General features: G+C 41.3%; 2 protein-coding genes across 3 annotated transcripts; both read left to right on the forward strand.

Annotated features, from left to right (window-relative positions):
* The first annotated feature begins 12,605 nt into the window (after positions 1-12,605).
* On the forward strand, positions 12,606-25,722 carry LOC127679160 (C-type lectin domain family 4 member A-like). The gene is made up of 6 exons (XM_052174790.1): positions 12,606-12,927; positions 15,404-15,517; positions 19,388-19,489; positions 22,181-22,332; positions 23,266-23,381; positions 24,895-25,722. The coding sequence occupies exons 1-6, from the start codon at positions 12,822-12,824 to the stop codon at positions 25,040-25,042; spliced, it is 738 nt and encodes a 245-aa protein (XP_052030750.1). The 5' UTR covers positions 12,606-12,821; the 3' UTR covers positions 25,043-25,722.
* Positions 25,723-38,282: 12,560 nt separating this feature from the next.
* Positions 38,283-50,069, forward strand: LOC127679163 (C-type lectin domain family 4 member A-like). 2 transcript variants are annotated; one of them, XM_052174792.1, is made up of 6 exons: positions 38,285-38,607; positions 39,919-40,032; positions 42,916-43,017; positions 47,287-47,441; positions 48,358-48,470; positions 49,575-50,069. In XM_052174792.1, exons 1-6 carry the CDS (start codon positions 38,526-38,528, stop codon positions 49,717-49,719), a joined length of 711 nt encoding a protein of 236 aa, XP_052030752.1. In that variant the 5' UTR covers positions 38,285-38,525; the 3' UTR covers positions 49,720-50,069. The 2 variants fall into 2 exon arrangements, with proteins under 2 accessions (XP_052030753.1, XP_052030752.1); XM_052174793.1 differs by lacking the exon at positions 42,916-43,017 and having other exon boundaries at positions 38,283-38,607.
* The last annotated feature ends 22,020 nt before the right edge of the window (positions 50,070-72,089 follow it).

The following is a 72,089-nucleotide window of genomic DNA, read 5'->3' on the forward strand; positions in this document are numbered from 1 at the left end:
CCTCCATGCTGCGGCTGTAGGTAGGTACCTTGCTTTTCTCTGTGGATGTTGGTGACCCACGTTCAGGCTGGACAGCCAGTGCTCTTACCTGCAGAGCCAAGTCCCCAGCCCAGAATGATAAGATTGGAGAGAAAGAGGGTGAAGTTTATCTACTTTGACGCTTTTGTTTGTTAGTTTTTGCGATAGGGTCTCTATAAATGGTTTTGGCTGCTGCGAAATCACGGTGTAGGCCAAGCTGACCTCAAAGTCCTAAGAGTTTGAGGGTTAGAGCCTGGGATTAAAGGTTTGTTCCACTGTGTCCTGCTACTTGTTGCTTCTTGAAGTCTGGGATCTATATAGGCTTGTGGTACCTCCCTCCCCCCCCCTCCCACCCGCCCGCCCTCCCTCCCTCCTTTCCTCCCTCCCTCCGTCCCTCCGTCCTTCCCTCCATCTCTTCCTCCTCCTTTTCCAAGTTTCTTTTTTAAAAGATGCAAGATGAGGACAGCACATAGTTATAAAACTGGAGTGAGCTTGTTTCGTTTGCCCTTGAGCCAGAAGTAGAATGACTGTCCATTGCGAGCTCGTGTTCTGTGTCATTAATCTAATAACAATATCGCATTCTCAGAAGCTTTGTGAAAACGACCTCCTACGGAGTGTTTTTTGTTTGCTTTTCAGTTTTTTTTTCCTTGTATGTTCTGATGCTATGCTATAGCCAGAAAGATGTCATGGCAAACACTTCATATGGATGTTACATTGGGCTATGTGTCTGTCCCTGTGTGACCACTAGAGGGCACCTTCTCTCTAGCAATTGGGACAACTGTAGGACTTTCATTTTTTAGACTTGCTGATGAAAGGGACTTCAGAAAGAAAGACATGAAGATCATCCGAGGTCTTTTTTGTTTGTTTATTAGTTTGTGCGTGTGTGCATGGGAGTGTGTGTGTGTGTGTGTGTATGTTTTAAGACAGAATCTTTCTACCTAGCCCTAGTACTCACTATGTAGACTAAGCTGGCCTTGAACTCACACTGATTAGCCTGCTTCTGTCCCTAAGTGTGCCACCACCACCACCAGGCTTGTTTGATTTTGTTTTTAGAAACAGGGTTTCCTTTTGCAGCCCTAGATGTCCTGGAACTCAAGCTGTAGACCAGGCTAGCCTTGATTTACCTGCCTCTGCCTCCTGAGTGCTGGGCTTGCAGGTGTGCACCACCACACTTGGCTGCCTGGGGTAGAGTTGGAGCTTTTACCCAAGTGAGAGTTTGCTGAGATGTAGAAGTAAGGACCAGAGTGGTAGTTTTGAGGCTTTATTCCCTAAGTAACCATTTGATGCTTAGTAATGATTTCTGTTATAGATCATGTATAATAGATCATTAGTGGCCAGTAAAGACTTGTGGCCAGGATCATGGATTCGGGATGAGCTATTATAGTCTTTATATAAAATATTCTCTGTCACTGACTTCCAGACAAATTATTCAAGTTTGCTTCAGCTTCCTTGTAGGCAAAATGAAGGCAATAGTACATGATAGAGTTACTGTGACTGTAAAGTGACTTGAATAATCAAAGAGACTGTGGTTAGTTTCTGTAGGTCTCTCCACCAACTGAAATACTTGAAGTGCATGGAAGAGGGCCTGAAACACGGAGAGCTACACAGAAGTGCCCCCACAACTGCTAACTGTGCGGCCCATTCCTGCCCCCATGCGAGCGCCTAGCTGGCTGGTCTCATCCAGGCTACCACAGTAGGAAATGGATGGAAAGTGTTAGGGCCTGGCACTGTCCCATACCTGAGATAGGTACCCTTTGGGATGTGGAGTGGAGCAGCCTCTGGGTAAGGCAGAAATGGAAGATAGAAGACACTGTGGGGATGGGCATAGGACAGACACAGGGAGACTGAATGAACTGTGAGGCCCGCACTCTGTGACGTGTCTGTTCTGTGATCCCACGCAGCCTCTCCTGCAGCCTTTGTATTATAACTCCTTTCAGAGAGTCACAAACCCCAATCCAAGTGCAGCCCCGCTGTCTACTCTCTTGGATCATTTGACCCCTGGTTTGGCATTAGCTGAGTGCTTTATATCTCAGAGAGAGATGTATCCCAGAATCTCTAAGGCGTCGCGTGGCTATCTACATTTCACAGATGAGGATATCTAAGCACAGAGAAGTACAGTGCACCTTTACATGTATGTGTACCTAACGTGACGGGCTGCTGTGTGGCGATGGACTCTGCCTGTCATATGCACGTGAATCTAAAAAGGAAACACCCAGACTCATGTGCACACTGCAGACACACAGACATCTGCACACTGCAGACACACAGACTAGCTCTGTGCGGCCCTGCTTTGTCCCTCAGGGGCCTTGCATTGTCTGGCCTTTCTTCCCTATGCAACTGTAATGGTGTTAGGGCTTGGATATGTAGTATGCTTAGGAGTACTTTTATGCCTAACATTATTATAGCTATATAAAAATTTCTGGGATAATCTTCAATTTTAATATGTTTTTCTACATTTTTCTACAATTTTATAAGAAATTTTCCACGCAAATCTTCGATTCTATCATAAAATGTTTCTACTTTCTTTATCAATTAATTTAGCAATGTTTTTATGTCTACCATTTTACTCTTTAATTTTCCATGAAAATTGTCAATTTTAACGTGTTTTTCTATATATCTCTTCTATTTTATCAGAAATAGTTTCCATGTAAATCTTCAATTTTATCATAAAATGTTTTTACTTCCTTTTTCAATAAAAGAACATGTTTTTCAAAAAACAAAAAACAAACAAACAAAAAAAAACCCCCCAAAAAACCAAAACAGGCTGGCCACGAAAACCACAGAGCAGAGACAGGTACAGACTCAGTACAAGTGGGTGAATACCTGGAGCACGGCCAGGAAACCTGAGCTTTTCAGCTGGAGAAAATGTCTCCAAGGGCGAGCAGTGCTCACACTGCTGGCATACGAAGGTATTCAGGAGGTGGGTCTTCTATGTAGCCAGAGCCTGCAAGGCATAACACTGCTCATGGAAGGCTTGGTCTTTTAATACATGGGCAACACTGTAACTTATTGGGGAGGTGGGATGGAGAGATCTCTGGCTGAGAAATGCTGAGAGAGAGAGTTATCTCTGCTCTCAGTCCTAATCTGGAAGTCCACACTTACTCTCTGAACTGCTGAGACTAATGCCGACCCCTCTCATTCCTGTGGATGCACTTGATCCCAGTGGAGGGAGAATTCACGTCATCTCACTGGGAGAAATTTGGAGTAAGAGCCTATTACTAGTCGGGCCTGGTAGCACACGCCTTAGGTCCCAGCACCCGAGAAGCAAAGCAGGAGCATCTTTGTGGAGCTCTGTGAATTCAAGGACATCTGGATCTACCTACTGGGTTCTAGGACCATCAGGGTTACATCAATCCTGTTCAAACCAAACCAAACCAAACCAAACCAAACCAAACCAAACCAAACCAAACCAAACCAAACCAAACCCACCCCAACCACCCAACCCAACTCAACCCAACCCAACCCAACCAAACCCCTCACACTCAAAACGGACAAAAAGAGCATAATCTCGTGTGCTTTCTGTTACTACCCCCTTTCAAACCTCCATTGCTGAAATAATTATGCTTGATCCTGTCTATTGATGATTTTCTGACATATTTTTCTTTTTTAATTTATTCTTCTCTCATATATCACATCCCAATTGAACTTTTCTCTCCTTCCACTCCTCCCAGTTGTCCACCCACCCATATTTCCTCTCCCCAGATCCACACCTCCTCCGTTTCCCTTCAGGAAAGAGCAGGTGTCTTAGGGATACCCACAGAATAAGCTACAATAAGACCAGCCACAAAACCTTCCATCAAGGCCAGATAGGTGATCCAGTAGGGGAAAAGGGTCCTAAGAGCAGGCAAAAGTCTTAGAGGCACCCGCACTCCCACTGTTAGGAGTCCCACACGAGCACTAAGCTACACAACCACAATGTCCATGCAGAAGACCTAGCTTAGATCCATACAGAGTTCATGATTGTTGCTTCAGTCTCTGTGAGCCCCTGTGAGCCCTGATTAGTTGATTGTGTGAGTGGTGTTCTTAAGGTGTCCTTAAACCCTCTGGCTCCTGTAATCCTTCCCCTCTTCTTCTATGGAGTTCCATGAGCTCTGCCTATTGTTTGGCTACATAGCTCTCTGCATCTGCTCCTATTAGGTGCTGGATGAAGGCACTGATGGCACTTGGGCTAGACACTTAATCTGAGTATAGCAGAATATCATTAGGATTTTGCCAGTCCTGCTCCATCTATCTTAGGTCTCTGGGCTATCCAGCTTCTGGCTCCTGGCCATCCAGGCAGAGTCAGGCATGGGCTGCCTCTTGTGGCATTGGCCTCAACTTGGGCCAGTCATTGGTTGGTCACTTCCACAAGTTCTGTGCCAGCATTATCCCAGCATATCTTCTTTTTAAATTTTTTTTTTTAATTTTCTGTATTCTTTGTTTACATGCCAAATGATTTTCCCTTTCCCAGGTCCCCCCTCCCCATAAGTCCCATAAGCCCTCTTCCCTCCGCTTGTTCCCCAATCAACCCCCTCCCACTTCTCTGTCCTGGTAATGCCCTACAATGCTGCATCAAGCATTTCCAGGACCAGGGCCCTCTCCTTCCTTCTTCTTGGGAATGATTTGATATGTGAGTTGTGTCTTGGGTATTCCGAGCTTCTGGGCTAATTAATATCCACTTATCAGTGAGTGCATTCTATATGTGTTCATTTGAGACTGGGTTACCTCACTCAGGATGATATTCTCCAGTTCCACTCATTTGCCTAAGAATTTCATGAATTCATTGTTTTTAATAGCTGAGTAGTATTCCATTGTGTAAATATACCACATTTTCTGTATCCATTTCTCCACTGAGGGAATCTGGGTTCTTTCCAGCTTCTGGGTATTATAAATAGGACTGTATAGGCCAGGCAGTGGTGGCGCATGCCTTTAATCCCAGCACTTGAGAGGCAGAGGCAGGTGGATTTCTGAGTTCAAGGCCAGTCTGGTCCACAGAGTGAGTTCCCGGACAGCCAGGCTACACAGAGAAACCCTGTCTCAAAAAACCAAAATAAATAAATAAATAAATAAATAAATAAATAAATAAATAAATAGGACTGTATGAACATAGTAGAGCATGTGTCCTTATTACATGCTGGGGAATCCCCTGGGTATATGCCCAGGAGTGGTATAACAGGGTCCTCTGGTAGTGTCATGCCCAGTTTTCTGAGGAACTGCCAAACTTATTTCCAGAGTGTTGTACCAGCTTGCAATCCCACCAGCAGTGGAGTAGTGTTCCTCTTTCTCCACATCCTCTCCAGTACCTGCTGTCTCCTGAGTTTTTGATCTTAGCCATTCTGGTGTGAGGTGAAATCTCAGGGTTGTTTTGATTTGCATTTCCCTGATGACTCAACATTTCTTTAGGTACTTCCCAGCCATTTGATATTCCTCAGTAGAAAATTCTTTGTTTAGCTCTGTACTTCTCTGGACTTTAATTTCTTGAGTTCTTTGTATGTATTGGATATTAGCCCTCTGTCAGATGTAGGGTTGGTAAAGATCTTTTCCCAATTTGTTGGTTGCTGTTTTGTCCTATTGACGGTGTCCTTTGCCTTACAGAAACTTTGTAATTTTATGAGGTCCTATTTGTCAATTCTTGATCTTAGAGCATCAGCTATTGGTGTTCCGTTCAGGAAAATTTCCCCTGTGCCCATGTGCTCAAGGTTCTTCCCCATTTTCTTTTCTATTAGTTTCAGTGTGTCTGGTTTTATGTGGAGGTCCTTGATCCACTTGGAGTTGAGCTTAGTACAAGGAGACAAGGATGGATCAATTTGCATTCTTCTGCATGTTAGCTGCCAGTTGAACCAGCGCCATTTGTTGAAAAGGCTATCTTTTTTCCACTGGATGGTTTTAGCTCCTTTGTCAAAGACCAAGTGACCATAGGTGTATAGGTTCAATTCTGCATCTTCAATCCTGTTCCATTGATCTACCTGCCTGTCACCGTACCAATACCATGCAGTTTTTAACACTTTCGCTCTGTAGTACTGCTTGGGGTCTGGGATTCCTGATTTCAGTAGGATTGTTTCAAGTTTCTCTCCATTTAGTTTGGTGTTGGGTACTGGTTTGCTGTATATTGCTTTTACTATATTTAGGTATGGGCCTTGAATTCCTGATCTTTCCAAGACTTTTATCATGAGGAGGATTTTGTCAAATGCTTTTTCAGCATCTAACGAAATGACCATGTGTTTTTTTTTCTTTGAGTTTGTTTATGTAGTGGATTACATTGATGGATTTCTGTATGTTGAACCATCCCTGCATCCCTGGGATGAAGCCTACTTGATCATGATGGATGATAGTTTTGATGTGTTCTTGGACTTAGTTGGCAAGAATTTTATTGAGTATTTTTACATCGATATTCATAAGATAAGTTTGTTTAAAGTTATCTCTCTTTGTTCAGTCTTTGTGTGGTTTAGGTATCAGAGTAATTGTGGCTTCATAAAACAAATTGGGTAGTGTTCCATCTGTTTCTATTTTGTGGAATAATTTGGAAGAGTATTGGTGTTAAATCTTCTTTGAAGGTCTGGTAGAACTCTGCATTGAACCCATTTGGTCCTGGGATTTTTTTGGTTGGGAGACCAAAATTGTTAAATTCTCTGAGACTTTCCTTTTATTTGTTATGGGAATGCTACTGATTACTTATCAAAATCTGACCTTTTAAGCCATGGGTGGTTTGAAATCTTTCGGATAACTCCATCCTCCTCATCATAACATCATCCTATAAGTGCCATATTTTTTTCTATTTTCTTTAGTTTGGGGCTTTTCTGGTTGCTGGCATAAAGACTGATTCTTCTCAGGACCCTGGACATTTCTCTCTACATTTTGAGACTCTGGATAACCCTTGCATATTAGCTGCTAGCACAAGGGACTTTGGAGATGGTTCAGTCAGTAAAGTGTTTACTGTGCAATCATGAAGATCTGAGTTTTGATCCTACAAAGAAAGCTTGGTGTTGTAGTATGCATCTGTGACCCTTCCACTTAGATGAGGAATATGTGAGGCTCCTGGGTCTTATTGACCAGAGAGTTTTGATTTAATGAGAGATGCTGTCTCAAAACATGAGGCAGAGAATAATAGTGGAAGCTGGATGCCCCTCACTGCCATGCACATTTTCATATGTTCATTGACTTCCCGACCATGTACATGTCTACACATGCATCACATACATACAGAGAAGTGGAAAGATAGAAATACATAGATATATGTTCCTGGAAATCAATGAAAAAGAGAGAATAATCTGTAAGTTCCCTGAAAACAGCCAAGGCAGGCATAAGAGTAACATTTATAGCTGTACAAGTTTGCATTAAAAATGCAAGAGACTGCAAATAGTAATCTAATGATGTACTTCAAGGCTGTAGAAAAACAAGAGGCCAAACCCAAATTAGTAATCACAAGAAATTGTAAAATTTAGGACTGCAATTAATGTACTAGAGAGTAAGACAATGATACATAGAATTAAACAAAGAGTTTGTTATTCAAAAAGTTAGCAAGATTGAGAAACCCCTAGTTGAGCTAACCAGAAGAACTTAGAGATGAAAGGGAGTTTTTATGATAGACGCCAATGAAATCCAGAAGCCTATCTGGGAATACTTTGCAAATGTGTATTTCAAAAAGCTAGAAAACCAATAAGAAATGTGTAAATTTCTGTTTTTTTTTTTTTTTTGTTTTTTGTTTTTTGGATTTGGTTTTTTTTTGAGACAGGGTTTCTCTGTTTAGCCCGGGCTGTCCTGAAACTCACTCTGTAGACCAGGCTGGCCTCGAACTCAGAAATCTGTCTGCCTCTGACTCCCAGAGTGCTGGGATTATAGGCGTGTGCCACCACCACCTGGCTTAAATTTCTGAACGTACATAACCCACCAAAATGGAATCAATAAGAGAGAAAACAATTTAAACAGACCTATAACAAGCAAGGAGACTGAAACAGAATTTAGCATTTTTTCCCCAAAGAAATTTGCAAGAGCAGGTGGGGTCATTGATGAATACTACCAGACTTTTAAGGATGATTTAATGTGAGCACTTCCCAAAGTGTTTCATAAAATGTATAAGAACTAACATTACTAAACTCATTCTACAAAGCCAGTGTATATTACAAAGCCTGTGTATATTAGTGACTTTTCTATTGTTGTGGTAAAACACCATAACCAAAGAAACATATAAAAGAAAGCATTAGCTGGGCTTATGGTTCGAGAGGGTTAGAGTCCACTTTGCCAAGTAAAGGCATGGCAGTAGAAACAGCAAGCAGGAGGCAGAGGGCCACAGGATGGGGTGTGCCTCCTGAAAGTAGCCTTCTTTATACAAGTGATAAATGGGCTGAGAAAGAAATTAGGCAAACAAAATCTTCACAAATAATTTAAGAGATCTGGGTGTAACTCTGACCAAGCAAGTGGAAGATATGTATGACAAAAACTTTATGTCTCTGAAGAAGGAAATTGAAGGAAATATCAGAAGATGGAAAGATCTCCTATGCTTATGGATTGGTAGGATCAACATAGTAAAAATAGACCAAAATCAAGTGATAGATTCAACACAATCCCCATCAAAATTCCCACACAATTCTTTAGAGACCTTGAAAGAGCAATTCTTAACTTCATAAGGGAAACACAACCAAGCCCAGGGTAGATAGAAATCTTGTAAAATAAAGGAACTTTTGGAGGTATCACCATTCTTCATTTCAAGCTGTACCATAGAGCGACAATAATAAAATATCATTGTATTGGCATAAAGCCAGATAGGTTGGTCAATGGAATTGAATCTAGGATCCAGAAATAAGTCCACACATGTATAGACACTTGAGTTTTGACAATGGAAGCCAAAATCATACAATGAAAAAAAGAAAGCATCTTCAAAAAATGGTGCAGGTCTAACTGGATGTCTGTATGCAGAAGAATGCAAATAGATCCATATCTATTACCCTGCACAAAACACAATTCCAAGTGGATCAAAGGCCTCAACATAAAACCAGATATACTCTATCTAATACAAGAAAGTGTGGGATAGCTTCGAATGCATTGATACAGGAGACAACTTCCTAAACAGGACACCAATAGCACAGGCACTAAGATCAACACTTAATAAATGGGACCTCATGAAACTGAAACGCTTCTGTAAGGCAAAGGACACCATCGGTAGGGCAAAATGGTAGCCTACAGATTGGGAAAACTCTATATCCAACAGGATTAATATCCAAAATATATTAAGAAAACTCAAGAAATTAAACACCAACAACTCAAATAACCCAATTAAAAATGCAGTACAGAACAAAACAGAATTTTCAGAAGGAATCTAATGGCCGAGAAGCACTTAAAAGAAACGTCCAAGTCTTTGGTCATCAATGTGACTCGGAGATTTCATCTTATACCCTGCAGAATGGCTAATATCATGAACTCAATTGATAGATAGCACTTGCTGGCAAGGATGTGGAGCAAGGGGAACACTCCTCTATTGCCTGTGGGACGGCAAACTTATACAACCACTTTGGAAATCAATCTGGAGATTTCTCAGACTATTGGGAATAGTTCTACCTCAAGACCCTGCTACTTCTGGGCGTATACCTGAAAGACACTCCACCATACCACAAGGACATTTGCTCAACTTTGTTTGTAGCCACTTTATTTATAATAGTCAGAAACCAGAGACAACCTAGATGTCCCTTAACCCAGGAATGGATAAAGAAAATGTACATTTACACAGTGGAATACAGTTTTTAAAAACCAAGACATCATGAAATTGGCAGGAAAATGGATGGAGTTAGAAAATATCATCTTGAGTGAGGTAACCTGGACCCAGAAAGACATGCATGGTATTTACTCATTTGTAAGTGTATATTTGCTATAAAGTACAGGGTATGCATGCTACAACCACAGACCCAAAGAACTTAAGTAACAAGGAGAGCCCAAGAGAGAATGCTTGAGTCTCACCGAGAAGGAGAAATAAAATAGACATCTGGGGTGGTAGAGGGAGGGAACTGGATGGGAGAGGGAATAGAGAGAAAATGGGGGTGAAGATCAGGTGTGTGTGTGTGTGTGTAGGGGCTTGGGAGAGAGAACAAGTATGTGGAGAACATCTCTGGGACCAGCTGAAGACTTTGTATGGGGGAGGCACCTGGAGTTTGTGGGGGTCTAGGAGTCTAGGAGCTTAGACTCCTAGCAGCAGGGTATGTGGTGCCTGAAGTGCTCACCTCCTGTAGCCAGGAGGGACTACCAGTGGAGGGAGGAGGAGAACCACAAAACCTTCAGCCCCAAATTTGTCCTGCCTACAAGACACGCAGGGATAAAGATGGAACAGAGACTGAGGAATTAGCTAAACAATGACTGGCCACCTTGAGACCCAACCCATGGGGAGAGCCAACCCCTGACACTGTTAGCAATACTCTGCTGTGCTTGCAGTCAGGAGCCTAGCATAACTGTCTCCTGATAGGCTCCATCCAGCAGCAGATTCAGGCAGATGCAGAGACCCATAGCCAAACAATAGGGAGTCTTGTGGAAGAGTGGGGGGTGGGATGGGGAGTACTGAAGGAGCGCAAAGGTCAAGGACACCACAAGAAGACCTACAGAATAAACTTCCCTGGGCCCATGGGGGCTCGCAGAGACTGAACCACCAACCAAAGAGCACGCATGGGCTGGACCAAGGTTCCCTATACATATGTAGTAGATGTGCAGCTTGGTCTTCATGTGGATCTCCTAACAACTGCAGTAGGGGCTGTCTCTGACTCTGTTGCCTGGCTTTGGATTCCTTTCTCCTAGTGGGCTGCCTTCTCTGGCTTCAGTGGGAGAGGATGTGATTTGTCCTGCTGCAACTTGATGTTCTGGGGGTTGGGAGTGGGGGTTGGTACCTGTGGGGGGCATCCTCTTCTCTTAGGAGAAGGGGAGGGTGTATTGGGGGTGTGAAGATAAGACTTGGGGGAGAGGAGGGAAGGGAGGACCGCGATCAGGATGTAAAGTGAGTTAAATAAATAAATTACTTAAGGAAAAAAATTATTGACTGAATGTAGCAATTCCTTTGCCTTGTTTTCAAGCCCTGATATTCTAGCCTTATGGTGTTCCATATTTACTACAGAGTCTTTCTGTTGAGCTTTTGACTTGACTTGCTGACATTTTCATTTCCAGCATCATCTCAGTGTGTTTTCCCTTCAGTATTTCTTTCTCCTGTAATTGAATTACATATTCATGTCCTGTACTGACTTCCTTGTTTCCTTCAGATGTCTGCCTGTATCTTGGAATTCATCTTGGAGTTTGTGCTCTCTTTGACTTATTGGAACATAGTATCTTTCTTTTGAATTGTTTGAATTCGCTTTTTAATTCTTCTGAAACGTTCTTACATTTCTTCCAAGCCACTCTCATTGGGGACCATTGCTGCCTTTGCTTTGTTCCACAGCTATAAAGACTTTATGAGTGCCAGCAGCACGCTAGGACATGGCATTGGGAAGAGTACGACTCTGTGTCCTGTCATCAGTGTCACTCATATTTGACTTCAGAATAAACTGTCACTTAGTTCCCTCGTGGTGAGAGCTATGAGTCTGAGTTGACAGTTTTGGGCACCTGAATGTGGGATCCCAGGATGGTTCTTTTTCGATGGAGAAATTCCACATATTAGCACCAAGTGCTGGCACAGGCACCATGCATCTCTGTCTTCTCTGGTGGATGCTGGTGAGTTCCTCCTGGGCCTGGGCCTCCCTTGGATTGGTGGATGCATAGGTTTATTCTGAGCTAGTTATTTGGATAGCTTTTAAAGTATTTCACAGCACTCAGTTTAGATTACCTAATGTTTGTTTCTAATCCTTCAGATATTGTAAGAATGCTGCTGTCTTCCTAACATTTGGCCTTTTTCTCCTGCCACTCCTCAGGTATCTATTTCTGAGATTTTTTTCTGTGGCTTCTCTTGTGTATTGCAACTTTGCCACATTACTAAAGGAGAGCCTGTTCCCTCCAGCCCTACAGTGTTTCCACGCTGTGATATGTGCGACGCGTGTGCGTGCGTGTGCGTGTGCGTGTGTGTGTGTGTGTGTGTGTGTGTGTCTGGTACTCTAAAAACCAGCACGTAGCGTGAGTGAAGGTGGTAGATGACAGCCAGGCACAGCCTGCCAGTCTCCCGAGTCTCCTGGGGACTAATCTGGAGAAAGCGGAAGAACCATTAGAAGAGGTGGGTCCTTGACACAGCAAAGAGCCATCCCAGAGCCATCCCAGGGCTTTGGTTTTTAAGGAGCTCCTCACTCCCAAGAGAACACAGATTGCAGACTTTGGGAGCCGGAGAGACTTAGGAAATCTGCCCTGTCTTACAGTGGTGCACATTCTATAGAGCCAGAAAGGCGATGAGGTCAAGGAGCCTCTTAGAACGTAATGCTAAAGTGTGAATGCTGCGTCTCTGGCTCGGTAAGCAGCTTTAGCCCTGCTGGCTGCAGAAATCACGTTTGGAAGTGCCTGAACTCTGCTGGGAGTGCTGAGAGCACCGGTTCCAGGGCAGACTTCTCTAATGCCTGGTTCCTCTTTTCCCTTCCTTCCTATTTCTTCTTCCCTATTCAGGCCACTTTTCACAGTGTTTGCATATCCATGCCGAACGTGTTTGAAGCTTGCGATTCTTTTTTTTTCTGGTTGTGGGGATTGGACCTCTGTGGCCCAGAGAGTTCCACCCTGCGGTTTTAGATTTTCATACTGTGCTCGCAGAGGTTCTTGCCCATTTAATGCCTCTGCACCATCTCCTGGATGCTGGATTAATGCTTACCATGTTTATTTCTTGTTTATATGAAACATATTAAGACTGACGCAGGTTCTCTGAAGAAAGCAGGTCTCTTCTCAATATGGCATTACCAAACATTTACACTGAAGTGAACTTCAAAAATCAACCTTTTTCCTCAGGCATCACCTCTGACTCATCGTCATGTACCGCCTCAGACTCGTCTTCAGGTAAACCTTCCCGCACCCCCAGAATAATACATCCTCATTTTCTGATGGTCTATGCTAATGGTGAGGTGAAAGAAGGTGTTTAGGAACAAGGCCTGGGGATGTTGGTGCCGTCTGTCTGAGAGGCTGTGGTGTGAGACAGATGATCAACAGGTTGAATTGTCTGTAAAGTAGCTTTGAAAGGCTTGTTGCCTGGTACTGGGCGAAGAAATGAGTTCAGGATGCTGTCTTGAGACAAAGTCTGAGTTCTACTGCATATTTTTTGACATATATAAAGTGATACTTTACCTGTGAAAATACTGTTATCTATTACTTAGTTTTCTATTTACTTAACAGCATGTCATAACTTTAAGAAATTAGTTTGTATTGGGGGGGGAAGTTTTATCTTGAAGGAGAGTTCAAGTGTCCCTTTCTTCACCCAAACTGGGGACAGGAAGCAGGACCTCACACTTGCTGAATACAAGCTCTGTTACTAGAGCTACAAGGCTCTATACTATTTCTGAATTTTACTTTTAAACGAATTTTTAGCTAACGTGTAAACCAACCATTTGATTCATTGTGGCATTTTAAACAGACATTATTATCCCTTGTGTACATCCCTAACTTTACCCCATCCTCCCTCCCTGCTCTCTTGATCATCCCTTTCCCTTCTGAAACATTCCTCCCTCCTGCTTTCATGACACATATCTATTTCTATACCCACACACCCACACACATGCATATACCCCACATATAAATGCATACACACGCATGCATACACACATACAATGCATACATACATATGCATATACACATACATATATGCATACACACATACATGCATACACACATGCACAATACACACACATACACATACATATGCATATACACATGCACAATGTACACACATGCATAAACACATGCACAATACACACACATGCACACACATATGCATATACACATGCACAATGTACACACATGCATACACACATGCATACATACATACACACATGCATACACACATGCATACACACATATATGCACACACATACACACATGCATACACAAATGCACACACATATGCATACACACATGCACACACATACACATATGCACACACACCAACATACACACACATGAATACACACACATACACATGCACACACACATCTAGTTCACCAAGTGTGAAAGAAGCTCTGACATTTGCCTCTCCCTCCCCACTATCTTCTTGATCTTTCTCATTCTCTTTAATGCCTCCTCCCGCTCAGTCCCTGTCAGCCCAGAAAATGGTTTCTAATCAAGAGATAGCTAAAAAGATGACCTTAGACCATATCCTAAACATGTGAAGTATGCTTATACAGACTTAGCTGTTTTTGCATGCATCACAGTAATACTGGAGACAGTTTGGGAGACTATTACAATATACAGCACAGTACTATGTAACCATAATAAAGAATATTAAAGAAGAAAATATGGTCACACACATGTATTTACACCTTAAAACTCCATAAAAGGACACACACACACACACACACACACACACACTCATGTCTTTCAAATACCAGTATTAATGAGTTATTGTTAGTGATAGAAAGTTGTGCTTTCATGTTTATCTAGTGGATATCACTGTTTCCTTCTTATCCTGTTTTTTTTTAATTTTATTTTTTTTTACTTATTCACTTCACATCCCACTCACTGCCCACCTCCTGGTCACTCCCTCCCACAGTCTGTCCCCTATCCTTCTCCCATCCTCTGAGTGGGTGGGAGATCTCCTTCTACACCTTGGCACTTTGAGTCTCTTCGAGGCTAGCTGCTTTATCTCCCACTGAGGCCAGACAAGGCAGCCCAGCTAGAAGAACATATCCCACAGACAGGCAACAACTTTTGGAACAGCCCCTCCTCCAGTTGTTCGGGACCCACATGAAGGTCAAGCTGCACATCTGCTACATATGAGTGGGGAGGTGCAGCCTGTGTATGTTCTTTGGTTGGTGGCTCAGACTCTGAGAGCCCCAAGGGTCTAGGCCAGTTGACTCTGTTGGTCTTCCTGTGGAATTCCTGTTCCCTTTGCAGCCCACAATCCTTTCTCTTATTCTTCCATAATAGTCCCTAAGCTCCATCCACTGTTTGGCTGAAATATCCCCATAGTTTAAAAAATAAAATAAAATTCTCTCAGAAATAGTATAGACCCTAGTAACTCTAGTAACAGAGCTTGCATTTAGCAAGCATGAGGTCCTGCTTTCTCTCTCCAGTATGGGTGGAGAAAGGGACACTCGAACTCCCCTTCAGGATAAAGTTGCCCTCAAAATACAAACTAATTTCTAAAAGTTGTGATATATTGTCAAGTAAATAAAAAACTAAGTATAGTATAAGAGCAGTATATTATTAACATATTAATATATTAATATTATTATTAATATGGTAGAAAAGGGATAGGATGAGGGTGAGGAAAAAGAAATGGTAGAATTTATTACTGATTTAATTAGTTTATTTTTCCCTTTAGTGCTCCCAAAGAAGACCAGCATTCACAAAAGTACTCCTGGCTTTCCCATGCTGCTTCTTGCCTTGTTGATATTTTTCCTGTTGCTGGCAATCTTTTTCTCCATTGCTCTGATCAGTAAGTATGCCAACAGAATAAGAAACAATATCTGTCTCTCACAAAGAGAGACATCCATTAGAAACATATAATTATCAGTGGTTTTCCCAAGAAACCTGAAAAAGAAACTTTCTTCGGGGAGATATTGGGACTTTTTAATTATGGGATGACTTTTCTATAAAAATCATTTGTTGTTACTAGAGAGGCATGTACGTTTGTTGGTGTCACAGAGTGACACACTGGGGCATCTGCATTGCACTTCAGTACCAAGGAAGAGGCTGTGTCTCCTCAGCAGCTTTTAGAAGCCAGCCCCACTGGACACACAGACACTCATCTTTTGGAACGAGTAGAGGATGAGAAGACATGAGCCAGACTATTCCTGGGACAGTGTTCCACGGAACTCCTTCTAATTATTTTGTTCCTGCTCCAGATTATGTGAAATCTAAGCCAATTTAGCAAACAGAGGATTTCTATATAAGGTTAGCTTTCAGAATTTATTAGAAAATTTAAAGGCAAGGCTGGGCATGGTGGAACATGTCTTTAATTTAATCTCAACACTCAGACAGAGACAGGTAGATCTCTGTAGTTTCAGGCTAGCCAGGGCTACATGGTGGAAACTTGTCAAAAATAATGTAAAATTAGTCTATTTTTGTGTATTTTATCTTTCCCTTCAATAATTAGTAATATCGGGGCTGGAGAGATGGCTCAGCAGGTAAAAGCACTGACTGTTCTTCCAAAGGTCATGAGTTCAAATCCCAGCATCCACATGGTGGCTCACAACCATCCGTAAAGAGATCTGATGTCTAAAGACAGCTACAGTGTACTTGCATATAATAAATAAATCTTTAAAAAAACATTAAAAAATAATTAGTAATATCCATCTACTGTGTGCTGGACAGTGTGTTAGAGGGTCTAGAGAGAACAGTAGCCCTGCTCTTAAAGAGAGTAGCCAAGTGAAGTGACACCTACAAAATTGTATCAGAAGCATTACACAGGAAGGGTGTGAGCACAAGGTTGGAGTTAGGGTTGGAGGAGGTGATATCTAGGCCTGTGTGGGCCAGCAGTGGCCCGGAAGTCTGAGATGGCAAAGAGTAGGCTAGCTTGTCTGGAACACGCAGCGCCAAGTGAAGAAGCAACGAGGTGGTAGGCAGTAGACACAAACAGGACTCAGAATGGGGAAAGTGCTGTGTTAGCATTAAAAAAATGTCTGAGCTGGGCATGGCATTGCATGCCTATAATATTAGCATTTGGGAACTGAGGCTGGAGGCTTGCAAATTCTAGGCCATCCTGGGCTACATAAGTATGTTTAAGGCCTGCCTGGCTATGCTGTAAGACCTTGTCTTCAAAACAAAACAAAGGGTTTTAACTTTTCCACTAGAAATTTTTTTCAAGTATCTTTTGCTTCTTTTTTTGTGTGTGTGTTTCTTTTTTTTTTTATTTTCTACATTTTTTGTTTACATTCCAAAAGCTTTCCCCTTTCCTAGTCCCCCGCCCCCATATGTCCCATAGGTCCTCTTCTCTCCATCCATTCTCCTATCTTTCCCCCTCCCTTTTCTCTGTCCTGGTACTCCCCTACAATGCTGGATCAAGCCTTTCCAGGATTAGGGCCCTCGTCTTCCTTCTTCATGGGAATCATTTGATATGCTAATTGTATCTTCAGTGTTAAGAGCTTCAGGGCTAATTAATATCCACTTATCAATGATTGCATTCCATGTATATTCTTTTGTGATTGTGTTACCTTGCTTAGGATGATATCTTCCAGTTCCAACCATTTGCCTAAAAAATTCATGAATTCATTGTTTTTAATTGCTGAAAAGTACTCCATTGTGTATATATACCACATTTTCTGTATCTATCCCTTTGCTTCTTAACAAGCAGTTCTAAAGTTTTATAGAGTGAGACCTCTGTCTGTTCCATGCTTCCGTGGCTTGGCAGATTGTATTGACGTCAGCTGGAGGCTCCTGAAGCCCTTGGAACTCAACCATTCCCATGCGTGTGGCCAGGCACATGCAGCAGAGCTTCCAAGGAAGAGACTGTCGCCTGGGATTACAGGAGCAATATGGCCAGAGTTCTCCCATTCATCAGGAGAGCCCATCTTTTTTTTTTTTTTTAAAGATTTATTTATTTATTATATGTAAGTATACTGTAGCTGTTTTCAGACACCCCAGAAGAGGGCGTCAGATCTTGTTATGGATGGTTGTGAGCCACCATGTGGTTGCTGGGACCTGAACTCAGGACGTTCAGAAGAGCAGACAGTGCTCCCAACCACTGAGCCGTTTCTCCAGCCCAGGAGAGCCCATCTTTGTTCACCGAACATCTTGGAGCACCAGACAGAGACTGAGAGTCAGTGATGTCTCTCTTGGAAGTAGCTAGAGTTGCTTTTGAATGAATGAATGGCCAGATGAAGCATGGATATAGGAATATTAAAAATCATTAGCATTTTTACAGTGTGTCACAGTCGGGAGGAGGCGCTGTTGAATTTTAGGCAGGGAATTGAAACAGTCATTTCAGACCGGGGGAAGTGCGTTGTCAGACTGGCGTGTAAATGGAATAGAGAAACTAGAGGTCAAGAATAAAGCTAGAAAGTGAACCCATCACACAGCAGAGACTGACCCAAGGACCGTGTCTGTGAAGGATGGTAAAGGAGGTAGAGCCTGGGGGGCGGGGCGGGGAGAGGCTTGAACGTCAAGATCTGGGGTTGGCGGGACCTGAGACGTGAAACCACTCCAACACTTGGACTTGGCAGACTTGGCCGTGATGAAGGCATCTGAGCAGGGGGACAAAACAGGGCGAGGATAGCAGATACTCATTGGGGTTTTGAGTGTTGAGCTTGTCCTCAACTGTCATGTTCAGTGAGCACATGCTTGCCGCTTGTCAGGAGGGCAGATCTGAGGTTTCCAGTCCCCCACACTCAGGAAGCAGGTGAGCATGGGGATGGTGCCCATCACTTGGGCAGAGGGTTTAGTATGAGAAGGAAGGATGGTGACTGGGTGGTGAGGAGTGTCGCATTTCCAGAGGGGTGGATGGCAGGAGAGGAGATTATGAAAGACAGTAAGTGACAGCAAGAAGGTCAAACAGCAGTGTCCTGTGAGCTGAGAAGGAAGAGACTGTGGTCAAGTCCAAGAGCAAGGCAGACACTAAGTGCCCTGGATGTGATTGATAATCTATTTTAATATGTTTTTCAAAATCACTTTGTAGCTCAGACTGGATTTGAACTTGATACATAGTCCACGCTGGCCTGGAGTTGGCAATCCTCCTGTCTCCACCTTCCCAGCTTTTGAATTATAAGTAGGCACTATTGGGTCAGGATGGTTTCAGTGAACTAGAAGCAGAAGTCAGGTTGTGGTGGGTCAAGGAACGCAAGGACACAATGGGGAAAGAGAAAACCCCCAGTTCTAAAGGGATAGACCAGTTAGTCAAAAAAACAACAAAACAAACCTAAACAAAACATATTCATTACAAATCACAGACGTGTGCATTTACTTCATTTTTATTTTAAAATATATTTCTATTAATTGAGGATTTCATATAATCTATTCTAATCATATTCACCCACATTTCCCCCAAATCCTCCCAGACCCACCCCCAGTTCCCTATCTGCCCAATTTGTGTCTGTGAGTTAGTTTTAAGTTGTAATTAACATGAGTCTGGTTCACTGACTAAGAGTGGGGTGTGAGGGCTCACGCCTCCTAGTTCTCTGGATGGGGAGGCAAGAAATTGTGTGAGACTAGTCTGGGCTACACAGCGAGACACTGCCTCAAAGAAACAAGAAACAAAAAAAAAAGGCGGGTGGGGGTAGGGGTGGGGTGGGGGAAGAAGAAACGAATAAAGAGTAAAATTATAATGCTAGCAGGAAAATGAGTTTCTTTTCTTCTTTTTTTTCCCCTCCAGTTTTGTTTCAAATGTATTCTGGTCTCCTTGAAGGAAAAAATACTCTAAATCAACTGAATCATGCAAAATTGCATTGTGTAAAAAATCACTCATCCGTGGAAGGTAAAACTTAATATGTCTGGAATCCATTTGTCAAACATCGAGTGTAAGCGCCCTATACAAGTATTTCCAGGACAGCATACTAAGAAGTGGATTGCTAGCCATTAGACCTAGCAACAAATATTTTGCAGTCTTATGCATACGAGATTTGTCTCTTCTACCCATTACTGTACTCAATCAGTGGTATCTGCATGTACCCGAGGACATTTATTTTGTATTATAATTCAATACACATCTTGTTGGTCCTTCTGCCCCTTCGGGATTTCTCTTTCATCAATCCGTTTCCTTCCTTCTGGGATTTAGAAAGGCTCTAGCCTAGACTCACTTTGCCCTCAGCCATTACCCTGTGTAGCCCTGGATCCTCTTATTGAAGAGTAGTGTGCTACATGTTTTGATATATTTATTGCATTTTCATTTTTGTTCAGTTTAATTTTATTTTGAAGTAGAGTCCCATGCAACCTAGGTTTGTCTCAAACTTATTATGTAGCTGAAGATGGCGCTAAACTTTGGATCCTCCTGCCTCCACCTCCCTAGTCCTGTGATTGCCAAGTGTTCACCATCACATTTGGTTTTATGATGTGCTGTGCATGGAACCCAGGGCTTCATGCTCATTAGGTAAATGTCCTAACTCAGCCACATCCCCAGCCAAATTTTGTAAAAAATAGACCTTGATGTTTGATACATAGTTAGAAGTGTATTCAGGAGTTCTAAAATGTTTTACTTGTTTTGTCTTATTGCCTGACTTGTGAACTATTTTTAGCATGTTAGGAAATGCCCTTTTACACTCTTTCTGTTTTTCTGAGTGGATATCTCTGCCTCATTTCTCTTTCCCCATGTGTCAGTTTACTCCTCTCATATCTTGGTTCTGTGTTATCTGCTATATACACATTTGGGATCATAATATGAGGCTGTGGTTCTTTTATCTGTGTATTTCATTTTTGTTGTTAAGTTGGTATTTTTTTTATTATTCGCTTTGAACAATTAATTGATTTGTCTGTTCCCCCATTCTGCTATCAGTGCCATCTATTGTAAATGGAAAAGTTTATTGCATTTTTAATACAGATGTTTAAAACATTTATTTATGTATTTACATCCCATATGCTTCCCCATCCAAGTCCCTCCTCCCAGTGTCCCTCTTCCCATCCCCCTTCAACTCTGTGTGGCTTCCTGCCCCAGAATCCCCTCACCCTTGTAGATTAAGTCTTTGTAGGATTAGGTGCATCCTCTGCATTTTTCAAGTAAAAAAATTCCATTTTGATTTTTATTGACATCTGCATCTTTACTGCATCTTTATTCTTTCCAAGATGTCTGTCTCTTCTCACGGGAGCACTTAAAGTTATTTCTTTTATTTTTTGAGATTATAATATAATTACATAATTTCCTTCTTTCCTCCCTCCAAACCCTCTCATATACTCCTCTGTGCTCTTTCAAATTCATGGCCCTCTTTATTAATTTGTTGTTACATGTGTAATGGTTACATGTGTATTGTATGTATGTATGTATGTATGTATATTCCCAAAGGCTCTCCTTGAAGTACAACCTGCTCATTATGTATAATGTTAATCGTGTGCTCGTTTTCAGGGCTGACCATTTGGTATTAGAGAACCAGTGGGTATGCTCTTCCCTGAGGAGACTGTTTCTCCCAGTCTTCATATTCCTTAGCTGCCTATAGTTCTTTGTGTGGGGTTGAGGCCTTGTAGACTCCCTACCTCTCACCCCATCCATGTTAGCTTGTCTGTAGTTGTCCTCTTTGTTCAGCTCATGTTTAGGCGATCTAAATGCTGGTTTAATAAAGTGGTAGTTGTAGGTTCTGCTCCAAGATCTGTGACTTCACTAGCCCTGGAGAGTTAGATTTCTAGTACCAGGAAATCTAGATTTCCCTCTTGTTGAGTAGATCTTAAGTCCAATTAGAGAGGTGTTGGTTACTGTTCATGCCACGATTGCACCCTGCGAGTTATCATGCTCACAGAAGCACTTTTATCATGGGCGCTTTAAAGCTTGTTCAGAAAATTCTAACATTATTGTAATCTTTCTGCTCTAAAAAATATTCTTTCACATCTTCATACACATATAATGTTCTTTGATCAAACTCCCCCATTATCCTCTTTTAATCCCCAGTGCTTTCCCACCAAGATCCTTCTTTGTTCCAAATCCCCTCCCTCTTCTTCTTCCTCTTACTTTCCTGTCTTTCTTTCTGTGAGCCACACCAGCATGGTGGGGTGGGGTGGTTAATTACTTAATAATGTAACAGTGGGTGCTCCATTGAACAAAGAACGTGACTTCCTCATTCTGCAACCTTTAGCTGCTGAGCTCTAGAAAGGGTAGGTGATGGGCTCAGTCTTGTGGGGATCACCACCACTATGAGTTTCTAATGTGCAAGAGCTGTGTCATGTCCAGAAGTCAACACTTCTTCCCATCCTCTGGCCCTTACATTCTCTCTGCTTCCTCTTCCATGATGTTCCTAGAGTCTTAGAGGGGTGTTTACCTTGGAGGGGTGATTATCTTGGAGGGGTGTTTACCTTGGAGGAGTGTTTATCTTGCTTCTTGCTATCTAGTATTCTTTTGTTTTTAAGTTTGAAAACCTCCTGGCTCTTGACATGATGAGTTACTTTCTTCTGACCCCTTGCTATATTTTTGTGTTATGCTTCATTTAAATACTGTGATTTGTACTTACATCTCCTTCTTCCAATAAAGACAAAGTCTGGAGCTGTTGTCCAATGAATTGGAAGCCATTTGGTTCCCACTGCTACTTCACTTCCCGAGACTCTGCATCCTGGAGTGAGAGTGAGGAGAAGTGCTCCCTCAGGGGTGCTCATCTGCTGGTGATCCACAGCCAGGAAGAGCAGGTGCATCTTGGGAGAGAGTGGGATCTGGGCCCGTCATACTCTCTGGCTGTTTCTATTAAAAGGGACTTTTGTTGACATGTCTGTGTGTGCTGTGGCAGAAGGCTTTCCATTGGATAGGCAGGAATGGTTGCTCTAGCATTTGCCTTCTACACCTTGGTCCCACCTCTGTGGAACTAAACAACCCTACGCCACCTCTGTGGAACTAAACAACCCTACGCGCTTGTGCCATCATAAAGGTTCAACCCATGAGGGTTAAAGGATAACATGTTCTGCTTGTGATTTTTGATATTGCTAGGTCTGTGAAGCTGAATAGGAAATAAAGTTAAATTCTGAAAAGCCAGTCAGGAATGAGATTAAAGAATCTTTAAAGTTATGAAAAGAAAATGATGACATCTGCAGATTTTCTCCCAGGTGAAGCTTTGAGGAGTGCCAACTCTTAGTGAAGAAAGGAAGTGAGGCTCAGGTAGCAATTCTCTAGAACTGAGGATCGAGATTGCTTTCATATGTAATGTGAGTGTCGCTTCTCAATGACAAATTTTACATACTGTCCTGTTCTTCTTATATTTGTGTAATCATAAAGAACTCAGATGAAATATTACCCTGTACTTGTAAAAACATACATGTGTCATATATTATAGATTTAAAGAATATTTTAGAAACACTGACATGTTCTTAAAAATTATTTTAAATCTAATGAGTCCCCTTCATGTTGCCAGCATGTACACGAATGTAGGGCCATTTTTGGGAACGTGGATGGCCTGTCAGGGGGCTGCATCCTTGAAGCTGACTTTCTTTCTCCCAGTAGACTTCAATTTCCAATAGCTCAACAAGAAGCAAGCAAGCAAGCAAGCAAGCAAGCAAGCAAGCAAGCAAGCAAACTCACTAACCGACCTACTCAATCCAAGCTGAGCTCTCTTTCTTTTTTCCATTTAGGATTTCATCACCAACACTCTGAACCCTCGTGCTGCTTATTATGTGGGTCTGTCAGATCCAGAGGGCCACGGGCAATGGCAGTGGGTTGATCAGACACCATATGATCAAAATGCCACGTAAGTCTAGAGCTGAGGAATCCTGTGTCATGCAGGGAATTTAGTGTGTTGGATTATAGGATTGAAATAGCTTACTCTTGTTTTAGTTGCTTTGTACTAGGCTCAATAATTTTATTATTGTTTTTATATAAGTATGTATGTATGTATGTATGTATGTGTTATTTTTTTAAGACAAGGTGTCACTGTGTAGCCCTGGCTGCCCTGGATCTCATTTTGTAGACCAGGCTGGCCTCGAACTCAGAGATCCTCCTGCCTCTGCCTCCCAAGAGCTGGAATCAAAGGTGTACATCACCGTGGTCTGGCTTGGTAATATATTCAATCACATATCTGGAGGGAGATGTTACCATTTCCTCTTTTAGAGATGAGGGCATTGAATTTGAAGAATCTCAGTAATTGATTCAGGGTTACCCCACCATGGCTCTCAGATCTAGATAAATTTTTCTGTGTTCTTTCACTGCTTATATCTTGATCAAAAATTCATGCTACAATCATAGTTGATTATTAAAAGGTGATATTTCTCAAAAGCAAAGCATCCCTAGTTCTGATAGGCTTATTTATGTTTAATATATATTTTAAAACTTACTTCTTAGTGTAATAGTATTTTGGTCTTTCTATCTACAGAGTGAAATATATGATGATGGTAACTGTAGTCCCAAATCTTAAGATAGGGTACTGAGAATATCAGAAATTCAATTACTTGCTCAAGGTATAATAAGTAGGAGATCTGTATATTTTAACTAGTCCCTCAGGTTCTAAATCATTCTACTTAAAAGGGCAGAAGCACAGAGACTGAGGCAGATGCACAGGAACTGCACAAGCTCAAGCTAGACAAAAGTCCCAGCACAGATGAGGGGAAGTGGGCACAAATCACACTCTACCCAAGAAGCTATTCCCGACTGATAGCTTCTGGAAGAAGGAAAATCCGTTTTCTCCACTGGTGTGTTACTGGGCATACCAACCACACTGCAGGGCCGGCCCCATACCCAGGAGTAGCTGCCAAAATAGACCTTGTTTTCTTTTTCTTTTTTTAAAGAGAGAGAAAGAATGTGAAGTTGGGTGGGTAGGGAGTTTGAGGAGGATTTGGAAGAAGTTGGGGACGGAAAATAATATGATCAAAATATATTGTATCGTGTTTTCAAATTATAAATAAAAATGTTATTTTTTAAAAAAGATCAAACAATTGGCTCATGGTACCAATGTGAAATATTTTCATGGGCTACGAAAGCCTTAGACAGGATGTAGGGTTGGCCAAATAGAGGTGAGCCTTTGAGATGCTTGCTGGTGAATATGTAAGACAGTGGGGTATGATAATTTCCCTGCTGTCACCTCAGTTTTCAAGGAAGATGCCAGAGATTCAGGTGCAGGAGAGACTGCGTGTGCAGTGGAGAAGGAGTGACTTGGGCACGTGTGACCTTGATTTCCACAAGTCCATTCCCAGCTTTCAGCCCGCTGGTGCCTCTATCCATTTTTGAAGCATCACTGTGAGAGTCACCCTCATCTTTTTCTCTTTCAGCTCCTGGCACTCAGATGAACCCAGTGGCAGCACGGGATTGTGTGTTGTGCTAAATTACCATCCACACCTTAAAGGATGGGGCTGGAGTGTCGTCCCTTGTGACGGTGATCATAGGTTGGTTTGTGAGATGAGGCAGCTCTACCTATGAAAGAAACATTCTCTGCAGACCCATGATGTGATTGGAGTGGAAGCTGTAATTATAGAGATAGCTAAGAAGTTCTCCATTTGGTCCTCTTAGGGATCAAATAGGGACTTGGAATTGTATCAGAAAGCCAGATTCTTAGACAGTTTCCTCTCCTCTCCTCCTCTCCTTCCCTCCCTCTGTCCCCACCCCCCACCCCACTGTGTGTGTCTTTGGAGACAGGGTCTCACTATGTACCTCTGGCTGTGCTAGAACTCACTATGTAGATGAGCCTGACCTCAAATTCACAGAGATTCTCTTGCCTTTGTTTTCTGAGTGTTAGAATTAAAGGCATGCACCACTACCACCACCACTCAGCCTCTTAGAACATTCTTTATGTGTAAGAGATGTCTGCAGAATTTTAGGTCGGTAGGTAACTGATCCTTCCATTTATAAGAGCACCAGCTCACTTTTGTACGTATTCATTCATTTTCTCATTCATAAAGCAAGCCTTTTCTCCACGCCAGATGCTATGCTAGGGACCCCTTAGAGCACACACAGGAAGCACATGTGTCTTTCTCTTAACATTTGTCTGTCTGCAGAGGCTTTAGTCACTGGATGATGTGATTTTGCCCTCAGTCTGCCATTTGTCTTCCCTCTTTGGCTCTGTTGATGTAGAATCGACAAATAAATGTTTGTATACTTAAGGTGCCTGATGTGGTGATTTGATATGTGTATATACTAGGAAATGATTATAGGTTACTTAACCCAGTTACTGAAGACAGTGGTCATTTGTGTTTGTGTATTAAGAGCACTTAAGATCTTCCTAAACAAATTCATATACACACTATAATACCACTGACCGTTGTCACCACAATTGATGCACATTGGTCTCTGGAACTTATCTTTAATCTGAAACTTTCAGTTTACCATCATAACCCTATTATTTCTCTTGACACCAAGCTCCTTGAAATTGCTATTGTATTTCTTCCCATGAAATTTACTTGTAAAGATTCCAGACATACTTTATCCACACATGCCCTCACTATGTGACCTCCAGAGTTGCTGCAACTGTGTCTCTCACTAGCCACTTATTTCCTGACCATACCGAAATTCAAGTTATTTTTATGCAGGTTTCGGTTTCATGCATCATCAAAGTTTACTTCCCAGAGAAGAATTCACACAATAATTCTGGAGTGTGTGTGTGTGGGGAACTTAATTTTTTTTTTCCGAGACAGGGTTTCTCTGTGTAGTCCTAGCTGTCTCGGAATTGGCTCCGTAGACCAAGCTGGCTTCAAACTCGGAGATCTCCAGGATTAAAGGTGTGTGGAACACCGCCCCGCACTGCCCTGGTATTCAGTGCTGGACTGCTTCTTGGTTCTTTGTATTTTATGGACACATTCAGTGCCTCTTTAATTTTCCCCAGAGCACCTTTAAATAAACAGGTATGTCACAAAACTAAATAAAGTCTGTGTTTACAGAGAGAGCAATGTTAAAGTAAAAACTACCCCGGTGAACCCAAATCCACGAATGGTCCTATAAGAAACACTAACTTAACTGTTACTTTAAGCCTTAGGGGTTGGGTATCAGCCACCCACAACTGAACAAGTTTTTAATCGCATTACACTTTTTGAATTTTTTTTTTTTTTTGCTGCAAAACAGCAAAACACACTCATGTCACCTTCTAGTTTTACAAATGTGAACAGTTTCTAATGTGTTTGAACACCCCTTGGTATTATGACACGCCCTCCTCTGGGTCTTGTTTGCCCAGATGGGACTGCAGGCTGCCCAAGTTAGGGGCACTCTCGGTTCAGGAAGTGGAGCCTCTAGAGGTGGCAGGTGAAGAGCCACATGTGGTTTGTAATTTAAGCCACACCGAGGTAACAGTGAACTGTTTTAACCCAGCCATTCCCAGACAGTTCCCACAATGCCAGGGCAGGGAAGGCTCCCTATGGACCAGTTGTATCTGTTTGTGTTTTCTGAGCCAGGAGCTTTTGATCACCTGAACCCTTCTCAGTAACCCGGTCACCTGTGCCCCAGGGCAGTAGCTGTTTTGGTGAAGGGTTGGAGGTGGGGAGCTGCTGCACCCTGCTGAGATTTTCAGAGCTTGTGTTGAACTGAAGATGTTCAACTGTTTCAACCCTGACACTTGCTGGAGCAAACCCAAGGGAGAGAACAGCCTCCAAGGGAAGGAAGGGTAGGACAGTGTCTACTGAGCAGTTTAACTTCTACAACTACTTCTGAAGAAAAATCTGCAGGGGGCGCTGGGCCAGACTTCTCTTTTCTGTTGCTTGAGTTCAGACTTGTTTTTATGTGTGCATTGGTATACTAATACTCTAATTGCTGTGCTCTGGGGGAGGCCTATGCAATCTAGCAACCTTCCTCAGTGTCTGGTTTGCACATTTTTCAGGATAGCTACTATTTCCAAGTGTCGCGGTGAGTTTCAGGGGTCAGATGTTGAAAACTGGCTTTCTGTCTCTTGCATAGCTTCAGCTTGACTTGAAGCCTGAAAAGGCATCCAGCAAGCAAGAGTTGCTCAGCCCATCATCCAGATGAGCATCGTGCCCAGGAGATGGGAGAGTGCTGGGCATTGGACAACTTTGTAACTAAGGTCTGCACAGTGAGGAAGAGGGGCAGACCGTAGAAGCGCCACCAGCCACAGGGGCCTCCATTTCTTCCAGCGTCTCCAGATACCCCAGGAAGGCCACTGGGTAAAGATGTAGCGTGAGGCCACTACTGTCCTGGAGGGCAGGCATCCAACAATGCTTTGTTGGAATTGGGGACTGGGAGACTGGTGAATCTGGAGAAGGGTGTGGTCACTCTCAGCAGGTCCCAGAATTTCTGGTCTGTGTAGGGTCTTCAGGGAAATGCTGAGAAGAGGAAGGCAAAGAAGGCGGCTGGCACCTACATGCCTGAAGCACTTGCACTGGCCAGGCTTGTGCCACCAGTGTGCTGGCCCCCTTTATAGCCTCCTGGACTGGGCACACTGCCCTGCACCACACACTGGCCCTCTGTGCCTAGTTCAGAACTTGCTGTGGCTACTGTTGCTCCGTGTAGGATCAGGGGGGCCACAGCAGCTTGAGTGCTCTGAACTGGCATCTTAAGAGCTTTTCCTGAGTAAGAAGGCACAGCCTCTTCTCCCAAGGACCTCAGACGGGCTTCTAATGCCTTCCAGTTGTTGCTGCTGCTGTGCTCACAGGAAAGCACCACTTTAAACACAAACACAAAGTCAGTAGGGCCTGCGGGCTCTGGCTTCTCCATGCTTAAAGATGTGTTCCTGCAGGTGGCATTTCCTAGCTCTTGAGGGCCTCATGGCAGACACTGCATTCTTCAGCTTTTAACTTTCACTGTTTGCTTTAAAAAATATGATTTCCAGTTCTTCATGGAAATTCTCAGTATTGATTTTTGTCTTCTGGCATATTAAATACACTTATTTCAAATTGTAAATCTGAAGACAGAGACAAAACAAAACCAAGGCTGGAGAGATGGCTCAGTGGTTAAGAGCACTGACTGCTCTTCCAGAGGTCCTGAGTTCTATTCCCAGTAACTACATGGTGGCTCAGGACCATCTGTAATGGGATTTGATGCCATGATCTGGTGTTTCTGAAGATACCCCCCCAAACAACAACAACAACAACACCCCAAAACCAACTCCATGTACTTTAAGTTCCATGCACTTACTATTTCTTTGGATCTCTCTCTCTCTCTCTCTCTCTCTCTCTCTCTCTCTCTCTCTGTGTGTGTGTGTGTGTCTGTCTCACCTATGTGTGTGTGTTGTACATAAATGCATATATATAAGTTATAACTCTTCATATTGTGGTTGCATTATGTTAACTATGAACTATTGCATGAAGAGATTGATACCCTGTTAATATTTTATCAGAACAGAGTTATTTCATTTCAGCCACCTAAATCCATTTTTATAGACTTAGATGATTCAGGTTGAGCTGCTGGATCTGGAACTGCCTATTTCTGGTTTGCCTCTATGTATAGACTCTAAGGATCCAGTTCAATCCTAGTCCAAATAATATCAATTAATGAGATTATTTGAGGTCAAAATGATTGTTCTTTTCTTTAATAAAGGGATTTTAATATTTATAGAATTAGAAAAGAGACACTTTTTTGGCAAATTAACTCAATTTATATTAAGGAACTAAAAGTTTAAAAAGTATTATTTGCAATTTTTGTTTTAAAATATTTATGAAAGAAAATCTATCAATGAGTTCAGAGCTTACATTAGAATCTAGAATGAATGGGACTGTGGTCCTGAGGGTTTACCTACACCACCTTGATTGGCGTCAGCTTTCCACACCTGCATAGCTGCAACTTTGGAGCCCTCTGCTAAAGGCAAGGCACAGTCAAAAATCACATGTCCAGCTGATTTCCCTCCAGCTGTGTGGTATCTGTCTTTCCTACACCAATCCTTATATGAGCTAGTGGGACAAATCTGGTTTCAAAGTTCTGCAGTGGGATCATGCATTGAAGACTTGGTTTTACATTGAGCTCCCTGGAAAGATAAGAATGTTTTACAGTCATCTGCACACCTGACTTGAACTTACCCACAATTCTGTCCATTCTCTGGGCTTTCCCTTTTCTTACCACTTTGTCCTGTTTGATTTATAGTCTATCCTGGGATATTCTGTTGGACTTCGTTGTACTATGTCATCACTCTTTATCAAGAATGTGCTGGCATGATCTAGAAACTCAGGAGGGAAGGGTGGATGGAAGCAGAGAGTAGAGTACAGGTTGCCAGTGCGCCAGAGCAGACAGCACAGACACCAGAGCAGACAGCACAGACAGAGCTCACACAGATGTGGAGAAGCAAAGGAAGCTAAAGTGGCTTCGGTGGTATAGCTGAGAGAGTATTATCTCTCTGCAGGATCAAATGACTCAGTCCTTCAGTTTGCATCTCTTCCTCTTTGAGGAGAAGGAGAAGCACAGAGCAATGCGCCATCACCAACTTCTCCTCTCTTTGTGACTAAGTTACCCGAGCACTCAAGTCAGCTGTGGTGGACACGTTCTGACCTTCAAAAATTTTTGTTATTTAAAGCACATTTCAAAAACTTTTAAGATGCCAAAGAAAGAAGTTGAGGAAGACACCAAAGATCTCCCCTGCTTATGAATTAGCAGGGTTAATCTTGTGAAAATGGCCAGCCTACCGAAAGCAATCTACAGAACCAACACATACCCCTTACATTTTAACAAAGCTTTCCTAGAAATTGAACAAATAATCTTAAATTTCACCTGGAAATACAATAGTCCCAGGATAGCCAAAACAATCTTGAACAATAAAGATGAAACAGAACAAAACAAAATAAAGCAAAACAAAATGAAACAAAAAATCAGCAGGAGACATTATTATCCAAGATTTCAAGTTGTACCTCAGAGCTATAGTAATAAAGACAATACAATATTGGTATAAAAACAGACCTCCCCAGTTTAACAAAGAGGCCAACAATACAGGCTGGAGAATAAACAGCATCTTTAACTGTTGTTCTGTGCTCTGCTTCTTCCCTTGGGGCATCTGGGTACCACACTGGGCTTGAAGGGATGAAGATGAACTGGAATGATGTGAGTTAGCAGAATCTCCATCCAGGTGGTGAGTGATGGAGGGGAGAAAGCCTGAAAGCCTTCTCAGAGATGGTCTTCAGTATTACAGCTCTTTGTGTGTGTGTGTGTGTGTGTGTGTGTGTGTGTGTAACAGCTCTTCTAGATGATAGTAAAACAGTTATTCCAGAAATACAATATTCCATGAAATTTTCTTTACTCTAAGGTGATATAAGGGCTATGTAAACCTTGGCGAGTGGGTAGAGCTTTTCAAGGAGAGTGTGCATTGTGGACTGGGTCTTAGGTGCTGGGAATGTTTTATCTGCATGGAGATGGATTCTGGGTGCTTAAACCTGTAATTTGACCAAAAGGCTACATGACTTCTGCAAGAAGGACTGAGGTGGGGGTGGGGGACTACTGTGCTCTGGGATATACAGGGAGTGAGGTTTACTCCTGCCAGTCTCAAATGAGATTTTGGTCTCAAGATGAGATTTTCGGGGTTTTGGACTCTTCCTGATTTCACTTTTGTCCAGACCTGTTCTCCCTGGTTGCACTTGCCCTACATTAACAAATGGTGCTGGTCAAACTGGATAGTTACATGTTGAAGAATGAAACTAGATTCTTATCAATTCTGCACAAAACTCAAACTTCGAAATCGATCAAGAACCTCAACACAAGACTTTGTACCCTGGATCTGCCAGAGATAGAAAGTAGGAGTTATGCTTGACTGACTTCAGCAGATCAGGAAAAGACTTTTGAACGGAACTTCAGTAGTTAATTGACATTAGGATGAACAATTAATAAATAGGATCTCATGAAACTAAAGGCTTCTGTACAGCAAAGACGACCCACAGAATGAGAAAAAATTCTTTACCAGTTATATGTCAGAGTTAATATCTAGAATATACAAAGAGCAACAGCAAAAAAGAGAAAGAAAACAAACAACTCAATAAAAAGAAAGAAAACAAATTAAAAAATCCTTAGCCACGCAATTTAAAAATTCTTTGAGATTTTAATCTCACCCCAGTCAATATGGGTAATACAAAACCAAGCAAACCAAAAAAAAAAAAAAAAAAAAAAAGATTGAAACCAAGCAGCAACAAGTTCTGGGTTGGATGTGGAAAAAGAGGAACACTTATTCATTGCCAGTAGGAGAACAAACTGGAGTAATAATTGTAAATGTCAGCATGGAGGTTTCTCAGAAAGCTAAAAATACTATCTACCACATGATCAAGCAATACCACTACGGAACATTACCTGAAGGGATCCATATCCTAATCTTGAGACGCTTGCCCACCCATGTTCACTGATACTCCACTCACAATAACCAGGAGATGAAAAAAACCTTTATGTCCTTCACTTGATGAATGAGCAATGAAAATGTGCTATATTTATACAATGGAATAGTATTCAACTATAAAGAAAAACGAAATTTGTAGGTAAATGAATGGGACTGGAAACAATCATTCCGAATGAATTAATTCAGACCCAGAAAGACAGATGTTACACATATTTTCTCAGTTGTGGATGTTAGCTTTGAATCATCAGGCATGCGTTTTATTTTTATTTTATGCTATACCCATAGTGTTCAGGAAATTACTAAGGAGCCATGAGGAGGGGCTTTTAAAGGCAGGGTGACAGAATGTAGTGGTATAAAGGATTAAAAGAGAATGATGGAACAGGGAGGGTTACACTGGTGTTGGGGAGAGGAGGGCAGGGTAAATGAAGTAATACAATATATGACTCATATGTTATATGATGAACAAATAATACTAAATACCTTTGAAAAAGTCATATGGAAATATTACTGTATAGGATTTCTAACACACACACACACACACACACACACACACACACACGTTAGAATGGAGTTATCCTATAATAGGGAAGCAATGCCCTAGACACAGAGGATAGCAGATAAAATCCCAGCACCAGACAGGAGTGGACTGCTTCCTCTGGCGTTGTAGTTCTGTAGACTCTCAAACACTATAAACTATTGCTGTCATTTTTGATTACTCTTCAGAACTTTTTTTTTAAAGTTTTACTTTATTATTTTTCAAAGGTGCTATTCATCGTATGTACGTCCGTTCTGATGCAGGGCCATGTACCTGTGGAGGAAGTCCAGCAAGGTTGGGGAGTCCTTGGTCACGTCTGGTGGCTGGAGACGGTGAGAGGCCTGTTCCATTGCTCTAACACAGTGGGTTTAGATAAGAAGAGACAGCCCCATGATTTTTTTACAGCTTTATTGTAGAGAAATAAGGCAAGAGACGGGAGGTAGAGAGGTAAAAGCCTGCCACGACCACATGGAAAGAGGGTGAGGAGAATAGAGAAAGATAAAGATAAAGAAAGGAAGAGAGAGAAGAGAGGAGGGCAAGAGAGTGAGGAGGGGCCAAGCAGTCCCCTTTTTTTTATTGGATATATTTTTTATTTACGTTTCCAAGCAGTCCCTATTATAGTGGGCTGGGCTACCTGGCTACTGCCAGGTAACTGTGGGGCAGGCAAACCTGGCTGTAGTTAGGTGACTGTGAGGGTGGAATTCAGCCAGAACACTAGGGGCCTGGGGCATGGCCCTATGTGATGGCCACAGGGTTATATCCAACAACTGTACATGGTACAATTACATAGGGTGCTTTCTTATACCGATATCGTGTACGCTAAGCTCATTTCCCACATACTCCTTGACTTTGTCCTTTCTTTTGCCTATGATCCCTCCATCCCTTTTCCTTGATCTCACTGCTAATTTCCTGCCATATGTGCAACCTGAGTTTACCCATTTGTCAGAAATCTAGGCATCACAAAACACTTGCAAAATTTCACCGTAAAATGGGTTAAATCCCCTTAGCACAATTATCTCCATTAGCATACATTTTCCTGAAAATGACACAACTTTGTCCTTTGCATGACTAAAAAATTTCCTTATGTACATATAGCACATTTTCTTTATCCATCCTTTGTTGTTGGACAACTAGGCTGGTTCTCTAACTTAGCTTTTGTGAGTAATGCTGCAAGATTTTATGATAAGACCATATTGCTGCAGATAACATATCTGAGTCATAGAAAATGGAAGAATCCAGCTGGTATTGACCTAGAAGCTTCATCTCTACTGTCTAGCTTTCACAGTGCTGGAAGGTGCTCTGCATGCTACTGGAGAAGAAAGTAACCATCAGTCTTATCCAGTTAGCAACCCTGAGAACTACACTTATGACTGATCTGGCAACACATACCCACTGGTGCAATAGTGGCTGTAACATCATGGCAGCAAACAATAACTTACTCATCAGGATTAAGTCTTGCTTCATAAGATGAAACACATACCTGACACCATTATTAGGCATATACCATAGGGGAGAACCTATTACTATTATTTAGGTAAAGGAAAATAGTACTAAACTGACTGTTAAAGACTTATGATTGAACCCATTGCTCAACCCTCCCCTGAGAAGCTTCAGTTTGCAGTAGATGGTGATTAACCTAGAGACCCACAACTAGCCAAAGAACAGAGAATAAGAGACTACAGAATGCTCAGCCCTAAATGGGAAGTATATACCGCAACTCCCCTCCCCACAAAGCTCAGGAAACATTGCAGAAGAGGGAGCAGAGAGTTTAAGAGCCATTTGGATACAGAAGGGCATCTGCATATATGGATCCAGTGGTTGCTACATAAGGCACAAGCCCAAATCATTCCAAATCAGCATGGGTGTGGGACTTGGGCATGAAATCCACCCTTAGCTGTAGAGATATTGGCAAATATTAGCTGCTGGGAGGAGAAGAGTTTGTTTTCTCTAAGAGCTGTAGCTCCCATTAAATCAAAAAGCTTACCCAACACAGGGTTGTCAGAAGTCAACTTGCATAAGGGAGTTTCCCCATGGCACTCGAGTCCCTCAGATTAAACTTGGGTCATCAGTGTTGTTAACAATCGTGTTTACCTGCTGAGCCATCTCACCTACCCCAAGTTCATTCTTCTTTATAGCTCATCTATGTTTCCCCCCTAGTGTTTTCATGGCTTACATTTAAGTGTCTGATCATTTTGAGTTGATTTCTAAAGATGGTGAGAGATGGGGTCACCATATGTGTGCTAAGGCATTAGGTCAAACTCATCTTGCATCCCTTTTCTACCTAGACAGATAGATCAAAGACGGAGCACTCTAATCACCAGGTTAGCATTTCTGAAGACCCTCCCCACACTCCGGCCCAATCATCTTGTTATCATAAACTTTCCAAGTACCCACAAGAAACAACAAAATACTAATGCCACTCAGGAAATTCCAAAGCCGCTAGAGGCTATCCCGTAGGGACTGGGAAAAAAGCCAGACAAATTCTTTTTTGTACAGGTAAAGAGCAAAATGACACCACAGACAGAGAAGAAATGTGCAAGTTAAGATGCACCACAAAGTTCTTCTTTTGGATCTGGCTTATTTTGTTTAAGGTAACGACGTCCAGGTCTATCCATTTTCTTGTTGATGCCATAACTTTGTTCTTTACAGTTGGGTTAAAATTCCATTGAGGCTGGGCGGTGGTGGCGCACACCTGTAATCCCAGCACTCTGGGAGGCAGAGGCAGGAGGATTTCTGAGTTCGAGGCCAGCCTGGACTACAGAGTGAGTTCCAGGACAGCCAGGGCTACACAGAGAAACCCTGTCTCAAAAACCAAATCCAAAAAGAAATTTTTTTTTTCATTGAGTATTGAGTATTCGTACCATGCTTTCTTTCTTCACATGTGGATGGGTATCTAGACTGATTCCATAAGTAATCAATTGCAAATAGCACAGCGATAGATGTGGTTGTGCAAGTGTCTCTGTGGTGTGGTGACCGACGTTTCTTTGTAATGCTACACAGAAGAGGTGTAGTCAGGCTGTATGGCAAACCTACCATTAGCTCTAGAAGAAGCTCCATACTGATTTCCATGGTGACCACGGGCCGCACGTAAAGTCCTCTTTCTCTGCATCTTCACCAGCATCTGTGTTTTTGATTAGTATCTCTTTTGATTGGTGTGAGATAAAATCTCAAAAATGTTCAAAATTTCATTTCTCTTATGGCTAAGTATTTTGAACACATTTTTAGATGTCTATTGGCCATCTGCACTTCTTCCCTTGAAAACTCTCTGTCCCATTCATAATCCTTTTGGATGTGCATTTGGGAAAGATTTTTTTCCTAAGGTATAAGCTTTCCTTCTGTAAGCCGCCTCTTTGCTCTGCTAATTGTTTCCTTTGCTGTTTACACCACATTTTTGAGGATGATGTTAAAGATCCTTTTGCCAGATAATGCAAAAAGATGGGAAGTAGTTTGCATAATTGTTCAAAAGTCTTTGCATAATTCTCTGTGGGAGAATTAAACTTTGGTGCGCTTGACACATCTTCCTGTAGCACCTACAGTGTAGGTAGTCACTCTACCTAATTCACAGGCTTGTGCGAGTCACTGCCATTGACCAATACTGTAAGTGATTTTATAATGACCACCACACTATTTATTTATTTATTTATTTATTTATTTATTTATTTATTTATTTAGTGTGTGTGTGTGTGTGTGTTTGTGTGTAGGTAGATGAAAATGCAAACTTAGGACAATGTGCAAGAGGTGGTTCTCTCTTACCATGTGAGATACAGGGATGGATCTCAGGTTGTCAGACTTGTTAGCAAACACCAGGCTTGAAGGTAGAAGATGCTTGTCAAACTATACCACCGGCCCTGACCACCATATTAAAATAGAGGAGTATGGTGCATGCTTAACAGCTCTGTGGTCTTGGCTCCAGAATGAGGAAACACACACAGGGAGGATCCAACCAGCATTGTAGTCAACCTTGGGCAGACCCTAAGCACAAATAAAATGTGACTGAGAAATAAGCGCTTGATGTTGTAAACCAGCTGGGTACTGGGACTGTGAATTACACAGCACAGTTTGCTCACAATGTGAATTTTTTCCCTAGGGAGATAGCAGCACCTTTAGAACTCACTTTTGTATAAGGAACTTGAAAGATAGACACTCTGGGAATGAACGATTACTCACAGGAGTGTGCGTGCCCATAACTCACTGCGTCCCTGAACCTCGTACGGAGAACTATGAATTTTCTTGCCCCTTTTCTATCCTTTAAACATGCGATTTCCCCCTTGCTTACTAAATAATTCAATTTCAGTCAGGGTTGGTGTCTATAGTAGGATGGCAATGATCTGACTGTGCAGAGGGCTGACTTGATGGCAGAACTGGAGCCCCAAGTGGGGAGGGGGATATCAGCATGCTAATGAGAAAGTGTCTGGACTGGGGAGTGGGTCCACAAACAGCCAGCCGCCTGGGAGGTGAGGACAGCGGCTGTGTTTGTCAACGGGCAGGTGCAGAGTCTGAACTCAAATAGGGTGAGGCTGGCATCCGTGCTTGAGGGCACTTCTTGCGGGAAGTCAGAACCCCAAAGGAGTGAACAGAGGGTCCTCAAGGAGGGCAAATACCTTGGCATTTGGGAGATGTGAGGATGGACACCATGCATAGTCTTGTCTCCAAGTCAGGGTAAGATTTGGAGACTAAGTCGATGACAGGGCCTTCCTCACAAAGGATAAAACAGGCATGGGTTTCAGGAGTCAGGCGAGGCACAGGGTGTGGCAATGGAGAATACAGGCTAGAAGCTCAGTGACGTTCAAGATAAAGAGAGAATCCTTGCTAGGATGTGGAGGAATGGGTTGTCAGCACCCAGGCAATTAAAGAGAGTATCCATGCATAAGATAGAGCTGGCCCGGGTTCCAGAAAACGAGCAGGGTGATGACACGGTCCCCGTGTGGTGCCACAGTCTAGGGTGTGTACTAGGTGCCTTTGGGATAAAGAATGCTTCTATCACACTCCTCCACTGCTGGTGGGGTTGCAAATTGGTACAACCACTCTGGAAATCAGTCTGGCGGTTCCTCCGAAAACTGGGCACCTCACTTCCAGAAGATCCTGCTATACCACTCCTGGGCATATACCCAGAGGATTCCCCACCATGTAATAAGGATACATGCTCTACTATGTTCATAGCAGCCCTATTTATAATTGCCAGATGCTGGAAAGAACCCAGGTATCCCTCAACAGAAGAGTGGATGCAAAAAATGTGGTATATCTACACAATGGAGTACTATTCAGCCTTTAGAAACAATGAATTCATAAAATTCTTAGGCAAATGGATGGAGCTGGAGAACATCATACTAAGTGAGGTAACCCAGACTCAAAAGGTGAATCATGGTATGCACTCACTAATAAGTGGTTATTAACCTAGAAAACTGGAATACCCAAAACATAATCCACACATCAAATGAGGTACAAGAAGAAAGGAGGAGTGGCCCCTGGTTCTGGAAAGACTCAGTGAAACAGTATTCGGCAAAACCAGAATGGGGAAGTGGGAAGGGGTGGGTGGGAGGACAGGGGAAGAGAAGGGGGCTTATGGGACTTTCAGGGAGCGGGGGGGGGGGGCTAGAAAAGGTGAAATCATTTGAAATGTAAATAAATTATATCGAATAAAAAAAAATCCTCCAAAAAAAAAAAAAAAGAATGCTTCTGTCCATGGCAGGGACTTGAGTGTAGTGTTAGAGCCAACTGGCAGCTCCTCAGAGATCACGAGTAGAAACTGGCACACGCTGGGCAAAGAGGCTTGATCGTGGAGGGCGGCTCAGTGTGAGTGTCAGAATCTCAACTCTATAGGGAGTTTGACTTCTCTATTGGCCTGGTTCCTCTTTTCCATTCCTTCCTGTTTTCTTCTCTCCCCCACTGAGTTCTGGTATCGCTGTAATTCTATGATTGGCCTGGGTGCATCTTCGGTCTGCCATCCTTCCTTTGCAGACCAGGGGAGTGGACTTCATGCGGCAAGCTGAGGGCAGCTGCCTGTTACCACCTCTCATCCCTAGCTGGCATCGGGACAGTTTGCTGCCACGTTTGTTTCCTGTTCAGAAGATATTTTAAAGACGGGATGACGCATCTCTTCTGAGGGCAGGGGGAATTTTCTTCTCAACATGTTTTCAGAAAACATTTATGTTAACACGAACTTCAAAAATAAATTTGACTCCTCAGACATCGACACAGACTCTTGGCCAGGTAAGAAAGCATTTTCTGCTGCTCCCAGTTAGTGATTCAGTAAAGGACAAAGACAGATGGTCTTAGATGCTGGCATGTCTGCAGGTCCCTGGAGCCTCAGTCAAGTGTGTTACCTGTAAACAGATATGAAAAGTCATGAGACTGTACAATGGAAAAAAGAAAGTGCTGTCTTTTACCATCTAGAGTAAAATAACACCATTCGAGTATATTGTATCTTTTCTACATATAAATACACATAAATATGTGTACCATATTGTTTCAAAAGTTAGATCACAGTATAACAATTCTCCTGCTCTCTATTTGGTAACATAGCATAATTTGTTTGGCATCTAAGTGTTGGGGGTACCTTCTTTCACTCTTCTCATACTAGTGATGGAGACAGAACACAGGATCTTACACATGGTTGGAAAGTATTGTAACTCTTTTAGAACTGGTGACTAAAAATGTAGCGATTTTTACCATAATGGTATATAATGGTACACAAAGAGTTCTTGACTATCATATACTTTGAAGTTGGGAGCAAGCCAGAAGACTTTAAAAGTATACAATGAAATGCTATGCAGTCATTATAAAACTGATAAAGAAGACATGAGAATATTAAAAAAAAAAGTTGGATGTGTTGCCCCATGCCTGTAATTGCAAAACTCAGGAGGCTGAGATAGGGGTTTGTTATAAGTTTGAGGCCAGCTTGGACTACACAATGAATTAAAAGTCTACCTTGGGTACATACCAAGACACTGTCTCAAAAATAAGACAAAAAATCATAAAGGGAAAATAATTCATGAAAATGAAATCAAAGAAAATGAAATCATGAAAATGAAATCAAAGAAAATGATAGTCACAAATCAGTATTTATGGTGTTCCAATTGTGGAAAATATGAATTTATGTGGAAAATATGCATTTATGCTTTAAACTTATTGGAAGATGAATATCAAAATATTGGTAACAATCATTTTTTTGTTTTGATTTGTTTTTTTCTGAGACAGGGTTTCCCTGTGTAGCACTGGCTGTCCTGGAACTCACTCTGTAGACCAGGCTGGCCTTGAACTCAGAAATCTGCCTGCCTCTACCTCCCAAGTGCTGGGATTAAAGGCGTGCGCCACCACTACCCAGCTGCAACAGTTATTCTCAATGTCAGGAACAAATGATTTTATATTTTGGAATGTTTCTATAATTAACATGATTGTTTCATATTTATATTTTCTTATTATCAAATACCACATTATTAGTGTTTATTAGGCACAGGAATGGAATTGAAGAAAGAAGAGGAAATAACAGAACTCAAGAAATGAATTTTGTTTGTCTTCTAGATCCCCAAAAGAACAGGTCTCAGAAAAGTTGTCACAAATTCTCCAAGGTCCTCTTTACCTCACTCATAATCTATTTCCTGCTGTTGACAATCTTATTCTCCAGTGCTCTGATCAGTAAGTATGCAGTGGAACAAGTAAACAAAGAAAAGAGAAGTATCCATTAGACAGACCCATAAACCTGGAAAACTTATTCTGAGGTGACAGATTGGGAATCTTGATCTGTTTCAGAATTACTCTTCTGTGGAAACGATGGGACCCATTCTGGCTAGAGAAGCACATCCTGGAGCTTCTGTTAGATTTCAGTCCTGAGGATGGATCTGTGTCTCCTCAGCAGCATTTAGAAGCTAGCCTCATTGGACGCGCAGACACCCATCTTATGGAATGAGTAGAGGACGAGAAGTCATAGACCAGGCTATTCCAGGGACAGTACTTCAGTGGGGCTCCTTTTAATTATATAACTTTTTTTTCTGTCCCAGGCTGTGTGAGACCTGAAAACTAATTTAGAAAACAGTGGATTTCTCTGTAGATTAGCTTTCACATTCATCAAAAATTAAAAACTATAATCTGTATTTTAAGTAGGACTTATATTTAGCATTCAATAACCAGTAATGTCCATTTACTATGCATTGGGCAGCATTTTAGCGAGTCCAGATATAGCTACAGCCCCCAGTGTCAAGAAATTTTGAAAATAGCCAAGTGAATCAGTGCTTAAAAAAATCATATGAGTGATGCTATACAGGTAAGAAGTAAGAAGGAAGCTCAGGGGCTAAGAAAAGCCAGGAGGAGACGACATCTAGACCCGTGTGTGCCGGCACTGTTATAGACATATGGGAGCATGGGCGATATGCACAAATATAGGTGTGCATTACTGAAATATATACTGTTCCATGGAGAACTAAGAAATGAAATGGTCCAGGACAGACAAATTTGGACTCAGATAAAAAAAAATAATGCATATTGCACTACACTTATTTCCTCTCTTGTTATTTATTTTTAGTAGCTGTTGCTGAGGCATTATCTATACTAAAACTTTGTAGGTTAATTGAACTATTGATGTAATTCCTGCTCTGTGGCTTCACCAAGACTGATCTGTCTTGGGAGATTCTCATGGTCCTAGGGGAATGTATGCATTCTCGTGGAGTCATGCATTAGATATAGGCAACTCAGCACAGGTCAGGCAATAGAGAAATAAAACAGACCCAGTTTCTTGTGTATGGAACTGCTAAGACACAATCAATGGGTGTGGGTATAGGGAAGGATGAACAGTGTGTCCACTTTCGCAATGTGCCATGGACATGGAGAACCATTGAAGAATCTGAAGTAGGAAATGATTAAAATTAAAATTAAAATTGAGTTATAGAAGTGCTATTACAGAGGTGTAAAAATGAAGGGAAGGAGAAATTATAAGACTAATTGAGAATCCATTTGAGAAATGATGGAGGTTTGATCATGATGGAGGTCATGATAGTGATGCACAGGAGAGGAGGTAACTTCAACCAAAAAGTGGGTAAAGTTTTGGTTAATATTGATAGCTTGGAATTAGGGGATGCAAAGAAACAACACATGACTTTAATATTCTGATCCCATAAAGTCAGCAGTCATGAAGTTATTCGAAGAGGAATAAGATGAGCCGCAGGCTTGGGTGGAAATACGATGACTTAAGTTTTGTTTATGATCACTTCAGATGTACAGACTTAGTTGGACTCAACATATTTTAGGAAAGAGGAGTAGATTTGAGAAGACCTTTGCTTATATGCAGCAAATAACCAAAACAGACAAACAACCAAACAACCCCCCCCCAAAAAAACTCTAAAACAAGCATCCCCCCAAAAGGCCCCACTCCCATAACCTCCAACCCTACCAACCCAGGAAAATGCAATATCATTAAGGAAGAGGAATTTGAAGAAGAAAGAGAAATACAGATAGAATTGTGTGTATCATCTTAAGAGAGGTGGGTGGGGAAGAAAACACGTAGGAAGGGAGGGGCACAGCAAGCAGCAGCAAGCAGCAGGCAAACCTGCAGGGAGCCACCATCCCCCAAGAGCAAAGGAGGAGAAGAACCAGGCTTGGGTAATTTGGGAAGTCCTTCAGGGAGAGGCCTGATTAGTGTGCAGGAGGAGTCACTGACAGTCCATTTCAAGACTAGTTTGGTAAATTAGCAAAAGTAAAAGCCAGAATGTGGCAGGCAACTCAAGGAGTGAGTAGGAGATAAAATTCAATTTCTCCAGGAATGGTGAGTCTGTTTCAGGTTAGGAACTCAGTGACAGTGTGAGGACACTGAGAACAAAGAGTGAGCTGGGTAGAGGGAGGGAAAGGAAAGAAGAGAATGCAAACAAAGTCCTTTCCATCACTGTTGGGTTCTTTTATAACTTTCACTCTTAGGAGACCCAGAACTAGTCTCAGCTCATTTCTCCCTCACCTTTTCTGGGCTGTGCACATACTTAAAAGAATTTACCACCTAAGATGTAGTCTTTCAGTGTGCCCTCCATTAAATGTTAATGACTACCCAGGATGAGGGGTCTGTCTCTTCCTTTCAGCTCTTCCTGGAGACATCTGGTCCAATAGGAGTTGGGTTATATTGACTATAGAGTGATTGGATGATTATTATTATTATTTTTTTTTGTGTGTGGTAGGGTCTTAGATAGCCCAGGTCATGCATTAACTAACTAACCAATTAACTAACCAACCAACCAACTAAACTAATCAACCAACTAAACTAAGCCAAGCAACCATCCAACCAGGTAAATTACTATACTAACTTGTATAGTTAAGGATGACCCAAAACTTCTGATCTTTCTTCTAATTCCCAAGTGCTAGGATTATAACCACTGCACTCAGCTTTTGGTGATGGGGAATATGTCCTAGGCAGGCTCTAGATTACTCAGGTGATTGGACGTTTATAGATTTTGTTTCTATATAGAATGTAAGAAAGTAAAAAGGAAGGAGTTGAGTCATAGTACTAACAGGAAAATGAATGGTTCTTATTGTATTTTACAGCTTTGTTTATAAACTATTCTCAGCTTCTTGAAGAAAAAACAGTTATAAAAGAACTGAACTATACTGAATTGGAATGTACAAAATGGGATTCACTCTTGGAAGGTAAAATTTAATGTGCCTAGAACCAACTAGATTCTCAGGTAGATCCATTCCATCCACTATGGTGATATGACTTTATACAATGCACTCACTACCAGCTGCCTGTGGAGTCCTTTTTAGAGGTCTCCAATCAGGCACAATTGGGATGTGTTGCTGTCTAGCTTCAAGAAAGAAAAAAGTTTCAGGGAGGGTCGATATGGGGTTGAGTTGAATTTTATTAGCAACAGAAAGGAGCTTCTGGGAAATGAATAAAATCTGGTGGTGTGAATGTGAGCGTCTCAGGGAGTCATGTTCAAGCATGTGTGCCTGTTTGTGTGTGTGTGTAAAAGATTTTTATTTTTAATTTAATATGTTATATGGTGTAAATGTGAGCATCTCAGGGAGTCACGTTCAAGTGTGTATGTGTGTGTGTAAGATATTTTTTATTTATTTATTATTCTTTTAAAATATATTTTTATTGGATATTTTCTTTTTTATTAGATATATTTATTATTTACATTTCAAATGTTGTCCCCTTTCCTGGTTCCTCCCCGAAAATCCCATAACCCATCTCCCCTCCCGCATTCCCCAATCAACCCTCTCCTGCTTCCCTGTTCTGGTATTCCCCTACACTGTGGCATCAAGCCTTTCCAGGACCAAGGTCCTCTCCTCCCTTTGATGTCCAACAAGGCCATCCTCTGCTGCATATGTATCTGGAGCCATGTGTCCCTCCATGTGTACTCTTTGGTTGGTGGTTTAGTCCCTGGGAGCTCTGGGGGTACTAGTGGTTCAAATTGTTGTTGTTCCTATGGTGCTGCAAACCCCTTCAGCTCCTTGGGTCCTTTCTCTAGCTCCTCCATTGGGGACCCTGTGCTTTTTTAAATATATTTTTATTGGATATTTTCTTTATTTACATTTCAAATGTTATCCCCTTTCCCAGTTTACCCCCACTCTCAGAGACTCCCTATCTCATCCCCCTCCCCTGCTTCTATGAGGGTGTTCCTCTACCTACCCTCTCCCACCTCCCTGTCATCTATTCCCCTACACTGGTTTATCTATCAAGCCTTCATAGGACCAAGGACCTCTACTCCCATTGATGCCTGGCAAGGCAATCCTCTGCTACATATGTACTTGAAGCATGTGTATTCCTTGGTTGATGGCTTAGTCCCTGGGAGCTCTGGGGGATCTGGTTGGTTGATATTGTTGTTCTTCTTATGGGATTGCAAATACCTTCAGCTCCTTCAGTTCTAACGCCTTTATTGGGGACCCCACACGTATTCTAATGCTTGGCTACAAGCATCTGCCTCTGTATGTGTAAGGCTCTGGCAGGGCCTCTCAGGAGACAGCTATATCAGGATTCTTTCAGCAAGCATTTCTTGGCATCCACAATAGAGTCTCGGTTTGGTGACTGTATATGGGATGAATCCCCAGGTGAAATAGTCTCTGGATGACCTTTCCTTCAGGATCTGCTCCACCCTTTGTCTCCATATTTGCTCCTGTGAGTATTTTGTTCCTCTTTCTAAGAAGGACTGGAGCACCCACACTTGGATCTTCCTTCTTTTTGAGCTTCATGTGGTCTGTGAATTGTACCTTGGCACTCCAAGCTTTTGGGCTAATATCCACTTATCAGTGAGTGCATACCATGTGTGTTCATTTGTGATTGGGTGATGATGATATCAGGATGATATTTTCTAGTTCCATCCATTTGCCTAAGAATTTCATGCATTCATTGTTTTTAATTGCTGAGTAGTACTCCATTGTGTAAATGTACCACCTTTTCCATATCCATTCCTCTGTTGAAGGACATATGGGTTCTTTTCAGCTTCTGGCTATTATAAATGATGCTGCTATGAACACTATTCTCAACAATAAAAGAATTTCTGGGTGAATCACCATCCCTGACATCAAGCTGTATTACAGAGCAATAGTGATAAAAACTGTATGGTATTGGTACAGAGACAGGCAGGAAGATCAATGGAATAGAAATGAAGACCCCAAAATGAACTCACATACCTATGGTCACTTGATATTTGACAAAGAAGCTAGAACCATCCAGTGGAAAAAAGACAGCATTTTTAACAAATGGTGCTGATTCAACTGGCTGTCAGCACGTAGAAAAATACACATTGACCCATTCTTATCTCCTTGTTCTAAGCTCAAGTCCAAGTAGATCAAGGACCTACATATAAAACCAAATACACTGAAATTTATGGAGAAAAAAATGGGGAAGAGCCTTGAACACATGGGCACAGGGGAAAATTTCCTGAACACAACACCAATGGCTTATGTTCTGAGATCAAGAATTGACAAATGGGACCTCATAAAATAGCAAAGCTTCTGTAAGGCAAAGGACACTGTCAATAGGACAAAATGGCAACTAACAGATTGGGAAAAGATCTTTATCAATCCTACATCCGATAGAGGGCTAATATCCAATATATACAAAGAACTCAAGTAGTTATATTCTGGAGAATCAAATAACCCTATTAAAATGGGGTACAGTACTAAATAAAAAATCTTCAACTGAGGAAGATTTTTATTTTTAATTTAAAATGTTATGCATGTGTCTCTCTGTGGGTTTGTATGTGTGTGTAGTGCCTGCAGAGGCCAGAAGAGGGCATCAGATCCCCTGGAGCCAGAGTTATATGCAGTTGAGCTACAGGTCATGGGTACTTGGAACTGAACTCTAGTCCTCTGCAAGAGCAGCACACACTTTCAATGTGTTAGTGTGCAGTGTAATTTTCTCAAAATTTAAACAGAGAATTGTTTTGCTAATAAACAGAGCTGGAAACGTGGACTTATGAAGGTGTATTGCTTAGGTTTAGGAGAAGGGAGTATTTAAGACTTTGGCCTTGGGTAAGCAATTTCTCTACTGTCTTTGGCATTTGCAATTGAAGTGTTTTTGGAATATACCATATGGCCCTAAATAGGCAGTTTATTGTCTTTGGCAATATACTTTTGGGAAGCACTTATTTCCTCAGGACATTTAAGCTTGCCTGGAGTTCCCGCTTTTCTAAGAAGATCTCACTCTTCACTTAGCTGTCTCTTTCACTCTACAGGAGCTCTCAGTCCTATCCAGGGAGTTTGTACTATGCCTACATCTTGAAATGTTCTTATTTTTTTCCTGTATTAACTTCCGGCTTTCAAGTCTCATAAGTAAGGTGTTTAATCCACTGAGACTCTTTTAGAGTCAGTTTTATACAGAATGGCTAGGTATCTAGCTTCATCCTTCTGCATGTTAGCACCTTGTTTTCTGAGTACAATTTGTTGAAGAGGCTGTCTTCCTCTGATATGTATTTTCTTGGCAAGAAATCAGGTGGTTGTAGCTGTGTTGATTTGTACTTGTGGTTCCCATTTTTTGTCCGTGTCAATTGACATGTGTGCTTTTGTGCTGGTACCACTCTCTACAGTCCAACTTGAAGTCAAGGATGGTGATACCTCCAACATTATTATGTTCTCTCAGGATTGCTTTAGTATCTTTTGTGCCTCTGTATGAATTCTGAGATTCTCTGAGATTCATTTATCTTATGAAGAATATTGAAATTTTGATGGGGATCGCATTAATCTACTGACATTTAGGATCTTTGTGAAAGATTATTTTTCTATTTCATTTCAGTTTCTCCCCCTTGAGGGCTCACTGATATCTCTGTTGCCTGAGGAGGATGCAATTAATATCATAGAATACTTAAAATGTCTTTTTCAGATATAAAATTTCCATTTAGCTTTTTATGTCTTTATTTGTCCATGGTTTATATATTTTTAAAACTTATGTCCAGAATCTTCATACTTTCTTCTTGAGTCCATTGATCATGGATAAAGTTTTCAGATTAACCTGTAGTTTTGTATCTTGCTTTTTGGGATATATTGACTACCATTTTTGTCATCACTAATTAAAAATATATGACTGATAACTGAAATTTTGCTACCTTGGTTGTTGACATTTATTATTTTTGTATATATACATGTATATATTTAGGTAATATAAGAGCTTTCTGGTTCTTGCTGGGATGAGTTCTATTCTTTGCAGATCAATATTGTTTAACATTATATCCTCAGAGTTTTGGTGTTTTTTACACTGTTTTTCTGGCTTTTTCTGATAGCACCCCAGTAGGACAAAGGGCGCTGACACTAGTGATAACGGAAGCAGACTTGAGTTTCTTTGCACCTGAGGTGTGAGGAGCTCCTGCTGCATCTGGGAGAAGCAGGAAGTCCCAGCTTCCACACGGTGTCTCTATACAAATAGCTTTAAAATTACTTTATTACACTGCACTTACATTTCCTTCTTCTCCAAAGATAAAGTCTGGAGCTGCTGCCCAAAGGATTGGAAGCCATTTGGTTCCCACTGCTACTTCACTTCAACTGACTTGGTGGCACCTTGGAACGAGAGTGTGGAGAACTGTTACCAAATGGGTGCTCATCTGGTGGTGATCCACAGCCAGGAAGAGCAGGTGCATCCTGGGAGAGAGCAGGGTCTGGGTCCAGCACGCTGTCTGCCAGTTTCTACCAAGAGGGCATTTGTTGATGTGGGTGTTGGTGCTGTGGCAGAAGGCTTTCCAGCAGAAAGGCAGGAATGGATGCCTTAACCCTTCCCTTGTGCACCTTGGTCTCACTTCAGTGGAACTAAACACCAAGGAACCGTGACATCAAAAATGCAACACACTTGGCTGGAGGGAAGGATGAAATGTTTCTGCTCAAAACATCAGATTGTGATTTCCACATGCTAATGCTTCCTATAGTAATACAGCTGCCTAACAGAGAAGGGCACAGGGAAACATGACCAAATCGGGATGGTCATGGTCAGCCATGAAAAACGAAATAGCTGAAGTTATTAATGTGCAAATGATTACATGTGCTAAATTCTTTCATGCACAACTGTCAAAAATGGTGTTGGTGAAGAAAAGAGGGGGAGCCAGTTTGAGATGGTCAGATATCGCTTCTAAAGTGAAAACGAGTGATGACTTTGACCATGTTCTGATCATCTGAAAAGTGCACTCCTGGGGGTAGGATGAGGAATCATGAACTCCTGGGTGGGGGGAGAAAAAAAGCACATCTAGGGGATTTCATCTATTCCTTGATCCTTTCTTTGTCTTCTAACTTCTGTGTGACCAGAAAACAATCAGTCACAATATAACAGTGTACCTCTAAAATCTAAAATTATTGATATTAATCTAAAATTTGAAATATATTTAAAAGCCTAGAGTAATGAAGTAGGATTTGATTATTGTGTATTTGCATATGTGAATCATATTGAACCTTCCAATTTTGTATCATTAAAGTAATTTTTTTAAAGATCTTACAAAAAATTCTGTAACAGAAAAGAATTATTCAATGGAGGCTGAAGGCTGTGTCTTTCTTCCCTCTTAGGATTTCATCACTGGGATCCTGAACACTCGTGATGCTTATTTTATAGGACTTTCAGATCCAGGCCATCAACAATGGCAATGGGTTGATCAGACACCATACAATGACAAAGCCACGTGAGTGTGTACTTACAAGAGGGGTTCTAGGTCCTGTATCATGTATTTAGGGTGTTCTAGCTGTTGGTTATGAAGCTAAAAATAGCTCCCTCCTGGTATAACTACTGTGGATGGAGTTTATTTTACTCTCCCATGTACTCATCACAGGAGTCCTATATGAGAGACATTACTGATATTTGCAGTAGAGAGGAGAAAATTGAGTTTGAAAAGAGTAGAGTGGTAAATACCCAACCAAGGTCTTTACACATAGATGCATTTTATTATGATTTCAGCCTCTCACCTACATCTTTAAAAATATGAATTAATTCATTTTTATTTGTGTGTATATATGTGTGTCTCTGTGAGTTTCTGCAACATGTATTTGGGTGTCCATGGAATTCATAAGCAGTTGTCGGATCAAGTGGAGCTGGGATTACAGGTGGTATGACCTCACGAATGTGGGTGCTGGCAATAGAACTGTCATGTTTTCTGGAAAAGCTGCAAGCACTCTTCATGTCTGAGCCACCTCCACAGTTATCATTTACATCTTTATAAGAAAAATTCTTGACAAGTTTCTAACTGATTATTTTTCATAAATCATGAGCTCTCAATCTGATATTGTTGTGTTTCCATATTTATGTAACCATTTACAAGTTCTTAATTTATTATCATGCTGCCAAATCCTTTCTGATGTCTGTTGTAGGAAATATGTAGTGATAGTATTGTCATTTTCAGTTTTCAGAGAAGAAAATTTGGACTCCAGGTTGTTAAATTATTAGTCCTAGATGACAGAAATAAGTAGGTTATCAAGATATTTTAACTTGTTCTCCAGTCTCTAAAATAATTACATTGTAAAATGAAAAAAAGGGTTATTAAAACATGAAAATAAGAGGAGATCTTGTCATCATATAAATAATTACCATGGGTTGATTGTCTCCTGGTACCAAGACCTAGGGATGAAGAAATAGTATCCTCTGTGATGTGTGCTGGAAGAACAGTTAAGTATCAAGCTAAAAGAACACTGAGTGCTGTGATCTCCACAAATTCCAACCTCATCCTCAGACTTGCTTCCTCTTTTCAAGCACTAGTGTAGAAAGCACCCTGATGCTCTTTCCTCCCTTTCAGATTTTGGCACACAGGAGAGCTCAGCAATGACAATGAACAATGTGCTATAATAAATCATCGTTGGAGTACTGGATGGGGCTGGAGTGATATCCCTTGCAGTGATGAACAGAATTCCGTTTGTCAGATGAAGAAAATATACTTATGAATCACACATTCTCTATGGCCATGGGATTGCACTGTTTTCCACCATTATACAGACACTTGGAAAGTTCTTCATGAGGAATAGAGGTCCACAGAATTTTAGGTAGGCAGCCAATGGTTATACACATGATAATACTGTTACATATGTAAATTTACATGATCATTCTTCATTCTCTTATATAATGAGAATTCTCCATAGTACCAGAGACTATATAGGTGACTCTGTGCATACATGGAAGCAACAAACTTCTCTGCCCATTCTCAGATTCCCAAAGTCTTATTTGCTAATAGGATTGAATGGTTTAGTCCTTCTACTCATTTCTCTCTCTCTCTCTCTCTCTCTCTCTCTCTCTCTCTCTCTCACTCTCTCTTCTTCTTCTCCCTCTTCCCCTCTCTCTCTTTCTCTCTCTCCCTCCCTCTCTCCCTCTCTCTCTCTTTCTCTCTCTCCCTCCCTCTCTCCCTCCCTCCCTCCCCCTTTCTCCCTCCCTCCCTCCACCTCTCTCCCTCCCTCTCCCTCTCCCATTCTCTCTGTCTCCCCCCCCCTCTGTTTTTCTCTGTGTTTGGTTTTCTTGATGTATAATTGAGAAATAAATCATATATACTCATGTTACAGTGTTTTGACTTGATGTGGAAATATATTGTGGAGTGGCTACCACAATTAGGTTGACAACACCTGCTACTACCTACAATAGTTGTCCGGCGTGTGTGTGTGTGTGTGTGTGTGTGTGTGTGTGTGTGTGTGTGTGTGTATGTGTAGAATATTTAAGATTTTCTTAAGCAAATACCAACACAGAGGATGATATTGTTAGCTATTGTCACTTTGACCCTCAGTACTTACTCATGTTTTCTCTGGAAATTTGTTCCCTCTTCCATCAGCATTTTCTCATGTCTCCCAATACCTACACTACCAGGAACCATACCCAAACTTTGTCCCCATGACTAGTGTGTCAGGTTCTATGGGTGCTGTGTGGCTGTAATGGGTGGCCGATCCTGGATTGGGTAAACAATATTAACAGCAAGTTTATGGAGACATAACCTTCTCCTAGCCCCACCAGTGATTCTTGGCGTCCCACCTTGGTGCCTGCTACATTAGGAACAGCCTTTGTCTTCTATTATCAGAAAGAAATTCAGCATAGGTTTTATTATTTTATGCTTGTGTTGCAATGGCTCCTCTCTGTCTGCTCATGGCATTAATGTTCCATTTTGAAATCCAATAACAGGACATCTCTTGATTACATAGTGTAAAGGGATTAGGTGTGGTTGCTACGATGGCTCTCAAGGCTTATATACTTTCCTGTAAAAGGATTAGGCTTCAATGCCTTTGACACATCTTCCTTTATATAAACTATGTTTTCAATTCCAACTGACAATGTGTCAAGATGACTTTTATTGGTTCATAGAATGAGAATGACGCTCCCTTTACACTATGTAATCAAGAGATGTCCTGTTATTGGATTTCAAAATGGAACATTAATACCATGAGCAGACAGAGAGGAGCCATTGCAACACAAGCATAAATACAGGAGGCTATTGGGCAAGCACCAATTCATAACACTATTAGTGACACTATGTTACCCTTGCAGATAGGACCATGTCATCCTCTGAGAAGCTCCACCCAGCAGACAGATATAGACACCCACAGTCAAGCATGGTGAGGAAAGCATCCATATGTGGTCAGTTCTTGTGGTGACTCAGAACCCCAAGTAGTTGAGGAGAGGATCCTTGTGAAGGCCCAGTTAGCACCAAACCTCAGCATAGAGGGATGGAATGTGGGCTGAAGTGTGAGTAGCATTTAATTTCTTCTGGGAGAGGAATAGTCAGTTTGAAGGGTATGACTTGTATGCAGTTGGATGATATTTTAGTTTGCATTTTATTGGTGTGAGGAGAAACCATACAATGGCAACTTTTTTTTTTTTATTGAAAGCCACCCAAATCCCTGTCTACCAGTGGTTCTCAACCTTCCTTTTTTTTTATATATTTTTATTTTCTATATTCTTTGCTTATATTCCAAATGATTTCCCCTCTCCCAGATGCCCCTCCCCATATGTCCCGTAAACCTTCTTCTCTCCACCCATTCTCCAATCACCTCTCTTCTTTTTCTCTGTCCTGATACTCCCCTCCAATGCTACATCAATCCTTTCCAGGATCAGGACCCTCTCCATGTTTCTTCATGGGAGTCATTTGGTAAGCTTTTTGTGCCTTGGGTATTCAGAGCTTCTGGGCTAATTAATATCCACTTATCAGAGATTGCATTCCATGTGTATTCTTTTGTGACAGGGTTGCCTTACTTAGGATGATATTTTCCAGATCAAACCATTTGCCTAAAAATTTTGTGAATTCATTGTTTCTAATCGCTGAATAGTATTCCATTGTGTAAATATACCACATTTCTGTATCCATTCCTCCTTTGAGGGACATCAAGGTTCTTTCCAGCTTCTGGCTATTATAAATAAGGCTGCTATGAACAAAGTGGAGCATGTGTCTTTATTGCATGCCGGGGAATCCTCTGGGTATATGCCCAGGAGAGTATAGCAGGGTTCTCTGGAAGTGTCATGTCCAGTTTTCTGAGAAACCACCAGACTGATTTCCAAAGTGGTTGTACCATCTTACAGCCCCACCAGCAGTGGAGGAGTGTTTGTTTTTCTCCACATCCTCGCCAACACCTGCTGTCTCCTGAGTTTGTGACCTTAGCCATTCTGACTGGTGTAAGGTGAAATCTCAGGGTTGTTTTGATTTGCATTTCCCTAATGACTAATGATGTTGAGGACTTCTTAAGGTGCCTCTCAGCCATCTGAATTTCTTCAGGTGAAAATTCTTTGTTTAGATCTGTACCCCATTTTTAATAGGGTTATTTTATTCCCTGGGGTCTAACTTGAGTTTTTTGTATATATTGGATATTAGCCCGCTATCAGATGTAGGGTTGGTGAATATCCTTTCCCAATTTGTTGGTTGCCAAAGATTAAAAATTCAGGAGACAGCAGGTGTTGGCGAGGATGTGGAGAAAAAGGAACACTCCTCCACTGCTGGTGGGTTGCAAATTGGTACAACCACTCTGGAAATCAGTCTGGCGGTTCCTCCGAAAACTGGGTACCTCACTTCCAGAAGATCATGCTATACCACTCCTGGGCATATACCCAAAAGATTCCCCAGCATGTAATAAGGATACATGTTCCACTATGTTCATAGCAGCCCTATTTATAATTGCCAGAAGTAGGAAAGAACCCAGGTATCCCTCAACAGAAGAGTGGATGCAAAAAATGTGGTATATATACACAATGGAGTACTATTCAGCCATTAGAAACAATGAATTCATGAAATTCTTAGGCAAATGGATGGAGCTGGAGAACATCATACTAAGTGAGGTAACCCAGACTCAAAAGATGAATCATGGTATGCACTCACTAATAAGTGGATATTAACCTAGAAAACTGGAATACCCAAAACATAATCGACACATCAAATGAGGTACAAGAAGAATGGAGGAGTGGCCCCTTGTTCTGAAAAGACTCAGTGAAGCAGTATAGAGCAAAATCAGAACAGGGAAGTGGGAAGGGTTGGGTGGGAAAACAGGGGGAGGGAAGGGGACTGATGGGACTTTTGGGGAGTGGGGGTCCAGAAAAGGGGAAATCAATATATAATATTATCAATAAATTAAATAAATAATATATCAATCAATCAATAAATAAAATAAATAAATAATATATCAATAAATTAAAAAAAAGAGTGTCCTTTGCCTTACAGAATCTTTGTAATTTTATGAGGTCCCATTTGTCAATTCTTGATCTTAGGGCATAAGCTATTAAAGATCTGTTCTGGAACTTTCCCCCTGTGCCCATGTCCTCAAGGGTTTTCCTCAGTTTCCTTTCTATTAGTTTCAGTATGTCTGGTTTTATGTGGAGGTCCTTGATCCACTTGGAGTGGAGTTTAGTACAAGGAGATAAGAATGGATCAATTTGCATTCTTCTGTATGCTGTCCTCCAATTGAACCAGAACCATTTGTTGAAAAGGCTATCTTTTTTCCACTGGATGTTTTCAGCTCCTTTGTTGAAGATCAAGTGACCATAGGTGTGTGGATTCATTTCTGGGTCTTCAATTCTATTCCATTGGTCCACTTGTCTGTCACTGTGCCAATACCATGCAGTTTTAACACTATTGCTCTGTAGTATTGCTTGACGTCAGGGATACTGATTCCCCCAGAATTTCTTTTGTTGTTGAGAATAGTTTTAGCTATCCTGGGTTTTTTGTTATTCCAGATGAATTTGAGAATTGCTTTTTCTAACTTTCTGAAGAACTGAGTTGGGATTTTGATGGGTATTGCGTTGAATCTGTATATTGCTTTTGGCAAGATGGCCATTTTAACTATATTAATCCTGCCAATCCATGAGCATGGCAGATTTTTCCATTTTCTGAGGTCTTCTTTGATTTCCTTCTTCAGAGACCTGAAGTTCTTGTCATATAGATCTTTCACTTGTTTGGTTAGGGTCACACCAAGATACTTTATATTGTTTGTGGCTATTGTGAAGGGTGTTATTTCCCTAACTTCTTTCTCAGCCTGCTTATCCTTTGAGTATAGGAAGGCAACTGATGTGCTTGAATTGATTTTATAAGCTGCCACTTTGCTGAAGTTGCTTATCAGCTGTAGGAATTCTCTGGTGGAGGTTTTTGGGTCACTTAAGTAGCCTATCATGTCATCTGCAAATAGTGATAATTCGACTTCTTCCTTTCCAATTTGTATCTCCTTGACCTCCTTCTGTTGTTTAATTGCTCTAGCTAGAACTTCAAGTACTATATTGAAAAGATATGGAGAGGGAGGGCAGCCTTGTTTAGTCCCCAATTTTAGTGGAATTGCTTCAAGTTTCTCTCCGTTTAGTTTGAAGATGGCTACCGGTTTGCTGTATATTGCTTTAATGATGTTTAAGTATGGGCCTTGAATTCCTGTTCTTTCCAAGACTTTTAGCATGAAAGGATGGTGAATTTTGTCAAATGCTTTTCCTGCATCTACTGAGATGATCATATGGTTTTTCTCTTTGAGTTTGTTTATGTAGTGGATTGCATTGATGCAATCCACTTATATTAAACCATCCCTGCATCCCTGTGATGAAGCCTATTTGATCATGGTGGATGATCGTTTTGATGTGTTCTTGAATTCAGTTGGCAAGAATTTTATTAAGTATTTTTGCATCAATGTTCATCAGGGAAATTGGCCTGAAGTTCTCTTTCTTTGTTGGATCTTTGTGTGGTTTTGGTATTAGTGTAATTGTGGCTTCATAGAATGAGTTGGGTAGAGTTCCTTCTGTTTCTATTTTGTGGAATAGTTTGAAGAGTATTGGTGTTAGGTCTTCTATGAAGGTTTGATAGAATTCTGCACTGAAGCCATCTGGTCCCGTGCTTTTTTTTGGTTGGGAGACTTTCTATGACCCTTTTTATTTCTTCAGGTGTTATGGGACTGTTTAGATGATCTGTTTGATCCTGATTTAGTTTTGGTGTCTGATATCTGTCTAGGAAACTGTCCATTTCCTCCAGATTCTCCAGTTGTGTTGAGTATAGGCTTTTGTAGTAGGATCTGATGATTTTTTGAATTTCCTCAGTTTCTGTTGTTATGTCTCCCTTTTCATTTCTAAGTTTGCTAATCTGTATACTGTCTCTGTGCCCTTTGGTTAATCTGGCTAAGGGTTCATCTATTTTGTTGATTTTCTCAAAGAACCAGCTCCTGGTTTTGTTCATTCTTTGTATGGTTCTCTTTGTTTCTACTTGATTGATTTCGGCCCTGAGTTTGATGATTTCCTGCCTTCTACTCCTCCTGGGTGAAATAGCTTCTTTTTGTTCCAGGGCTTTCAGGTGTGTCATTAAGCTGTTAGTGTATGCTCTCTCCATTTTCTTTTTGGAGGCACTCAGGGCTATGAGTTTTCCTCTTAGCACTGCTTTCATTGTGTCCCATAGATTTGGGTATGTTGTATCTTCATTTTCATTAAATTCTAAACATTCTTTAATTTCTTTCTTTATTTCTTCCTTGACCAAGGTATCATTGATTAGAATATTGTTCAGTTTCCACGTGTATGTGGGTTTTCAGTTGTTTTTGTTGCTATTGAAGACCACTTTTACTCCATAGTGATCTGATAGGAGGCATGGGATTATTTCAATCTTCTTATATTTGTTGAGGTCTGTCTTGTGACCAATTATATGATTGATTTTGGAGAAGGTACCATGAGGTGCTGAGAAAAAGGTATATTCTTTTGCTTTAGGATGAAATGTTCTATATATATCTGTTAAATCTAATTGGTCCAAAGCTTCAATTAGTTTCACTGTGTCCCTGTTCAGTTTTTCCTGATTGGTCCATTGAGGAAAGTGCAGTGTTGAAGTCACCCACAAATATTGTGTTAGGTGCAATGTGTGCTTTCAGCTTTAGTAAAGTTTCTTTTACGAATGAGGGTGCCCTTGAATTTGGAGCATAGATGTTCAGGATTGAGAGTTCTTCTTGTTGTATTTTTCCTTTGACCAGCAAGAAGTGTCCCTCAGAGTCTTTTTTGATGACTTTGGATTGAAAGCCAATTTTATCTGATATTAGAATGGCTACTCCAGCTTGTTTCCTGAGACCATTTGCTTGTAAAATTGTCTTCCAGCCTTTTACTCTAAGGTAGTGTTTGTCTTTGACACTGAGGTGTGTTTTCTGTATGCAGCAAAATGTAGGGTCCTGTTTCCTTATCCAGTCTGTTAGTCTATGTCTTTTTTATTGGGGCATTGAGCCCATTGATGTTAAGAGATATTAAGGAATAGTGATTATTACTTCATGTCATTTTTGATGTTATTTTTAAAATTTGATTGGTTATCTTCTTTTGGGTTTGATGAAAGAAGGTTACTATCTTGCTTTTTCCAGGGTGTAGTTTCCCTCCTTGTATTGGTGTTTTCCTTCTATTATCCTTTGTAGGGCTGGGTTTGTGGATAGATATTGGGCAAACTTGGTTTTGTCATGGAATATCTTGCTTTCTCCATCTATGGTGATTGAGAGTTTTGTTGGGTTTAATAGTTTTGGCTGGCATTTGTGTTCTCTTAGAGTCTGCAGGAGATTTTCCCAGGATCTTCTAGCCTTCATAGTCTCAGGTGAGAAGTCTGGTGTGATGCTGATAGGTCTTCCTTTATATGTTACTTGGCCTTTTTCTCTTACTGCCTTTAATATTCTTTCTTTGTTTAGTACATTTGGGGTTTTGATTATTATGTGACAGGAGTTATTTCTGCTCAGGTCCAGTCTGTTTGGAGTTCTGTAGGCTTCTTGTATATTCATGGGCATCTCTCTCTTTAGGTTAGGGAAGTTTTCTTCCATAGTTTTATTGAAGATATTTGCTGGCCCTTTCAGTTGTAAATCTTCACTCTCATCTATGCCCACAATCCTTAGGTTTGGTCTTCTCATTGTGTCCTGGATTTCCTGGATGTTTTGGGTCACAAGCTTTTTGCATTTTGCATTTTCTTTAACTGTTGAGTCGGTGGTTTCTATGGTATCTTCAGCATCTGAGATTCTTTCTTCTATCTCTTGTATTCTGTTGTTGATATTTGCATCTATGGCCCCTGATTTCTTCCCAAGGTTTTCTATCTCCAAAGTTGTCTCCCTTTGAGTTTTCTTAGTTGTTTCTACTTCTGATTTTAGATCCTGGATAGTTTTGCTTAGCTCCTTTACTTGCTTGTTTGTGTTTTCCTGTAATTCTTTAAGAGATTTTTGTGTTTCCTCTTTCATGACCTCAGCCTGTTGACCAAAGTTCTCCTGTATTTCTTTAAGTGATTTTTGCATTTCCTCCTTATTGGCTTTTGTATTCTCCTGAATTTCTTTCAATGATTTTTGTTTTTCCCTTGTAAGGGCTTCTAACTTTTGATCCATTTTCTCCTGAATTTCTTTAAGTATGTCCTTCATGTGTTCCTGTACCAGCATCATGACCAGTGATTTTAAATCCAAATCTTGTTTTTCTGTTGTGATGGGTTATCCAGGACATGCTGTTAAAGGAGAATTGGGTTCAGATGCTGCCATATTGCCTTGATTTCTGTTAGTGAATTCCTGCGTTTTCCTTTTGCCATCTAGTTCTCACTGGTGTTAGTTGGTCTTTTTGTCAATGCTGGACTCCTCAGTGCAAGCTGCCTCTTCCCAGCTGGCCTCTGGTGTACAGCTGACCTCCTGTGGAGCCTGGACGACCGGAGGACAGCAGGCAGTGTCCTCCTAGCCTCCCTCCGGATGCACAGTAGGCCTCCTGCACTTCCTGGAGATTGAATGCCTTGGCCCAAGCTGTTCAGATCCTGAAGCAGAGACCTGAAGGCTCCCGCCCGGGGCCTGCTGCACTCACCAGAGCACACTGACTCCTCCCAGCCGGCTTCCTGGGTGCCCCTCTGGCCTCTTGCAGGGCCTGGAGATGTGGTGTTGTAGCCCAGGCTGTTCTGGATCCCTCTCCTGGAGATCTGAAGGCTCCAGCCAGAGACCTCACGACTGGAATCCAAGTTCCGTGGAGACTGGCCCACTGGAGCACAGCAGGCAGAGTCTTTCTAGCCTGCCTCCGGATGCACAGTCAATGGCAACTCTTATATAGGAAAACATTTCATTGAGTCTGGTGTACAGTTTCAGAGGTTTAGTCCATTGTCGTATGGTGGGAAACATGGCAGAGCACAATCAAACATGTAGCTGGAGAAAGAGCTGAGAGTTCTACATCTTGATCTGAAGCAGAAAGAGATCATGTGCCACACTGGGCATAGCCTGACCATAGAGGACCTCAAAGCCTATCTCCACAATGATACATTTCCTCCAATAAGGCCACACCTACTCTAACAAAGCCACACTTCCCAATAGTGTTTTTTCTGATGGGCCAAGCAATCAAACACATGAGTCTATGGAGGTGATTCTTATTCAAACCACCTCATTCCACTCCCTGACCTACATAGGCTTGTAGTCATAACATAATGCAAAATTACATTAAGTGTAACTTCAAAAGTTCCCGTAGTCTACAACTGTCTCAAACCTGTTTAAAAGTCCAAGTTCAAATTTTCTTTTGAAGTTTATACAATCTCTTAATTATAATCCTCTGAAAATTTAAAATAGATAAGCAAATAATATTCTTTGAACATTTAATTGCACAGGTTATACATTAGAAAAGGAAGCCCAATGAATAAATACTGAGCCAAAGCAAGACTGAAAACCAGCTGGGCAAACTCCAGACTCTGCATCTCCATAAGCTTTGTTGATTGCAATACAGTTCATTTTCTTGGGCTGATTGCCTTCCCTGTTAGAAGCTTTCCTCAGTAGGTATTCTTGACTCTAGCATCTCTAACATCTTGGAGTCTCCAAGGCAATCCAGGTGTCATCTTCACAGCTTCAGCTAATGGGCCTCCACTCAGGGACACCCTGCCACATGTGTGGTCTCAGCCGCTTTTCATAGTATTGGAGGGAGATTCCCTAGCCCCATTCTCCTATCCTAGATTCTAAAACCAGATGCAGATGCTTAAAACTTTCAAGTTCTTCTACTTGCTGGGGCTGGACACAATGGGCACCATTAGAACATGACCATCTAAATCTCTTTTCAATGGTTTTCTTCACTGCCTACATTTGCCTGTCCTGGAATTTGCTTTGTAGACCAGGCTGGCCTTAAACTCAGAGATTATCTTGCCTCTGCTTCTGGAGTACTGGGATTAAAGGTGCGCACTACCATGCTCATCTCTGAGCTTTTCTTTTCTTTTCTTTTTAACAGTCAATAAATCTTTTTTTTTTATTGAATATCGTCTTCATTTACATTGCCAGTGGTAACACCATTCCCGATTTCCCCCCTCCCCTAAGACCCCCAGCCCCTCCCCCTCCCCCTTTCCCCTACCTCCACGTATATGCCTCTCCATCCAACAGAAAGAGACTGTATGCAACACTGGCCTTAGCCTGAGCATGGCCAACCTCAATATCTGTGCACATAGTGACACACTTTCACAAAGGCCACAGCTATTAATAGTGTTATTTCCAGTGGGCCAAGCATTCAAAGTCTTGAATCTATGGTAACATTCCTGTTCAAACAACAACAGAAGACAAGCCAGTGTAGATCTCACTCTCAACAAGAATAGTTGACAACATAACCGGGACTTGATTGAGAAAGAAAAAAATGAAATCTCAAAATTTATCGGTCAGGAATGGGAAGGTAGGAAGACTGGTTATGAGTTGGAGAAGGGGTGAATATGTTCAAAATACATTATATGTGATTCTTGAATTAATAAAATATTATTAAAATTTGTCTTTAAAAAAGATCTTTCTAGGTAGGACAGTATACTGGATAATTCCAGCTCTTAGAGGCTAAGACAAGAGGATACTGAACTAGCTAATAGTCTAGCCTGGGTTGCCTAATGAGAAATTGTTTGAAAAAAGCCAAAAGGAAAGAAAAGGGAAGTCACAACTAGGTATCACATCTCCATAATCCAATCACTCAGGAAGCTGAGGCAGGAGGATCATGAGTTCAAGGCTGGCTTGGGTTGCATAGCTAGACTGTCCTTTTTTTTTTTTTTTTTTAACACTAGAACTCTTTATTGTCCATACCATGTAGATGTTAAGTTTGTACTATATTGGTAAATGCCCTCAATTTTGTCCAGATACTATCCAGATACTTATCTACTTCTATCCAAGAGCATGAAACTCAGTCTAGACTCTAGAATCTGGAGGTTGCTCCCTACCTCCTGTTATATGAGGTCCACCAGTCCATCCTGCTGGCCTTACCTCAGAAAGCTCAAATCCATTTACTCTTCTCTATTTTCACTGTCACCACCACATCCCAAGCCTCCATGCACTCTCATGTGCTGTCCTCAATGGCATCTCCATTTTCACTCTTGTCAACTTCTAGCTACCTTTGTGACACCCAAAGTATCCCTTTTTCTTCTTTTATTGAATATATTCTTCATTTACATTTCAAATGCTAAAATTTTTCTGGTTTCCTTCCTCCCCTAAAACCCCCAACCCCTCCTCCCATCTCCTGCCTCCAAGTATATGCCTCTCCACCCACCCACTCCTACCTCACCCTCATCAAATTTCCTTTGTTAGTGCATCTATTGAGCCTTCATAGGACCAAGGACTTCTCCCACTGATGCCCTTAAAGATATTCTTCTGCCACACTTTTGACTGGAACCATGTGTATCCTTTGGTTGATAGTTTAGTCTCTGGGATTCCTGGGGCATCTGGGTAGCTGTCATCATTGTTCTTCCTATGGGGCTGTAAACCCCTTCAGCTCCTCCAGTCTGCCCTCCAACTCCTCTATTGGGGACCCCATGCACAGTCCAATGGTTGGCTGCTAGCATCTGCCTTTGTATGTGTAAGGCTCTGGCAGCTCCCCTCCAGAGACAACCATAACAGGCTCCTTTTGGTATGCACTTCTTGTTGTCTATAATAGTGTTGTGGTTTGGTGATTGGTTATAGGATGAATCCCCAGGTAGGGCAGTCTCTGGGTGGCATTTCCTTCAGTCTCTGCTCCACACTCTGTCTCCATAATTCCTCCTGTAAGTATTTTGTTCCCTTTCTCAGAGGAACAGAAGAAGCCTCACTCCAGTCCTCCTTCTTCTTGAACCTCCTGTGGTCTGTGAATTGTAACTTATTTATTTTGAGTTTTTGGGCTAACATTCACTTACCAGTGAGTGCATACCACGTGCGTTCTTTTGTGATTGGGTTCCCTCACTCAGGATGACACATTCTAGTTCCATCTATTTGCCTAAGAATTTCATGAACTCATTGTTTTTAATAGTTGAGTAATACTCCATAGTGTATATATACCACAATTTCTGTATCCATTCCTCTGTTGACAGACATCTGGGTTCTTTCTAGTTTCTGGCTATTATAAATAAGGCTGCTATGAACATAGTGGAGCATGTGTCCTTATTACTTACATGTTGGAGTATCTTCTGGGTATATGTCCAGGAGTGGTATAGCTGGGTCCTCAGGCTGAGGAAGTGCCAAACTGATTTCCAGGGTGGTTTTACCAGCTTACAATCCCACCAACAATGGAGAAGTGTTCCCTTTTCCCCACATCCTCTCCAGCACCTGCTGTCCCCTGAGTTTTTCATCTTAGCCATTCTGACCGGTGTGAGGTGGAATCTCAATGTTGTTTTGATTTGCATTTTTCTCATAACTAAGAATGCTGAACATTTCTTTAGGTGCTTTAGAGCCATTTGAGTTTCCTCAGTTGAGAATTCTCTGTTTAGCTCTGTACCCCATGTTTTAATAGGGTTATTTGACTCTCTGGAGTCTAACTTCTTGAGTTCTTTGTATATATTGGATACTAGCCCTCTATCAGGTGTAGGATTGGTAAAGATCTTTTTCAAATCTGTTAATGGCTGTTTTGTCCTATTGACAGTGTCCTTTTCATTACAGAAGCTTTGCAGTTTTATGAGGTCCCATTTGTTGATTCTTGTTCTTAGAGCATAAGCCATTGGTGTTCTATTTAGGAATTTCCCCAGTGCCCATGTGTTCAAAGTTCTTCCTCACTTTCTCCTATATAAGCTTCAGTGTGTCTGGTTTTATATGTAGGTCCTTGATCCACTTGGACTTGAGCTTTGTACAAGGAGATAAGAATAGGTTGATTTACATTTTCCTGCATGCTGACCTCCAGTTGATCCAGCACTATTTGTTAAAAGTTCTGTCTTTTTTCCACTGGATGTTTTTAGCTCCTTTGTCAAATACTGAGTGACCATAGGCATGTGGGTTCGTTTCTGAGTCTTCAATTCTATTCCATTGATCTTCCTGCCTGTCTCTGTACCAATACCAAACAGTTTTTTTTTTTTTTTAATCACTATTGCTCTATAGTAGAGCTTGAGGTCAGGGATGGTGATTTCTCCCAGGAGATCTTTTGTTGTGGAGAATAGTTTTTGCTATCCTGGGATTTCTGCTATTCCAGATGAATTTGAGAATTGCTCTTTCTAGCTCTATGAAGAATTGAATTGGAATTTTGATGGGGATTGCACTGAATCTGTAAATTGCTTTCGGCAACATGGCCATTTTTACCATATTAATCCTGCCAATCTATGAGCATGGGAGATCTTTCCATTCTGAGATCTTCTTTGATTTCTTTCTTCAGAGGCTTGAAGTTCTTGTCATATAGATCTTTCACTTGCTTGGTTAGAATCACACCAAGGTATGGAATATTATTTGTGACTATTGTGAAGGGTGTCATTTCCCTAATTTCTTTCTCAGCTTCTTTATCCTTTGAGTAGAGGAAGGCTACTGATTTGTTTGAGTTAATTTTATATCCAGCTACTTTGCTGAAGTTGTTTATCAGCTTTAGGAGTTCTCTGGTGGAAGTTTTGGGGTCACTTAAGTATACAATCATATCATCTGTAAATAGTGATATTTTGACTTCTTCCTTTCCAATTTGTATACCTTTGACCTCCTTTTGTTATCTGATTGCTCTGGCTAGGACTTCAAGTACTATATTGAATAGATATGAAGAGAGTGGGCAGCCTTGTTTGGTACCTGATTTTAGTGGGTTTGCTTCAAGTTTCTCTCCTTTTAATTTTATGTTGGCTACCAGTTTGCACTATATCACTTTCACTATGTCTAGGTATGGGTCTTGAATTCCCAATCTCTCCAAGACTTTTATCATGAAGGGATGCTGGATTTTGTCGAAAGTCTTTTCAGCATCTAATGAAATTACCATGTTGTTTTTTCCATTTAATTTGTTTATGTAGTGGATTACATTGATGAATTTCTGTATATTGACCCATCCCTGAATCCCTGGGATGAAGCCTATTTGATCATGGTGAATTATCATTTTGATGCATTCTTGTATTTGGTTGGCTAGAATTTTGTTGAGTAGTTTTGCATCGATGTTCATAAGGGAAATTGGTCTGAAGTTCTCTTTCCTTGTTTGGTTTAGGTATAAGCATTATTGTAACTTCATAGAACGAGATGGGTAGTGTTCCTTGAATTTCTGTTTTGTGAAATAATTTGAAGAGTATCGGCATTAGCTCTTCTTTGAAAATCTGATGGAATTCGCCACTAAACCCATCTGGTCCTGGGCTTGTTTTTGATGGGAGACTATTAGTGACTGCTTCTATTTCCTCAGGACTTATGGAACTATTTAGATGATTTATCTGATCCTGTTTTAATGTTAGCACCTGGTGTGTATCTAGAAAGTTGTCCATTTTGTCCAGATTTTCAAATTTTGTTGAGTATAAGCTCTTGTAGTAGGATCTGATGATTTTTTGAATTTCCACAGTTTCTGTTGTTATGTCTTCCCTTTCATTCCTGGTTTTATTAATTTGAGTAGTGCCTTTGTGCCCTCTGGTTAGTCTGGCTAAGGGCTTATCTATCTTGTTGGTTTTCTCAGAGAACCAGCTCTGTTTTTTTTTTTTTTTTTTTTTTTTTTTTTGATTCTTTATATAGTTCTTTTTGTTTCTATTTGGTTGATTTCAACTCTGAGTTTGATTATTTCCTGCCATCTTCTCCTTTTGCATGTATTTTCTTCTTTTTTTTCTAGAGCTTTCAGGTGCACTGTCAAGCTGCTGTAAGCTCTTTCCATTTTCTTTTTGGAGGCACTTAGAGCTATGAATTTTCCTCTGGCACTACTTTCATTGTGTCCCATAAGTTTTGGTATGATGTGTCTTCATTTTCATTAAATTCTAAAAATCATTTAATTTCTTTCTTTTTTCGTCCTTGACCAAGCTATCATTGAGAAGAGCATTGCTCAAAGTCCACGTGTATGTATGTTTCCCATTGTTTTTGTTTGAACTTAAGACCAGCCTTAGGCTGTGGTCATCTGATAGGTGCATGGAATAATTTCAATATTTCTATATCTGCTGAGGTCTGTTTTGTGACCAATTATATGGTCAGTTTTGGAGAAGGTACCATGAGATGCTGAGAAGGCATATTCTTTTGCTTTAGGGTGGAATGTTCTACAACTGTTAGGTCCATTTGGTCCATAACTTCAGTTAGTTTCACTGTGTCTCTGTTTAGTTTCTGTTTCCATGATTTGTCCATTGTTGAGAGTGGGGTTTTCAAGTCTCCCATTATTATTGTATGGGGTGCAATGTGTACTTTGAGCTTTATTAAAGTTTCTTTTATGAATGTGGGTGCCCTTGCATTCAGAGCACAGATGTTCAGAATTGAGAGGTCATCTTGGTAGATTTTTCCTTTGATCAGCATGAAGTGTCCCTCCTTATCTTTTTTGACTTTTGGTTGAAAGTCGATTTTATCTGATATAAGAATGGCCACTCCAGCTTGTTTCTTGGGACCATTTGTTTGGAAAATTGTTTTCCAACCTTTGACTCTGAAGTAGTGACTGCCTTTGTCACTGAGGTGGGTTTCTTGTATGCAGCAAAATGTTGGGTCCTATTTACATATCCAGACTGTTAGTCTATGTCTTTTTTATTGGTGAATTGAGACCATTGATGTTAAGAGATATTAGGGTAAAGTGATTGTTGCTTACTGTTATCTTCTTTTTTAAAGGTACAATTCTGTTTGTGTAGCTATCTTCTTTTGGGTTTGTTGAAAGAAGATTACTTTATTGCTTTTTCTATGGTGTGTTTTCCTGCCTTGTGTTGGTATTTTCTATCCATTATCCTTTGTAGTGCTGGATTTGTGAAAAGATATTGTGTAAATTTGCTTTTGTCATAGAATGCCTTGTTTTCTCCATCTGTGCTAATTGGGAGTTTTACTGGGTATAGTAGTCTGGACTGACATTTATGTTCCCTTAGGGTCTGTATGACATCTGCCCAGTATCTTCTAGCCTTCATAGTTTCTGGTGAGAAATCTGGTGTAATTCTGACAGGTCTGCCTTTATATGTTACTTGACCTTTTCCCCTTACTGCTTTTCATATTTTTTCTTTGTTTAGTGCATTTGGTGTTTTGGTTATTATGTGCCAGGAGGAATTTCTGTTCTGGTGCAGACTATTTGGCTTTCTGTAGACTTCTTGTATGTTCATAGGCATCTCTTTCTTTAGGTTAGGGACGTTTTCTTCTATAACTTTGTTGAAGATATTTATTGGCCCTTTATGATGTAAATCCTCCCTCTTTTCTATGCCTATAATCCTTAGTCTTCTCATTGTATCCAGGACTTCCTGGATGTTTTGGGTTACAAGCTTTTTGTATTTTGCATTTTCTTTAACTCTTGAGTCAATGTTTTCTATGGAATCTTCAGGATCTGAGATTCTTTCATCTCTGACTCCTGAATTCTTTCCAAGGTTTTCTATCTCCACAGATGTCTCACTTTGTGATTTCTTTATTGTTTCTGCTTCCATTTTTAGATCCTAGATAGTTTTGTTCAGTTCCTTCACTTGTTTGTTTGTGTTTTCCTGAAATTCTTTAAGGTATTTTTGTGTTTCCTCTTTAAGAGCTTCTACCGGTTGACCCATGTTCTCTTGTGTTTCTTCAAGGTATTTTTTGTGTCTCTTCTTTAAGGGCTTCTGTCTGTTGACCCATTTTCTCCCATAATTCCCTATGGGATTTTCCTGTTTCTTTTTTAAGGACTTCTACCTGTTGACCCATATTCTCCTGTATTTCTTTAAAGGAGTTATTCATGTTCTTCTTGAAGTCCTCAATCAGCATCATGAGATGTGATTTTAAATATAGCCCTTGCTTTTTCGGATGTGATGGGGTATCCAGGATTTGCTGTTGTGGGAGAACTGGGTTCTGATGGTGCCATGTTGCCTTGGTTTTTGTTGGTAATGATCTTGTGTTTGACCTTTGCCATTTATTTATTTCTGGTGGTAGTTGGTCTTGTTGTCTCTAACTGTGACTTCTCTGTCCTGCAAGCCTGTGTATCTGTAGTCCTGGGATTCCCATTCTCTCATACAGCTGGTTCTCCAGAAAGTATCAGGAGACAGGGTCTTCCCTGTGGTAGACCTGCCAAGAGTCAAATGCCCTGCATACTGCTGGTTCGAATGCCCTGTGTGTTGCTTGTTCTTTAAGACTCAGTGAAGCAGTATTTGGCAAAACCAGAACGGGGAAGTGGGAAGGGGTGGGTGGGAGGACAGGGGAAGAGAAAGGGGCTTATGGGACTTTCGGGGAGTGGGGGGCTAGAAAAGGGGAAATCATTTGAAATGTAAATAAAAAATTATATCGAATAAAAAAAAAAAAGAAAGTATCAGGAGATGGGGTCTTCCCTGTGGCAGAACTGGCAGGGGTCTACCACAGCAGAACAACTAACAGGCCAGACTGCCTTAATAAAACAAACTAAAGACAACAGAGCAAAATAAAACTATCATAGACCTTTCTTTGCCTTCTCATGTGGACAAGCATGGGCCAGGCACTCACATTGGGCCTTGCTGTGCCCCTAGAAGTGCAAGGCTCTTAGGGGATTTTATCATATGAGACTCCATGAATCTGAAGACTCAGAGCTCAGTCATAGAGCCCAGGATTCTCAAACTGTGAGGTGTTTGTGTATGATTAGTTTGAGGACTGGCTTGCAGGATTAGGACAGAGATATCACCCTGCTAGGATATATATGGTGGACTGGGCATCCTTAAGCAGCAAATGTCAGTACAGGAGGAGACACAGCAATCCTTGAGTTAGTGAAGCATGACTTTGAGACTTTAGACATTCTGATAGTTACTAAAGGTTCTAGATTTCTACTTATCTTACCACAAGACCTCTAAAAGCTGGTATCCCTATGGGGCAAGGGCCAAAAAGGCATGGGAGGAACCTGGACAGTAAATTGAAGCCTGTACACTGTGGGCATTCTAGCTGTAATCTGTAATCCACTTCATCCAGAACTCAAGTCTTCTAGACAGCCCTCAAGGAGTTAAAGCCTTGGATACCTATTGTTGTAGTGACAATTCTGGAGTTTTGGTTTCTTAAAAAACATAGAAATATAAAAATGTTTTCATTTTAATTCCGTGTGTGGGGATATGAAGCTACTTTAGACTCTTGGCAGCAGCTCTCTATGATTTATTTGCTTCATGCTCTAGCAGAGGCATGGTTTTGCCAGTTGTGGATAGTTTCTGTGATTGTGTGACATCTGGAATTCTGGGACCTTTTCAGAGCATGTAGAAATGCTAGAGCCTTGTAGTGGTGGGGTTGGAGGTTGTGGATCATTCAGGAGTGTTGGTTGTGGTTTGTTAGCAGTCATGCTCAAAGAAACAAAAGAAATTAGATCCAGGGCTCTCTCCCGTCTATCCTTCTTTCTTATATAGTGATAGGGGTGAAATTGGCAGTGATAAATAAAGGGAAAAAGAAGAACACACAAAAGAGCAAAGACAAGCTGTATATTACCTGTCTGCTGGTGATACAGGAGAGGTAAGACAGTCCTCAAAACTTGGAAGAGATGAAGAGGGCACATAAGCATAATGTTGGCTTTCTACTAGGTTGGGATTCAAAGATACAAAAGGTTGAGTGGAGTTTCTCTTGTCTTTTATTACTTTGTGAGTTCTTCTTTTCCAGCTTTATCACCCCACGTTATCTTCAAGATTTCACCTCCTCTTCACTAGATAGGAAAGAAAGATAGAAGTGTGTGTGTGTGTGTGTGTGTGTGTGTGAGAGAGAGAGAGAGAGAGAGAGAGGCTTTCTTCTTGTTTCTTCTTTAAGCACTGGAGAGGAATTTGAATCCTCTCAGGAATTTGTTTCTGGTCCTGTGTGGGAATATTCAGCCATTAGAAGAAGTCATCACTTCAGGAGACACAGGCTTGGCCTGAGATTTGGAGCCCATCCAGAAGGTACAGGCCTCTTAGGGAAGTGTGTGCGATGTTGCAGGAAGGAGCATCCTAGAGATTATCACTTAGGAATTTGAGATAGAGATAATGAGTATAAATTTGCTTTCACTCATAGATAAAGGTTAGAAATGCAGAAATTGGGACATAAAATGAAACCTATGGCATTATATTAAAATGGGGGTTCTTCCAAATAACCCTATTAAAAATGGGGTACAGAGCTAAACAAAAAATTTTCACCTGAAGAAATTATGATGGCTGAGAAGCACCTTAAGAAATGTTCAACATCATTAGTCATTAGGGAAATGCAAATCAAAACAAACCTGAGATCTCACCTCACATCAGTCAGAATGGCTAAAGTTAAAAACTCAGGAGACAGCAGGTGTTAGTGAGGATGTGGAGAAAGAGGAACACTCCTCCACTGCTGGTGGGATTGTAGGATGGTACAACCACTCTGGAAATCAGTCTGGCAGTTTCTCAGAAAACTAGAAATGACACTTCCAGAGGACCCTGCTATACCACTCAGGGGCATATACCCAGAAGATTCCCTGGCATGCAATAAGGACACATGCTCCTTTGTGTTCATAGCAGCCTTATTTATAATAGCCAGAAGCTGGAAAGAACCCAGATGTCCCTCAATGGAGGAATAGATACAGAAAATGTGGTATATTTACACAATGGAATACTACTCAGCAATTAAAAACAAAGAATTTAGTGGCGGCAGCGGTGGCAGCAGCAGCTCCAGAGGAAGGGCCATTAGCGGTGGAACCAAGGAGACAGGGTCCTGGCAGGCCCTGTGCCCGCTACTACTGATCATTGCTGGCCAGCTGGGCTGCAAGCAGAGGCGGATTTACAGTGCCTTTCACCACTCTGAAGCTACATTAGAACTCTGCCTCCTGCCAGTCAGTTACGAGAGACTCTCCACCATCTTGGCTCTTGGACGCCAGAGAGAACCAACAGCCCGAGGTATGCAGACTTAGCCCAAGGCCAACATCGTGGGGGTGGGGTGGGGGGTGGGTGGGGTGGGTGGGGTGGGGTGGGGTGGGGTGGGGGGGGTGGGTGGGGTGGGGGGGGTGGGTGGGGTGGGGGGGTGGGTGGGGTGGGGGGGGTGGGTGGGTCTAAGCCCAACAGGCGTTGGCCTGCACCCAGGCCCTGGGTTGTTTGGGGGGCCATCGGTGTGCTAACCAGGCCAGGAGGTTATCTGCCCGGTAGTCTGTTCCGCGTGCCACCATTTTGGCTACTGGACACCAGAGAGTTCTAGCAGGTAAAGTCAGCTAACACTCATAGCCCAAGGCTAACATATTGGGGGTCTAAGCCTGACAGGCGTTGGACTGCACCCAGGCCCTGGGCTGTCCGGTGTGCCAACTGGGCCAGGAAGTTGTTAGGCTGGCAGACTTCCCTGGCACTTTCAGGGAGCACGTACATCTTGGCTACCTGACAGAACCAATTAACAGTTATCGCCTGAGGTGAACATTGCTCAGGCCTAAGCCTAAACTGCCAGGCTTTTGCCTAAACTCAGGGCCTGAGCAGATAGGCTAGCCTTGTGTGCACCAACCCAGTTGGAGGTGCTGCTGCCTGGCCAAGAGAACTTGTCTGATCCCTGCAGAAAAGGTCCCCACAGCATACACCATCAGCACCACCTGGTTCACAGACACAATCTGGGGCAAGGCACACTAGGGCTGCAATGGCACCCAAGAGGAGGACAGCACATCTGCAATCTGTGACAAGGAAAACCCAGCCATCCAGTGTTGCAGAAATAACCCCACAGCCTCACAGGAGGCTCAAACATCAGCCAGAGACAAGACCAATGAACACCAGAGCTAACAAGATGGCAAAGGGCAAACGTAGAAACACTATTAACAGAAATCTAGGCAATATGGCAGCGTCTGAACCAAACTCTCCAACATCAGCAAGTCCTGGATACACCAACACTCCAGAAAAACAAGATTTGAATTTAAAATCATTGGTCATGATGCTGCTAGAAGAACACAAAAAGGACATAAATGAATCTCTTAAAGAAATATAGGGGAACATGAATAAGCTAGAAACTCATATAATAGAAACACAAAAATCACTTAAAGAAATTCAGGAGAATAAGGCTCAAGAGACAGAATCCAATAAAGAAGAAATGTAAAAAAAAAAAAAAAAAAAAAAAAAAAAAAAAAAAAAAAACTTAAAGAAATGCAGGAGAAAGCGAATCAATTGGCAGAAGTTATGAAAGAGGAAACGCAAAAATCTCTTAAAGAATTAAAGGAAAACACAAACAAACAAATGATGGAACTGAGCAAAACCATCCTGGATCTAAAAACAGAAGTAGAAACAACTAAGAAATCACAAAGGGAGACAACCTTGGGAAGAAATCAGGGGCCATAGATACAAATATCAACAACAGAATACAAGAGATGGAAGAAAGAATCTCAGATGCCGAAGATACCATAGAAACCATTGACTCAACAGTCAAAGAAAATGCAAAATGCAAAAAGCTTGTATCCTAGAACATCCAGGAAATCCAGGACACAATGAGAAGACCAAACCTAAGGATTATAGGTATAGATGAGAGTGAAGATTTACAACTGAAAGGGCCAGCAAATATCTTCAACAAAATTATGGAAGAAAACTTCCCTAACTTAAAGGGAGAGATGCCCATGAATATACAAGAAGCCTACAGAACTCCAAACAGACTGGACCTGAGCAGAAATAACTCCTGTCACATAATAATCAAAACCCAAATGTACTAAACAAAGAAAGAATATTAAAGGCAGTAAGAGAAAAAGGCCAAGTAACATATAAAGGAAGACCTATCAGCATCACACCAGACTTCTCACCAGAGACCATGAAAGCCAGAAAATCCTGGGCAGATCTCATGCAAACTCTAAGAGAACACAAATGTCAGCCAAGACTACTATACCCAGCAAGACTTTCAGTCACCATAGATGGAGAAAGCAAGATATTCCATGACAAAACCAAATTTACACAATATCTTTCCACAAACCCAGATCTACAAAGAATAATAGGAGGAAAACTCCAATACAAAGAGGGAAACTATACCCTGGAAAAAGCAGGACAATAACCTTTCATCAAACCCAAAAGAAGATAACCGCTCAAATATAAAAATAACATCAAAAATGACAGGAAGTAATAATCACTATTCTTTAATATCTCTTAACATCAGTGGACTTAATTCCCCAATAAAAAGACATAGACTAACAGACTGGATAAGGAAACAGGACCCTACATTTTGCTGCATACAGGAAACACACCTCAGTGTCAAAGACAAAAACTACCTTAGAGTAAAAGGCTAGAAGACAATTTTATAAGCCAATGGTCTCAGGAAACGAGCTGGAGTAGCCATTCTAATATCAGATAAAATTGACTTTCAATCTAAAGTCATCAAAAGAGACACAGAAGGACACTTCTTGCTGGTCAAAGGAAAAATCCACCAAGAAGAACGTTAAGTTCTGAACATCTATGTGCCAAATGCAAGGGCACCCTCCTCATTCGTTAAAGAAACTTTACTAAAGCTCAAAGCACACATTGCACCTAATACAATAATTGTGGGTGACTTCAACACTCCACTCTCCTCAATGGAAAACAGAAACTAATCAGGGACACAGTAAAACTAATTGAAGCTTTGGACCAATTGGATTTGATGGATATTTATAGAACATTTCACCCTAAGCAAAAGAATATACCTTTTTCTCAGCACCTCATGGTACCTTCTCCAAAATCGACCATATAATTGGTCAC

The sequence above is a fragment of the Apodemus sylvaticus genome, chromosome 2 (assembly GCF_947179515.1).
Source record: "Apodemus sylvaticus chromosome 2, mApoSyl1.1, whole genome shotgun sequence".
NCBI classification, from domain to species: Eukaryota; Metazoa; Chordata; class Mammalia; order Rodentia; family Muridae; genus Apodemus; species Apodemus sylvaticus.

Excerpts from the sequence above, each read along its gene's own strand:
- LOC127679160 (XM_052174790.1), top strand. The coding sequence starts at position 12,822 with ATGGCATTACCAAACATTTACACTGAAGTGAACTTCAAAAATCAACCT. Across the intron at positions 12,928-15,403 it reads CGCCTCAGACTCGTCTTCAG|TGCTCCCAAAGAAGACCAGC; the intron begins GTAAACCTTCCC and ends TTTTCCCTTTAG. Across the intron at positions 22,333-23,265 it reads TCCACAGCCAGGAAGAGCAG|GATTTCATCACCAACACTCT; the intron begins GTGCATCTTGGG and ends TTTTCCATTTAG.
- LOC127679163 (XM_052174792.1), top strand. The coding sequence starts at position 38,526 with ATGTTTTCAGAAAACATTTATGTTAACACGAACTTCAAAAATAAATTT. Across the intron at positions 38,608-39,918 it reads CGACACAGACTCTTGGCCAG|ATCCCCAAAAGAACAGGTCT; the intron begins GTAAGAAAGCAT and ends TTTGTCTTCTAG. Across the intron at positions 43,018-47,286 it reads ATGGGATTCACTCTTGGAAG|ATAAAGTCTGGAGCTGCTGC; the intron begins GTAAAATTTAAT and ends TCTTCTCCAAAG.